This window comes from Hemitrygon akajei, chromosome 1, assembly GCF_048418815.1.
Source record: "Hemitrygon akajei chromosome 1, sHemAka1.3, whole genome shotgun sequence".
Classification (NCBI taxonomy): Eukaryota; Metazoa; Chordata; class Chondrichthyes; order Myliobatiformes; family Dasyatidae; genus Hemitrygon; species Hemitrygon akajei.
The window spans coordinates 84,255,189-84,312,662 of record NC_133124.1 but is presented as its reverse complement, the minus strand read 5'-3'; the positions used below and the strand labels follow the sequence as shown (position 1 = coordinate 84,312,662).

The following is a 57,474-nucleotide window of genomic DNA, read 5'->3' as shown; positions in this document are numbered from 1 at the left end:
GGAGCCCGAAGTCACACACCACCAGGTATAGGAACAGCTACTCTCCTATTACTGTCAGTTTCTTGAACCGACCTTTACATCCCCAACCCATATCTCAGCAAACAAACACTACTGACCATCTCCAGCACTACCATGGACTGGCACTTGACTCTGGTTTTCTTGCACTAATTTTTTGTTTTGCACAGTCTTTTTCTTCAGTTTGGTATAATTTATATTTGGCATCAGCCCAAAAGTCAACTGTTGGTTCATTTCCATAGATGCTGCCTGATCTGTTGAGTTCCTTTAGCATTCTCATTTCCAGCATCGGCAAAATTTTTTGTGTTTATATTTTGTGTTTTGCCTGAATTTATGTGCTTGTGATGCTGCTGAAAAGATGTTTTTCATTGCACATATACTGTGGGCAGCACAGTAATGTAGCAGTTAGGAAAATGCCATTACAGCTATGTATACAGCTGTCCTCCTATATTCCAAAGATATACAGGTTAGGGTTAGTGAGTTGTGGGTATACCATGTTAGTGCTTAAAACATGCTAACACTTGCATGCACAAACTGCACCAAATTGATCTGATCCAAATGCCACATTCATTGTATCTTTCCATGTACATGTAACAAATGAAGCTAATAGTATTCTTGCCATAAAACAATAAACTCATGAGCAACGCTAAATGAGGCAGTAGATTCAGGAATGTAACCCATAAACACAAATGGCACAATACATTTTAACTCAGTTACATAGGAGCAGAATTAGGCCATTTGGCCCATCAAGTCTGATTTGCCATTCCATCATGACTAATTTATTATCCCTCTCAACCCATTCACCTGCATTCACCCCATAAACCTTGATGCCCTGATTAATCAAGAATCTATCAACCACCACCTTAAACATACCCAATGACCTGGCCCGTACAGCCATCTGTAAATGAATTCCACAGATTCACCACTCTCTGACTAAAGATTTTTTTTCCTCATGTCTGTTCTAAATAGGTGTCCCTTAATTCTGAGGCTGTGCCTTCTGTTCCAAGACTCTCCTACTATAGCAAGCATCCTCTTCACACCAACTCTATCCAGAACTTACAGCATTTGATAGCTTTCAATAAGATCACCCATCATTTTCTAAACTCCAGTGAGTACAAGCCCAGAGCCATCAAACACTCCTCATATGTTAACCCTTTCTTGTGAACCCTTTCTATTTCTTGTGAATCTCCTCTGGACCCTCTCCAATGCCAGCATGTCGTTTCTTAGATAAGCAACACAAAACTGCTCACAATACTCCAAAAGTGGACTGACTAATGCCTTATCAAGCCTCAGTATTACATCCTTGCTTTTGCATACTAGTCCTCAGGAAATGAATGCTAACATTGCATTTCCCTTCCTTACCACTGATTCAACCCTCAAATTAATCTTCAGTAGTCCATGCCTTTATTCAGACTGCCAAAGTACATGTCCATGAACTTCCCTACATTATACCCTATCTATCACTTCTTTCTCCATTGCCCTAATCTAAGTCCTTCTGCAAGAACCCTACTTCCTCAAAACTACTTGTCCCTCCAACTACAGTGGTGCTAGAAAGTTTGTGAACCCTATAGATTTTCTCTATATCTGCATAAATATGACCTAAAATGTGATCAGATCTTCACGAGTCCCAAAACTAGATTAAGAACCTAAGAACATAATAAAATAAGAAATAGGAATAGGAGTAGGCCATCCGGCCCATTGAGCCTGGCCCGCCATTCAATAAGATCATGGCTGATCTGTCTGTAAACTCAGCTCCATCTACCTGCCTTTTCCCCATAACCCTTAATTCCCCTACAAAGTAAAAATCTATCTAACTGTATCTTAAATATATTTAGTGAAGAAGCCTCAACTACTTCCCTGAGCAGAGAATTCCACAGATTCTCCACTCTCTGGGAAAAACAGTTTCTTCTCGTCTCCGTCCTAAATCTTCTCCCCTGAATCTTGAGGCAATGTCCCCGAGTTCTAGTCTCACCTACCAATGGAAACAACTTTCCTACTTCTATCTTATCTATCATTTCAAAATTTTGTATGTTTCTATAAGATCCCCTCTCATTCTTCTGAATTCCAGAGAGTATAGTCCCAGGTGACTCAATCACTCCTCATAGGTTAACCCCTTCATCTCTGGAATCAACCTGGTGAACCTCCTCTCCACTGCCTCCAAAGCCAATATATCCTTCCTCAAGTATGGAGACCAGAACTGCACACAGTACTCCAGGTGCGGCCTCACCAGTACCCTGTATAGTTGCAGCATGACCTTCTTACCCTTGAATCCAATCTCTCTAGCAACGAAGGCCAACATTCCATTTGCCTTCTTAATAACCTGCTGTACCTGCAAGCCAACTTATTGCGATTCATGCACAAGCACTCCCAAGTCCCTCTGCACAACAGCGTGCTGCAATCTTTCACCATTTAAATAATAATCTGCTCTTCTATTATCCCTTCCAAAGTGGATGATCTCGCATTTACCAACATTGTATTCCATCTGCTAGTCCTTGGCCCACTCACTTAATCTATCTATATCCCTCTGCAGACCCTCCACATCCTCTGTACAATTTTCTTTTCCACTCAGTTTAGTGTCATCATCAAATTTTGCTATGCTACACTCAGTCCCCTCTTTCAAATCATCAATGTAAATGATAAACAGCTGCGGGCCCAGCACCAACCCCTGTGGCACCCCACTCACCACTGACTGCCAACCGGAGAAACACCCATTTATACCAACTCTCTGCCTTCTATTGGTTAACAAATCTACTATCCATGCCACAACACACACAAAATGCTGGTGGAACACAGCAGGCCAGGCAGCATCTATAGCGAGAAGCGCTGTCGACGTTTCGGGCCAAGACCCTTCGTCATCTTATAGATGCTGCCTGGCCTGCTGTGTTCCACCAGTATTTTGTGTGTTGTTGTTTGAATTTCCAGCATCTGCAGATTTCCTCGTGTTTGCACTATCCACGCCAATACACTTCCTCTGACTCCATGCATCCGTATCTTATTTATAAGTCTCTTGTGCGGCATCTTATCAAACGCCTTTTGGAAATCCAAGTATATGACATCCACCTGTTCCCCTCTATCCACTGCCCTCATTATGTCCTCAAAGAACTCCAGTAAGTTTGTCAAACAGGACCTGCCCTTTCTGAATTTATGCTGTGTCTGTCTAATGGAACCACTCCTTTCTAAATGTTTCGCTATTTCTTCCTTCATGACAGCTTCAAGCATCTCCCGACTACAGATGTTAAGCTAACTGGCCTATAGTTCCCTATCTTTTGCCTACATCCTTTTTAAAAAAGTGGCGTGATATTCACTGTCTTCCAATCCGCCGGGACCTGCCCAGAGTCTAGAGAATTTTGGTAAATGATTACCAACAAGTCCACTATAACCTCCACCAATTCCCTCAGCACCCTAGGATTCATCCCATCATGACCAGGGGACTTATCTACCTTCAGGCCCCCTAGTTTGCTCATCACTATCTCTTTAGTGACAGTGATTTTATCAAGGTCCTCACCTCCTATTTCGTCCATAACATCATTCTTTGGCATATTAGACATATCCTCCACCATGAAGACCGACACAAAATAGTTGTTCAATGCTTCAGCCATTTCCTTATCACCCAATATCGATTTCCCCTTCTCATCTTCCAAGGGACCTACGTTGATTTTAGCCACCCTCTTCTGCTTTATATATTTATAAAAACTTTTGCTATCTGTTTTTATATTTTGTGCTAATTTACTTTCATACTCTATCTTCCCTTTTCTTATTTCTTGTTTAGTTGTTCTTTGTTGCTATTTAATCTTCCAGTCTCCCACTACTCTTTGCAACTTTGTACACATGAGCTTTTAATTTGATACTACCTTTTTATTTCCTTAGTTATCCAAGGCTGGCTCTCCCCACACTTACTGTCCTTACTTTTGACTGGAATATACTTTTGTTGAGCACTGTGAAAAATCTCTTTAAAAATATTCCACTGTTCCTCAACTGTCCCACCAAATAGCCTGTGCTCCCAATCCACATTAGCCAACTCCTCCCTCATCCTGTTGTAGTCTCGCTGTTCAAGCATAATACACTAGTTTTAGATCTAACTATTTCATCCTCCATCTGTATGCGAAATTCAATCATACTGTGATCACTCTTTCCAAGAGGATCCCTGACTACAAGATTGTTAATCTTACCTGTCTCATTGCACTGGACTAGATCTAAGATAGCATTTTTCCTTGTAGGTTCACTAACATGCTGCTCAAGAAAGACATCACGGATAGACTTCCTTGACCAACCTGATTCACCCATCTATGTGGAAAAGAACCCAATTAAATAAAAAACACAAAAAACATTATAGTTGTTCATTGAGAAAAATTATCTAATATTACATGTATTTGTTGGAAAAGTATGTTAACCTTTGCTTTCAGTGACTGGTGTGATCCCCTTGTACAGCAATAACTTCAACCAAACGTTTCTGGTAACTGTTGATCAGTCCTGCACATCAGCTTAGAGGAATTCTAGGCCATTGCTCCTTACCAAAACTACTTCAGCTCTGGGATATTGGTGGACTTCCTTGCATGAACTGCCAACATTACATTTGCATTCTTTACCACAGATGCAACCTGTAAATTAATCTTCGGGAATCTTGCACAAGGACTCCTCTGCACCTCTGATGTTTGAACCTTATCCCCATTTAGATAATAGTCTGCACTACAGTTCTCTTTACCAAAATGCATTATCATACATTTCCCAACACTGTATTCCATCTGCCAGCATTTTGCCCATTCTTCCAATTTGTTTAAGTCCTGCTTCAATCACATTGCCTCCTCAGCACTACCTACCCTTCCACCTGTCTTCATATCATCCACAACTTTGCCACAAAGCCATCAATTCCATAATCCAAATCATTGACAAACGATATGAAAAGTAGCGGTCCCAATTCTGACCTCTAAGGAACACCATTAGTCACTGGCAAACAACCAGAAAAGGCCCCTGTATTCCCACTCGCTGTCTCCTACCTGTCAGCCATTCCTCTATCTGTGCCAGTATCTTTCCTGTAATGCCATAGAATTTTATCTTATTAAGCAGCTTCATGTGTGACACCTTATCAAATGCCTTCTGAAAGTCCAAGTAAATGACATCCAGTGCCTCTGCTTTGTCCACCCTGCCTGTTACTTCCTCAAAGAACAGATTTGTCAGACAAGAGTTCCCTTTACAGAAACCATGCTGACTTTGACTTATTATTATCCCGAAACCTCATCCTTAATAATAGACTCCAACACAGTCCCAATCACTGAGGTTAGGCTAACTGGCCTATAATTTCCTTTCTTTTGCCTTCCTCCCTTCTTAAAGAGTGGAGTGATATTTGCAATCTTCCAGTCTTCTGGGACCAAACCAGAATTAAGTGATTCTTGAAAGATCATGACCAATGCATCCATTATCTCTTCAGCAACCTCTCACAGGACTCTGGGATGCAGTCCATTTGATCCAGGTGACTTATCCACCTTAAGACCTTTCTGTTTGCCCAGCACTTTTTCGTTTGTAATAGCAATGGCACTCACTCCTGCTCCCTGACACTCGTGGACCTCTGGCACACTGCTAGTGTCTTCCACAGTGAAGACAGATGCAAAGTACCCATTAAGTTCATCTGCCATTTCCTTGTCTCCCATTACTACATCACCAGCATCATTTTCCAGTGGTCCAATATCAACTCTCACCTCCCTTTTACTCTTTATATATCTGAAAACTTCTGGTATCCTGCTTTATATTATTGGCTAGGTTGCCTTCATATTTCATCTTTTCCCTTCCTCTAGCTTTTTTAGTTGTCTTTTATTGGATTTTAAAAACTTCCCAATCATTCAACTTCCCACTCACTTTTGAGACCTTATATGCCCTTTCCTTGGCTTTTATGCAATCCTTAACTTTCCTTATCAGCCACGGTTGCCTAGCCCTGCCATTTGAGAACTTCTGTGGGACATATCTATCCTGTGCCTTGTGAACTATTCTCAGAAACTTTAGCCATCTTTGCTCTTCTGTCATCCATGCCAGTTTGCCCCTCCAAGCTCCTCTCTCATGTCTCTAATTCCCTTTATTCCATTGCGATTCAGATACATGTGACTTACATTTTTCCCTCTCAAATTGCAGCATGAATTCAATCATATTATGATCAGTCTCCTTAGGGTTCCTTTACATTAAGCTCCCTAATAAGATCTGGGTTATTACACAACACCCAATCTAAGATAACCTTTCCCCAAGTAGGCTCAAGCACAAGCTGCTCTAAAAAGCCACCTTGTAGGCACTGAACAAATTCCCTCGCTTGCGATCAACCACCAACTTGATCTTTCCAATCCCCTTGCATATTGTAATCCTCCATTACAATTGTGACATTACCGTTATTACATACCTTTTCATTGAGGGAACAATGAATTCAAAATTGTATCAAGACATTTTACAGGAAAATGTCAGAGTAGCAGTCCGTCACCTGAAGCTTAATAGAAGTTAGATAATTAAACAAGACAATGATCCAAAAGACAAGAGTAAATCAACAACAGATGGTTTAAAAAGAAGAAAATTTGTGTTTTGGAATGGCTGAATTAAAGTCCTGATCTTAATCCTATAGAAATGTTGTGGAAAGACCTGAAGCAAGCAGTTCATGCAAGGAAGCCCATTAACATCCCAGAGTTAAAGCAATTTTATAAGGAGTGATGGCCTAAAATTCCTCCAAGCCAACGGTTACCGGAAATGTTTGGTTGAAGTTATTGCTGCGTAAGGGGGTCACACCAGTTACAGAAAGGTTCACATACTTTTTCCAACAAATACATGTAATATTGGATGATTTTTCTCAAGAAATAAATGAATATAAAATTTTGCTGCTATTTATTTAATTGGGTTCTCTTTATCTAGTTTTAGGACGTGAAGATTTGTTCACATTTTAGGTCATATTTATGCAGAAGTAGAGAAAATTCTACAGAGTTCACAAACTTTCTAGCACCACTGTACCTTTGCATCATTCATAAACCTGGCCACAAAGCCATCAATTCCTTCATCCAAATAATTGACATATAAAGTGAAAAGAAGTGGTCCCAACACTGACCCTATTCGGCAAGCCACTATTCACCAGCAGCCAACCAGAAAAGCCCCTTTTTTATTCCCACATTTGCCTCCTGCCTCTCGGCCAATCTTCTATCCATGCTAGCAGCTTTCCAGTAATACCATGAGCTCTTATCTTGTTAAGCAACCTCATGTGTGGCACCTTGTCAAAGCCCTAATAAACAACGTTCACTGACTCTATCCTTCCTGTTATTTCCTTAAAGAGTTCGAACAGATTTGTTAGGCAAGAAAACCACGCTGACTTTAGCCTGTTTTAATCATGTGCCTCCCAAAACCTCATCCTTAATAACAGACATCAACATCTTTCCAACCACCGAAGTCAGGCTAACTGGCCTATCTTTTCCTTTGTTCTGCCTCCCTCCCTTCTTAATGAGTGAAGTGATATTTGCAATTTTCCAGTCCTTGGGAACCATTCCAGAATCAACTGATTCCTGAAAGATGCCCCTACAATCTCTTCAGCTACCTGGGGTGTAGTTCATCTGGTCCAGATTACTTATCTACCTTCAAACTTTTCAGCTTCCCAAGCACCTTCTCCTTTGTAACAGCAGCAACACTTACATCTGCCCCCTGATGCTCTCATATTTCTAGCATTCTGCTAGTGTCTTCCACAATGAAGATTGACACAAAATACTTAAGTTCATCCATCATATCTTTATACCCCTTTACTACCTCTCCCAGCATCATTTTCCAGCAGTCTGTTATCCACTCTCATCTATATATATCTAAAAAATCTTTTTGTATTCTATTTTATATCATTGGCTTTTTTCTTCTTATGGCATTTTTAGTTGCCTTCAGTTGACTTTTAAAAGGTTCCTAATCCTTTAACTTCCCACTAGTTCTTGCTATATTAGTACATGTCCTCTCTTTTGCTTTAGTGCAGTCTTTGACTATCCTTTTCAGCCACAGTTGTCTTATCCTTCCTGTAGAATACTTCTTCAGCTTTGGGATGTATCTTTCCTGCACCTTCTGAATTTCCCCCAGAAAATCCAGCCATTATTGTTCTGCTGTCATCCCTATAGTGTCCATTTCCAATCAACTTTTCCTCTCTCAGGCTTCTGTCATCCCTTTACCCCACTGTAATACTGATACATCCAATTGTAACTTCTCCTTCTCAAACTGCAGGGTGAATTCTGATCACTGTCTCCTAAGGGTTCCTTTACCTTAAATTCCCAATTCAAATCTGTGTCATTATTATAACACACAATTTTATATATACAAACAGAGGCACCCCAGCCTCTCTGCCTAAATACCTGTCTTTTCAATACAATCTGCATCCTCGGATGTTAGGTTCCCAACTATGACCTTTAAGCCATGTCTCAGAGATGCCCATAACATCATACCTGCCAATCTCTAACTGTGCCACAAGATAATCATATTCCATATATTGTGTGTATTGAAATATAACACTTCCAGTCCTGTATTCATCACTCTTTTTGATTTTGATCCCCACTTTAACCCATCCCACTGACTGCAAAGTTGTCTTATCATCTGCCTGTCCTTCCTCACAGTCTCTCTACACACTACATCTTGTTGTATATCACCTGCCCCATCTTCAGCCACATCACTCTGGTTCCCATGCCTATGCTAAATTAGTTTAAATCCTCCCCAACAGTTCTAACAAACTGCCCACAAGGATACTGGTCCCCATTGAGTTCCGGAGTAACCTGTCCTTTTTGTACAGGTCATACATTTCCCAGAAGAGATCCCACTGATCCAGAAATCTGAAATGCTGCCTCCTACCCCAATTCTTCAGCCACATATTCATCTGCCAAATCATCCTATTCTCACTGGCATGTGATACAAGTAGCAATCCAAAGATTACTATCCTGGAGGTCCTGCTTTTCAGCTTTTTGCCTCACCCTATAATTTTTCTTCAGGACCTCCTCCCTTTTCCTACCCATGTCGTTGGTACCAATATCAACCACAACTTTCAGCTTTCATCTCTCCCTTTAGAGTACCGTGGACCTGACCGAGACATCCCCGACCCTGGCATCTGGAAGCGACATACCATCCAGGTGTCTCTTTCACATCCAAAGACTCTGCTTTCTGCTCCTCTAATTACGGAGTCCCTTATCACGACTGCACTGTTCTTCTCTCCACCCCCCTCCCACCCTTTCCTTCTGAGCCACAGCACCAGACTCAGTGCCAGAGACCCGATCGCTGCAGATTCTCCCAGTAGGTCGTAGCCCGCCACCCTCCCAACAGTTTCCAAAGTGGTATACTTATTGAAGGGAACGGCCACAGGGTACCCAGCAATGACTGCCAATTCCCTTTCCCTCTCCTGACAGTCACCCTGGTATCTGTCTCCTGCAACTTAGGGGTGACAACCTCCCTGTCGCTCCTATCTATCACCTCCTCATTATCAAGAATAAGCCTAAGGTCATCCAGCTGCAGGTTTGCTTCCTTAACACGGTCTCTAAGGAGCTGCAGCTTGATGCACTTCATGCAGGTGCAGTTATCAGGGGGACTGGAGGTCTCCCAGATTCTCACATCTCATACAAGGAACATACCACCACCTTCAGATCCATTTTCAGCATACCAACTATGTACTAACAGAGAAAAAAACTTACTAGAAGCTTACTTAGAACCTCTGCCTGTGCTTGCCCAAGCCTGTTGAGCCAAAATCAAACCACTCTAACAATGGCCCACTCCAACAATAGCTGCTCCAACAAAGCCACCCTGCTTACACCTTTTTTTTATTGACCTGGCACTTATTGCAGCTGCAAAAAAAGTCAAAAGCACCAGGGCTCTTTTTAAACCTCTCACTCCGTCATCAACAAGTGTCTTCTATTCCAATACCAAACTATGCTGCATCAAAATCGCTATATGTGTATCACTAAACACCAAGTTTACTGCACTTAAATGGTCGAGTCATTAACTCTCAATCACAGCAACAAAATGGGATATCAATTTTCATGGTATAGAATATGTTTTATCATTGAAGTGTGCATCCCAAGAGATATGGTGAATGGTTAAAATCGATACTTTTTGGGGTTGAAGGACAGTATCTGTGCTGACCAACCAAGTGTCAGTAACACAGTTAACAGGTATGGAAGGGCTACAGCAAGTAAGTTGTGAGAAATCAATACCTTATCCAGTCCAGCCAACTCATTCTTCAAGCTGTTTTTCTCCTTTGTAAGTCTGTCCTTTTCTTTTTGCAGTCTTTCTACCATGAAGAGAAGTTCTAAGGAAAAGCACAAATATTAAACATAAAAATATTAGATTCCAAACATGGTAGCTATAAACTTCTAAAGCAAACTGGCAAAATTGTGTGCTTGTTATAAGTTTAGTACTGCTTTAAACAGATTAATTTTGTTTTAAATCAAGTAAGTCCTCTCTCTTTAATACCTGTTAGTTCAGTCCCAAATGAGAGCAAGTGCTCTACTGATTCCATAACACAAAGAATCACTTTGGAATCTCTTCTTTCTCTCTACCTATCTATCTAAACAATAATCAGATTCCACAGATATCATTACCTGAATGAGTTATCTTCCAGTCCTTCTTAAATACTAAGCTAGCATTCAAGGACTGTAGATGCTCAATCTTTCCACAAAAAGAAAGTCAATATGCCAATGAAGAAGATGATTTGAGAGAAATAACATGGGAGAAAATTAACATGTGCATGGATAATAAAGGAGAACTCAGACAGATTGGTTATTTGACCAAAGTGTTTATATCTTCACCATGAAGATCAGAGGCTGGAAAAGAGGGTGCTGATGTGAATCTAGACTCAAAGGATATGGCGAGAAGGCTGGTGTATGGGGTTGAGTGGGATCTGGGTTCAACCATGATGAATGGCGGAGCAGACTCAATGGGCTGAATGGCCTAATTCTGCTCCTATGTCTTATGGTTTTCTAAGAGTATCTTAAATATCTTGAATGTACAATATCTGCCTCTACCACCATCCCTGGCAGCGCGATCCACATACTCACCATTCTCCATCAAAAAAACCTTAACTCTGACAGGACTCGTATGTATCAATACATTCAATGGGATGGTGGTTATAGGCCAGCAAACACAACAGTTAGCAACGAGATGCCGTATTCAGGGCAGGTACCTTGTTCTGAAAATCAGGTACTGCTGAACATGAGCATTATGTCAACCACATCCTACCCAAGAACCCGCATGACCTATCATTTCATGAAACTGTCCAACAGCAAAGAGCCACACTCTGCAGTGTTCGCTACCACTGTTTAAAACTTGTCAAACATGACACCAATAACTTTATCACATATGCTGGTGTCATCTATCATAAAAGTGAAAAGTTTAAGCTGGGTAATTTGACTGAATCACAGTTCAAAATCATAATTTTTATTTGTGGACTTGCCGATGCAGCCTCCTGGAACATGACCCTGATATGACTCCAGAAGTTGTCACTCAAGAGCGTCAGCGTTTGATCAACCTGAAATACAATTCCAACATGGTCGAGCAAAATCGTATCAACACAATTTCTAATGGGCCATTCATCATCACTTAGCAAGTCTCCAAGGGCCAACCACAGCCTGTTGGAGTTGTGGTGCATGGCATTGTGCAAGAAAATGCCAATGCAAGAACCACATATGCAGTATATGACAATGCCATTGTCACAAAGGAGGCTTTTGCCACCCTTCACTGTCTTTTAAGCCAGTGAAACACAAGGGCAAGTGGTTTAAAGGCCATCAAATTCTACAAGCAGTTTGATGACTACATTCAAAGTTGATTTCGCCACAAGAAGATGGTACAACAATTTATCAACAATCATTTGGTCAAGCTACAACTCAAAATGGCATTAGACATCATCATTATCTCCAAACGCATGTGGCAGACACTTGAGACCCCACCAGTCCAATCAACTCATCACTGTGCCAACAATGCATCGGGTGGAACCTTTCAGCTGTTTGGTGAACTGCACTGCATGGTGAAGTTGTTAAGTACTCACATTGGGCAGCTCCAGTAGTCAACATCAAGAAAACCAATGGTAGTGAAGACTTCTCAACTATTCTCAATACAGCATTGGAGACACGTTAGTACCCACTATCAGTACCAACAGATCTCTCCACCACATTGAACTACGGACACTACTTTGCAAAGTTAGACTTGGCTGAAACCTACCTCCAAGAAGTGGCAGAAAATTCACAGGAGCCTCTCACCATTACAATACATAAAGGGTTATTTTCCCTCCTCCGTCTATCTTTTAAAGGTGGCTCCTTCAACATTCCAGCAGCTTATGGATACCATACTAAGTGGATATTGACAGTGTTACAACACCCTTACAATGGGCACAGGTCAGAAAGAACTATACCATCACCTGGATTATGTTCTGAACCTGCAACAAGACTTTGAATTGTGACTTCCGGCAGTAAAATGCAGCCTCTTTCAAGTACAGGTATCTGAGGTTCATCTTAGGTGAGCATGGTCATTGCTCAGATCCAAAACATCACTACAATCTTAAAGATGCTTCTACCATCAGATGTCAAGTTCAAAGTTCAAAGTAAATTTGTTATCAAAGTACATATATGTCACCGGGTACAACCCCAAGATTTAATTTCTTGCAGTCATTCACAGTAAATACAAGAAACACACTAGAATCAATGAAAGGCTACCCCAACAGGACGGACAAATAACCAATGTGCAAAAGATAACAAATTGTGCAAATACAAAAAGAAAGAAAAAAAAGTAATAATAATATAGAAACAATAAATATCAAGAACATGAATATCGAGAATTGAAACTTGCAGAAGATCAACAGTGGCTAAAGAGTAATACAGGAGAGAGCTGGAGAACTAGCTTGGGCAGAGTAGCACATAGGAGATGTGGAGAGGCATGAAAAACATCACTGGCTTCAATCAGCCTAGCTGCAGAGCCTCAGAATGCAGCCATGAATGTGTTAATAAGCTAAACCCTTTCTTCAATAAGGCCGGCTGGTGGCGTAGTGGCAATAGCGCAGGTCTTCAGAGTGAAGTTTGAATTCAGCCGGCTCCCTTGCACGCTTTCCATCTGTGCTCAGTTGAGCATTGAGCTAGCATCTCGGCCTCATAAAAACAAGAAAGCCTGCTAAATAAAAAGGCCATCACAACAGCGTCCCGATGACTCCACTCAGAGTTAAGGGCTTTCTTCTTCTTCTTTCTTCAACAGGTTTGACAATTGCCCTCCTGTTCACAGCCCCTTCAGCACACCAGTCCAGATACCAATGCTCCCTGAGCACCAATGCCTCCCCTCCTCCCCCCTCCAATTCAACACATGGATGAACGATACAGGCTACTGCTGTCTCCACTGTCTACTTCCCCTCCTTGCCCTGCACCTACTATCCATACCTCCACATACCAACTGCTATCGTCCCGATCTTCACCTTTCCTAGCTCCCACTTTCCACCAACTCCCCAGTCATCACAGACTCACTTTCACTACTGAGCAGGTGAGAAGGGCTCTGGGGAAACTCAGACACAGCAAAGCATCGGGACCAGATGGTGCAGACTCCAACGTCCTGAAGGAGTGTGCTAAGCAGTTGCATGTAGTTCGCCAGCACATTTTCAGTCTTAGTCTCAGCCTGGAAAGGATCCCAACTGTATGGAAAACATCATGTGTGGTCCTACTTCAAGGACTTCCAGTTGTCCTGACCTCACACATCAAGAAGACCCTTGAGAGGCTGGTCCCTGGCTCACCTCCGACCCCTGGTCAGATCAGCCCTTGATCCCCTACAGTTTGTCTAACAGGAGCACATTGGAGTCAACAATGCTGTTATCTACCTGCTGAACAGAGTTTACTCCCATTTGGTTAAGCAGTGCAGCACTATGAGGATCATATTTTTTGATTTCTCAAGTGCCTTGAATATCATACAGCCTTCATTGCTGGGGGGAAAGTTCTGTTCACTGCAGGTTGGCACTTCCGTTACATCCTAGATAATGGACTACCTGACTGGTAGACCACAGTTTGTGCAGCTTCAGAGCTGTTTGTCAGACACGACTATAAGTAGCATATAGGGGACTGTATTGGTCCCTTTTCTGTTTATCCTCTATACCTCAGCATTTAGAAACAACACTGAGTCATGTCATCTGCAGAAATTTTCTGATGACTCAGCAATAGCTGGGATGTATAAAGGGAGAATTGGGGGGGGGGGGGGAGATGAATACAGGACCCTGGTGGAGGACTTTGTCAAATGATGCAAGCTGAATCATCTGCAGCTCAACATCAGGAAGACAAAGGAGATGGTGATGGACTTCAGGAAGGCTAAGTCTGCATTGCTTCATGTTACTACTGATGGTGAGAACAAGGATGTGGTGAGGACGTACAAGTATCTGGGGGTACACCTGGATAACAGATTTGAGTGGAGCACCAACACAGAGGCTGTGTACGAGAAAGGCCGGAGTCGCCTCTACTTCCTGAGGAGACTGAGGCCCTTTGGAGTATGATTGTTCTACTAGTCAATTGTCATAATTACAATCTATGCAGTGGTGTGCTGAAGCAATGACACCAACATGGGTAATGCCAACAGGGTCCATAAACTGATTAGAAAGACTGGCTCTAACATAGGAGTCAAATTGGACACACTGGAGGCTGTGGTAGAACAAAGGACCCTACGGAAAAACCTGGCAATTCTGGACAATGTTTCTCACCCTCTGCATGCCACCTTGGCTGAATAGGAGCACTTTTATCAATAGACTAAGCAACCATGATGCTCCAAAGAGTGTTATATGAGGTCATTCTTGCCTTCGGCCATTAGGCTCTATAATAAGTCAACCTTTAGATGGGGAAGTGATGACCCCCTCCTGTTAGACAGTTTGTGGTAACATTTTTGCTTATCCTTTCTTACTTCTCTTTAAGTATTTGTGTATCTGTGTATTTGTAATGCTACTGTGACACTGTCATTTCCTTTGGGGTCAATGAAGTATCCATCTATCTATGGGAAGAAGAGTCCTTGAAAGTGTCCATAAGTTGTGGGTACAGTTCAGTGATGGGGTGAATGAAGTTCAATGAAGTGATCCCCTCTGGTTCAAGAGCTTGATGGTTGATGGGTAATAACTGTTCCTCAACCTGGTGGTGTGGGTCCAGAAGCTCTCTACCTTCTTCCTGATGGCAGCAGCAAGAAGAGAGCATAGTCTGGACAGTGGGGATCCTTGATGATAGATGCTGCTCTTCTGTGACAGTGCTCTGTGTAGATGCGTTCAATGTTGGGGAGGGCTTTGCCAGTGATGGATTGGGCTGTATTGTAGCGGTGTGCTACACGCAGCGCTAAAATAACGACACGGAGTCGGTAAACTGCAGTCAAAGATAAAGTTTATTCCAACTTCACAGTCTTGCTTTAAAGCCTCCCTCCCCCGCCGGATGCCTCGAGAGGCACGTACTGACACCGCCTCAGGCTTTCTCCCTTTGTTCCGGACTTAGCCTTTGTGCCTGCACGCTGGCTAATTGTCAGCCGGTTCGAGTGTGCTAGTAATTGGGTCGCCACATAACCCCCCCCCCCCCCCCCCCCCAGAACCGGCGATACACCCCCCAATGTCCACAGTCTGGGCTGGACCCTGTTTGGGAGGTCGGCCTCTGCGCCGCGGTGCCGGAAACTCAACCAGTTGCGCCAAGTCCACATGGGTCAGTTTGAGTCGGTCCACCGTGAAAACCTCCTCTCTCCCCCCAACGTCCAGCACGAACGTGGACCTGTCGTTTCTGATCACCGTAAACGGCCCCTCGTAGGGCCATTGCAGCGGTGGCTGATGCCCGCCCCATCGTACAAACACAAACTTACAGTTCTGCAGGTCTTTGGGTACGCAGGTCGGGTGCTGCCCATGCTGCGAAGTGGGTATGGGGGCCAGGGCACCAAGCCTCTCGCGTAGTCTGCCCAGGACTGCTGCGGGTTCTTCCTCTCGCCCCCTTGGGGCTGGTATGAACTCCCCGGGAACGACCAGGGGCGCGCCGTACACCAACTCGGCCGACGAAGCGTGCAGATCGTCTTTGGGCGTCGTGCGGATGCCGAGTAGGACCCAGGGAAGCTCGTCCGCCCAGTTAGCTCCTCGCAGGCGGGCCATGAGAGCCGACTTCAGGTGACGGTGGAAACGCTCCACCAGTCCGTTCGACTGTGGGTGGTAGGCAGTGGTGTGGTACAGCTGAGTTCCCAACAGGCTGGCCATCGCTGACCACAGGCTGGAGGTGAACTGGGCGCCTCTGTCGGAGGTAATGTGGGCCGGTACACCAAAGCGGGACACCCAGGTGGCAATCAGTGCCCGGGCGCAAGATTCAGAGGTGGTGTCGGTGAGCGGGACTGCCTCTGGCCATCTTGTGAACCGGTCCACGATAGTCAGGAGGTGCCGCGCCCCGCGCGACACTGGCAGGGGGCCCACAATATCCACATGAATGTGGTCGAAACGCCGGTGGGTGGGGTGGAACTGCTGCGGCGGGGCCTTGGTATGTCACTGCACCTTGGCCGTCTGGCAGTGCATGCACGTTCTGGCCCATTCACGGACCTGCTTGCGGGGTCCGTGCCAAACAAATCTGCTGGAGACCATCCGAACGGTAGTGCGGATGGAGGGGTGCGCCAAGTTATGAATAGAGTCGAAAACACATCGCCGCCAAGGTGGCGGGACGACGGGACGGGGCTGGCCGGTGGCGACGTCACAGAGTAGGGTCCTCTCACCTGGGCCTACGGGGAGGTCCTGCAGCTGCAAACCGGAGACTGCGGTCCTGTAACTCGGGATCTCCTCATCTGCCTGCTGTGCCTCTGCCAGCGCCTCAAAGTCTACCCCATGGGAAAGGGCGTGAATGTTAGGGCGAGAGAGCACATCCGCCACGACATTGTCCTTACCCGAGACGTGCCGGACGTCCGTCGTGTATTCAGAGATGTAGGGCAGATGGCGCTGCTGGCAGGACGACCAGGGATCGGACACCTTTGTGAATGTAAAGGTAAGCGGTTTGTGGTCCATGAACGCAGTGAAGGGCCTACCTTCTAAGAAGTACCTGAAATGCCGGATTGCCAGGTATAGCGCCAACAGCTCCCGGTCGAAAGCACTGTATTTGAGCTCGGGTGGCCGCAGGTGTTTGCTGAAAAACGCCAGGGGTTGCCAGCGGCCCGCGATGAGCTGCTCCAGTACCCCACTGATTGCCGTATTAGATGCGTCCACTGTGAGGGCGGTAGGGACATCCATTCTGGGGTGCACTAGCACCGCGGCGTTCGCCAAGGCATCCTTCGTTTGAATGAAAGCGGCAGCAGACTCCTCGTCCCAGGTAATGTCCTTGCCCGGACCGGACAGCAAGGCAAACAGGGGGCGCATGATCCGGGCAGCTGAAGGGAGGAAGCGGTGGTAGAAATTGACCATACCTACGAATTCCTGAAGGCCTTTGATCGTGGTGGGTCGGGGGAAATGGCGGACCGCATCTACCTTAGCGGGCAGAGGGGTTGCCCCGTCTGTGGTAATCCTGTGGCCCAGGAAGTCAATGGCCGAACTGGCATTTGGCCAGGTTGATTGTTAGACCGTAGTCACTCAGCCGGGCATAGAGTTGTCGGAGGTGGGACAGATGCTCCTGACAACTGCTGCTGGCTATGAGGATGTCGTCCAAATAGATGAATGCGAAGTCCAGGTCACGTCCCACCGCGTCCATCAACCACTGGAACGTCTGTGCAGCATTCTTCAGGCCGAACGGCATGCGGAGGAACTCAAAAAGGCCAAACGGGGTGATAAGAGCCGTTTTGGAGACGTCGTCCGGATTCATCGGGATTTGATGGTATCCGCGGATGAGGTCTACCTTGGAGAAGATCCGTGCGCCGTGCAGGTTTGCTGCAAAGTCCTGAATGTGCGGCACGGGGTAGCGGTCCGGTGTTGTAGCCTCGTTCAGCCTGCGGTAGTCGCCGCACGGTCTCCAGCCCCCTGTCGCTTTGGGCACCATGTGCAGGGGGGAGGCCCATGGGCTGTCGGACCGCTGGATGATCCCCAATTCCTCCATCCTCTTGAACTCCTCCTTCGCCAGTCGGAGCTTGTCCGGGGGAAGCCGCCGAGCACGGGCGTGGAGGGGTGGTCCCTGGGTCAGGATGTGGTGCTGTACGCCATGTCGGGGCATGGCTGCCGCAAACTGCGGTGCCAGAACCGATGGGAAATCCACCAGGACCCTGGTGAAGTCGTTGTCGGACAGCGTGATGGAGCCGAGGTAAGGGGCTGGCAACTGGGCTGCACCCAGGGAGAACGTCTGAAAGGTCTCGGCGTGAACCAGTCTCTCCCTGGGCAGGTCGACCAGTAGGCTGTGAGCCCGCAAGAAATCCGCACCCAGAAGCGGTTGGGCTATGGTGGCCAGTGTGAAGTCCCACGTGAACTGGCTGGAGCCGAACCGTAGCTGCACCGGACGGGTGCCATAAGTCCTTATTGTGCTGCCGTTCGCGGCCCGCAGGGGGGGACCCGGCGCCCTGCTGCGGGTGTCGTAACTCGTCCGAGGTAAGACGCTGATCTCGGCACCGGTGTCGACCAAAAATCGGCGTCCTGACCTGCTGTCCCACACATACAGGAGGCTATCCCGATGGCCAGCCGCCGTAGCCATCAGCGACGGCTGGCCCTGGCGTTTCCCGGGAACTGGCAGGGCGGGCGACAATGGCGGGCTTCTGCGCCCCACCGCTGGTGGTAGAAACACCATTGCCCATTGGGCTCCACACCCTGGCCTCTGGGTTTAGCGAGCTCTGCGGCCGGGCCTGGACTGGTTTGCTGCTGGGAGCGTGGCCGGGTGATCAGTGAGATGGACGCCCCACTCCCCTTCTTGGCGTTCCACAGCAAGTCCGCCCGGTCTGCCACCTTCCGGGGGTCGCTGAAATCCTCGTCGGACAGCAGCAGGCGTATGTCCTCGGGCAGCTGCTCCAGGAATGCCTGCTCAAACATGAGGCAGGGTGTGTGTCCGTCGGCCAGAGACAACATCTCATTCATTAAAGCTGATGGAGGCCTGTCTCCCAAGCCATCCAGGTGCAGTAAACGGGCAGCTCGCTCGCGGCGGGAGAGCCCGAAAGTCCCTATGAGCAGGGCTTTGAATGCCATGTATTTGCCGTCCGCCGGGGGAGACTGTACGAACTCTGCGACCTGGGCCGCTGTGTCCTGGTCGAGGGAGCTCACCACGTAGTAGTAACGGGTGTCCTCTGAGGTTATCTGCCGAACGTGGAATTGGGCTTCTGCTTGCTGAAACCATAGGTGAGGTTGTAGCGTCCAGAAGCTTGGCAGTTTCAAGGAAACCGCATGAACAGATGCGGCGTCGTTCATCTCCGGTCCAAAAACGTTTGGACCATCGGGGTCACCAATTGTAGCGGTGTGCTACACGCAGCGCTAAAATAACGACATGGAGTCGGTAAACTGCAGTCAAAGATAAAGTTTATTCCAACTTCACAGTCTTGCTTTAAAGCCTCCCTCCCCTGCTGGATGCCTCGAGAGGCACGTACTGACACCGCCTCAGGCTTTCTCCCTTTGTTCCGGACCTAGCCTTTGTGCCTGCACGCTGGCTAATTGTCAGCCGGTTCGAGTGCGCTAGTAATTGGGTCGCCACAGTATCATCTTTTTGTAAACCTTTCCATTCAAGGGCATTGGTGCTTCCATACCAGGCCATGATGCAACCTGTCAATAAACTTTCCACTGTACATCTATAGAAGTTTGTCAAAATTTTAGATGACATCCCGAATCTTTGCTAATTTCTAAGAAAGTAGAAGTGCTGCCATACTTTCTTCATAATGGCACTTACGAGCTAGACCCAGGACAGATCCTTTGAAAGGATAACACTGAGGAATTTAATAAGGACAGGCTCATGAACCTTGGGTTTCCTCCTCCTGAAGTCAGCAATCAGCTCCTTGGATTTGCTGACACTGAGTGAGAGGTTGTTCTTGTGGCACCACTCAGCCAGATTTTCAGTCTCCCTCCTATATGCTGATTCATCACCATCTCTGATTCAGTCATCAATAGTGGCGTAGTCAGTAAACTTAAATATGGTATTGGAGCTGTGCTTAGCCTCAGTCATGGGTGTAAAGCAAGTGGAGCAGGGTGCTAATCACACTGTACTGATGACAATCGTGGCGATTTCATTGCCAATCTGAACTGACTGAGTTCTGTAAATGAGGAAATCAAGAATCGAAGGAGGTATTGAGGTCAAAGGTCTTGAAGCTTTTGATTAGTTTTGAGGGAATGATAGTATTGAATGCTGAGCTGTAGCTAATGAAGAGGATCCTGATGTATGCATCTTTGCTGTCCAGCTGTTCCAGGATTGAGTGAAGAACCAATGAAATTATATCTGTTGTTGACCTGTAATGACAGTAGGAATACTGGAGCAGATCCAAGACACTCCTCAGGCAGGAGTTGATGTTTCATCACCAACTTCTGAAAGCCTTTTATCACAGTGGATGTAAGTGCTACTGGATGATAGTTATTGAGGCAGGTTACCATATTCTTCTTAGGCAAATTTTAATTGAAGCCTGGTGGGTACTTCAGAGGTTAAAGATATCAATGAACACTCCAGCCAGTTGATCAGCACAGGTCTTTGTTACACAGCCAGGTACCCCATCTGGGCCAGATGCTTTCTATGGGTTTGCCCTCCTGAAGGATGCTCTTATGTCAGCCTCAGACTGAAATCACAGAGTAATCGGGGGCTTTGGAAGTTTGTGAAGGAACTTCCATGTTTGATAGTCAAACCGAGCATAAAAGGCATAAAGGTAATCTGGAAGTGAAACAATGTTGTCTCATATGTCACCTGGTTTCACTTTGGTGGTGATAGCATTCAAGCCCTACCACAACTGTTGAACATCCTTCAGCGATTCAAGTTTGGTCCAGAATTGCCAATTCACACTTAAGATGGCTTTCCGGATTGTACCTGGACCCCGTGTATTTTACTTGGTTGCCAGACTTGAACGCCACAGATATGGCCATCAGCAGATTCCAAATTTCAAGGTTTATCCAGGGCTTCTGGTTGTGGAAGACTTTAAATGATTTTGTGGGGACACACTCATCTACGACTTTTTATAAAGTCTGCGACAACTGTGGCATATTTGTCCTATGACCACCTCTTCATTGTCCTTACTTCTTTAGCCTCTGCCAGTATGCAGGTAGGAAGAGGACATCCAAATGATTAGATTTCCCAAAGTGCAAGTTAGGGATCGAACGGTAGGCATTCATTATAGTTAATAGATCAGTGGTCGAGTGTGTTAAGACTCCTGCTGCTGCAGGTGATATTTTAGAGTCAGTGAGTCATTGAGAAGTACAGCACAGAAACAGGCCCTTTGGCCCATCTAGTCCATGCCAAAACCATTTAAACTGCCTACTCCCATCGACCTGCACCAGGACCATAGCCCTTCATATCCCTACTATCCATCTACTTAAACAAACTTCTCTTAAATGTTGAAATCAAGCTCACATGAACCACTTGTGCTGGCATTTTATTCCACACTCTCACAACCCTCAGAGTGAAGAAGTTTCCCCTCATGTTCCCCTTAAACTTTTCACCCTTAAGCCATGACCTCTGCTTGTACAGTAGTCCCATTCAACCTCAGTAGAAAAAGCCTGCTTGCATTCACCCTATCTATACCCCTCATAATTTTGTATACCTCTATCAAATCTCCTCTCAATGTTCTATGTTCTAAAGAATACAGTTCTAACTTATTCAATCTTTCCTTATAACTCAGGTCCTCCAGACCTGGCAACATCTTTGTAAATTTTCTCTGCACTCTTTCGCTTTGTTTTCATCTTTCCTGTAGGTAGGTGACCAAAATTGCACACAATACTTCAAATTAGGCCTCACCAACATCTTATACAACTTCAACAATACATTCCATCTTCTGTACTTAATACATTGATTTATGAAGGCCAATTTGCCAAAAGCTTTCTTTTCGACCCTATCTACATGTGATGCCACTTTCAATAAATTATGTACCCTTACTTTTACCACACTCCTTAGTGCCCTAGCCTGGTTAATACTACCTGTGGTGAACTACATATACCTGTCTGGACACGCCCCCCCCCCCCCCTACTGACTGCTCCCATGGCTCCTCCCACGGACCCCGGTATAAAGGCGATTGGAGCCTGAGCCCCGGCCTCAGTCTCCAGGATGTAGTGTGGTGGTCAATTGCTGCTTGTTCTTTCTTCCAGCCAATAAAAGCCTATATCTCGCCTCACGTCTTCGAGAGTTATTGATGGTGCATCACTACCGAAGTGCAAAACCTTCCACTTGTCTGCATTAAATTTCATCTGTCATTTTTAGCCCATTTTTCCAATTCATACATGTCTTTCTGCAAGCCATGATAGCCTTCCTCACTGTCCACTACACCATTAATCTTGGTGTCATCCACAAATTTGCTGATCCAGTTAACCACATTGTCATTTAGATCACTGATATAGATGACCAACAAACAAAGGACCCAGCACAAAAGGCGCACTACCAGTCACAAGCCTCCAGTCAAAGAGATAACCCTCTACTACAACTCTCTGGCTTCTCGCACAAAGCCAAAGTCTAACCAAATTTACTACCTTACCCTGAATGCCTAGCGACTGAACCTTCTTGACCAGTCTCCCATGCAGGACTTTGTCAAATGCCTTACTAAAAACCACATGGATAACATACACTGCCTTGCCTTCATCCACCTTCCTGGTAACTTCCTCAGAAAAAAATCTAATTAGTTAGTCATGACCTACCATGCACAAAGCCAGGCTGGCTATCTTAAACCAGTCTGTGTCTAATAAACTTTTCTCAGGCTTCCAGCTAGGTACAGGTATCAATTATAACCGACATTTCGATAATGAACTTTATAGTTGCAGCTATATAGGACCCTGGTCAGACCCCACTTGGAGTACTGTGCTCAGTTCTGGTCGCCTCACTACAGGAGGGACGTGGAAAGCATAGAAAGGGTGCACAGGAGGTTTACAAGGATGCTGCCTGGATTGGGGAGCATGTCTTATAAAAACAGGTTGAGTGAACTCGGCCTTATCTCCTTGGAGTGACAGAGGATGAGAGGTGACCTGATAGAGGTGTATAAGATGATGAAAGGCATTGATCATGTGGATAGTCAGAGGCTTTTTCCCAGGGCTGAAATGGCTGCCACAAGAGGGCACAGGTTTAAGGTGCTTGGGAGCAGGTACAGAGGAGATGTCAGGGGTAAGTTTTTTATGCAGAGAGTGGTGAGTGCGTGGACTGGGCTGCCGGCAATGGTGGTGGAGGCAGATATGATAGGGTCTTTTATGAGACTTTTGGATAGGTACATGGAGCTTAGAAAAATAGAGGGCTATGGGGAAGTCTAGTAATGTCTAAGGTAGGGACTATTCGGCACAACTTTGTGGGCTGAAGGGCCTGTATTATGCTGTAGGTTTTCTATGTTTCTATCTCCTCCTCGAGGGTTCCTCCTGGTTGTTAGGTTTCTTGGTTTTTCTGTCAGCCCCTTTAAGAACCTAGACTCCAAGTACCCTGAAACCTTATCCTTATGTAAAGGGGGGTTTCTTCTTTTTCTTTGTTACTGCATATGTTAATCAAAATAGCTTCTTTGTTTTGTTAAAAGTAAGAATGCTTCTTTGTTGCTAGAGAGTGCTGGAAGCTTGTTTGGGTTAAAATTTACTGATAACGAGAATTGTATTCCTTTGTAAACCAATTGTGATTAATGTTGTTCTTTCTTCTGAGTCTGTAAGTTAGTGTTGGTGGGCTTTTGGGGAGATCAGCGCGAGGGGGTGAGAGAGAGAGGATGTGATGCTGTAAACTGAGCGAGGAACGGACCCCAAGCGGGGGTCCAAGACCAGGAGGTACCCCGAGGAGAGGAGACGAAGATAGATGTGCTTGGTTGACCACTTTGGGTGGTCCTGAGCTACGAGTCAAGGAGTTCGGAGGGGATTGAATGGTGGCCAGAAGACTTCAGTAATTGAGCTCCAACGGTTGTGCACGAAGTGGTTTGGACTTTAATAAGTTTGGTGCCTTTTCTTTATTTTCTTTTCCCTCATATATACTGTATCGTTAGTAATCGCTTAGTTATAGTAATCTTTATAAACTGTAATCATTTAATCGCATATGGTGTCCTGTTTGTTCTTTGGCAAGGCGGGGACATCACACAGCATTCACACAAGCTGATTACCCAGTTTGGCGGGGCCAAAGGCTGCTCCCCCAGACGAGAACGAGCTGAGTGAGCCTGAGGTGACCCAGGGGGTTACATTGTTGGAGCTCGTCCAGGATTGATTTCTGTGGAAGCTGTGTGATTGCCCCCTTTAAATTATTTCTGCAGTGAAGAGCTGGTGTGCCTTTGCGGGTGTGCAATTGCTGGTTATCTCTGCATGTGTGTTGGGTGGGGTGGCTGTTGGTGCCCTGGAGGGCATTGTTCAAGTTCTGACTAGCGTTGACAAAATGGTTTTGGGGCCATGGGCAGTCCATGCTGTTAAGAGAGCGGGGAAGGACTGGTGGGTATGTTCCAGCTATGGTGGGCTCCGCCCGGTTGTTGGAATAATGTCCAGCCCTAAAGGGGCGGAGCGGACCTCTCAGTTGTTGGGTGAGTGGCAGTGCTTGGCTGAGGGAAAGCGACAGGGATTGGTTGAAAGTTTCAGTAGGTAGGCTGGTGATGTTGTTAGAACTGTCAGGTGCAATTACCTCAAAGTGACAGCTGCCAGTTCTGGAAAAGTGTGGGAAAATGCGTTTGGTTCGACTGGAAGTCAAATGCCGCAGCTGGGGGGGCTTACCATATCCATGGCAGGAGATTGGTGGAAAGTTTTTAGGGTATCCCTTTTGGCTAGGGGGACAGATAAACTGCTTGCGGTGCCAGGGGGATCTGTCAAGGGGATCAGCTCCTCCCTCAGTTGTTCAGTTGAGCCAAGAGGTGTCGGGAAACTTAGTGGAGGCCCAGTGGGGGAACGGCTTGGGGTCTCTGGGGGAGCACGTTCCCAGCAATGTACCAAGGAACTCCCAAAAGGAACAGAACCTATTCCTGAAGGCTTAGAGGGACCATGCACTCAGGTGTCGTTACGGATGGATGGAAGCCAAGTTAAAGCCGTCCTCGACACCGGGGCGCTGATTAAGTTGCTGTACAGTTTGTTTTATAATCGTTATTGGAAGCATTTACCCTTGATGACATTGAGGGCACTGGAGATTTGGGGTACCAGTGCCGGTGATTATCTAGACGACGGTTGTTGGACAGTGAAAATGGAGTTCTTAGAGGCAAATGTGGGGGTGACTGAGGTTCGTGAATCGTTAATGCTGATGTGTCCAGATGTTGAGAAGGGAAGCATTTCGATTCTGGAGAGAACCAATATCCTGCTGGTGTGCTTGGGGGCCTGCCCGGGGGAGGCGGGTGAGCGTTGTTTGGCGGCATTGTCGATGCACCCAGAGTTTCGAACTGCTTGTCCAGACTTGTGTAGCAGCATTGGGCCAGTACCGAATTCAAATAAGAGCCGGTGGTGGTTCGGCCTGGGGGAAGTATCTGAGGGTGAGATCCTCTTAGTGGACGCTGCAAAATACCACGAGGGAGGGGAATTGACCGCTGAAGACACCTCGGTGAGAGAGAGGTTGCGGCGACTGGCCCCTACAGCCGTGGAAGACGTAGGCAGCGTGTGTGTGGATTATATTGCGCTGAAGAGGCGCACTGTCAGTGACCAGAATATGGCCCTGAGAGCCGAAGAGGCGATGGCCTGTCTGACTGGTGCGAAGTGGTTTAAGGTGCTGGATCTGAGGAGTGGATGTTGCCAGATCCCGATGAGCAGGGCTGACAAGGAGAAGGCGGCCGTTATAAGTTCCCTAGGATTCTTCCGGTCCGAAAAGATGCCACAGGGCATATCCGGAGCCCTTGCAACCTTCCCACGGGGCATATGGAAGACCATGGGGGATGTGGAGATGTTTGGAGTTTTGGCAGATGTGGATGACCTCCTGGTATTTGGATTTGCCTCGGGAGAATATGAAGTGAGGTCGTTGCAGGAGCGGCTGAGAACTACAGAGTTAAAGTGTTTTCTGGACACGTGCCAGGGCTGGCGAAGGTCGCAGCTCGTGAGTGAGTCTCTACGGAATCAAGTTTGAAATGAAGACGGAGAGACTGGAGAGAGCGATCTGGAACCAGTGGGAAGACTTACAAGTTGGAGAAAACAAAGAAAGTTGTCTGACTGAGGGCAACAGCAAACTGAGAGCCTGGAGAGGGGAGTTGGTAGCGGGCCCGAGGTATCCCCAGTTGTGTCCGAGCCTGAAGGGTTTAGGTGAGGGGTATGGAGGTCTCGGAGGGTTAGGAAACTCCCAGATAAGTTGGCCTATGAAGCGCCTGAGGGACAGCGCGTGAGGTTTACTGTTTGGGAAGCAATGTTACTGTTTGTGCCTGGGTTAGGGTTTGTGTGCAGGGCAGGAAGAGTGGGCGAGTTATTTAATAGTCATGAGGACATGACTTTTATTTGGTGGGGGGGAGAGTGTAAAGGGGGGTTTCTTCTTTTTCTTTGTTACTGCGTATGTTAATCAAAATGGCTTCTATGTTTTTTGGAGCAAATGCCAGAAGACATCCACCTCCTGCTAACAGATGAAGACTTCAGAGACCCACACAGGGTGGCTGCCTGCGCGGACATGCTTTGGCGCACCAAAAAAATGGCGGAACCACCATCAAAATTAGTGCTGTGGCACAGCTGAAAGCCCAGCCCTCCCACACCCCAGCAGCAGAGCATGTAACACCCACAGCAAGGGATGGCACCACTTCTGAGTCTTGGTGTTTTTATCATCAAAGGTGGGGTTCCGGGGCCCGCTGCTGCCGACCGCCATGCTCGTTCCAGGGAAACGCCAGGACCAGCTGTTGCTGATGGCTACGGTGGCTGGTTACCATGATAGCTTCCTCTACGTTTGGGACAAGCACTCCGGGCGTAGATTCCTGGTGGACACGGGGGCAGAAATCAGTATCCTACCCCCCTCGAACCATGATACCCGAACTAGAAAAACGGCCGGAACTTACAGCAGCCAACAGCAGCACCATCCGCACCTATAGCATAAGAACCATCCCCTTGCAGTTCAGTTCCAGCCACTTTACATGGACATTTATGCTGGCCGCAGTATCACAGCCATTGCTGGGTGTGGACTTCCTCCGCGCGGACTGCCTGCTCGTGGATGACAATTGGTCAATGCGAAGACATTCCAGACTTTCTCCCTCAGTGAGGCCAGGTTACTGGCCCCACACCTGGACTCTGTCAGTATTCCGACAACGAGTTCGCCAGAGTGTTATCGGAGTTCCCATCTATCATCAAGCCGCAGTTTTCCTCAACAGCCTCCAAGCACGGCATGATGCACCACATCCACACACAGGGACTTCCCCTGCATGCCTGGGCCCACAGGTTTCCGCCCGACAAGCTCTGCCTCGCGAAAGAGGAATTCAAGAAGATGGAGGAGATGGGGATTGTGCGGCATTCCAACAGCCCGTGGGTCTCCCCACTCCATATGGTGCCCAAGTCCGCAGGAGGGTGGAGACCGTGCAGCGACTATTAGAGGCTGAACGACACCACCATGTCCGATTGCTATCCGGTACCACACATCCAGGATTTTATGGCCAACCTGCACGGGGCACGCATCTTTTCGAAGATTGACCTGGTCCAAGGGTGTCATCAGATCCCAGTCCACACAGACAATGTACCCAAGACGCCCTCATTACCCCCTTTGGCCTGTTCGAGTTCCTCAGGATGCCGTTCAGGCTTAAAAACACGGCACAGACGTTCCAGCCCCTGATGGACGCAGTAGGGTGAGATCTGGACTTTCTGTTCATCTACCTGGATGACATACTTATCATCAGCCGCTCCCGCCAGGAACATCTAGCACATTTACACCTGCTCTGCCGCCGCCTAAGCGACTACAGCCTGGCTATCAACCCCGCCAAGTGCCAGTTCGGCCTACCCGCTATTGACTTCTTGGGACACCGAATCGACAGCAGTGGAGCTGTGCCCGTCAGCAAAAGTTGAAGCTATCTGCCAATTCACCAGACCCAGCACTGTTAAAGGCCTGCAGGAATTTGTTGGGATGGTTAACTTTTACCACTGCTTCCTGCCCTCAGTGGCTGGATCATGCAGCCCCTTTTCAGCTTGATGTCCCGCAAGGTCAAAGAGGTCACCTGGACAGAGGAGGCGACGGCGGCTTTCGAACAGGCCAAGAACATACTAGCAAACGCCAAGCTCCTGATCTATCCCTGGGTCGATGTCCCCACTGCCCTCACTGTGGATGTCTCCGACATGGCAGTTGGCGGCGTGCTCAAGCAGCTCATCAAAGGCCAGTGGAAGCCGCTCGCTTTTTTCAGCCGGCACCTACGACCCCCGGAATTTATGTACAGTGCTTTCGACAGGGAGCTGCTGGCCCTGTACCTTGCCATCCAGCACTTCAGGTATTTCCTGGAAGGGAGGGAGTTCACGGTCTTCACAGACCACAAGCCCCTCACTTTCGCGTTTGCCAAAGTGTCAGACCCGTGGACTGGCCGCCAGCAACACCACCTGTCGTACATCTCGGAGTTTACCACCATGATGAAGCACATTTATGGGAAGAACATCGTGGTAGCCGATGCGCTGTCACTCACCTTTGTCCAATCAGTGCACTCTCTGTCTCCAGGAGTGGATTATGCGGCGTTAGCTAAGGCACAACGACTGGACAGCGAGATGCCGGCATACCGAACCACAGTCTCAGGACTCCGCCTCGAAGACGTACCCATTGGGCCGAAGGTACTGAGCTCCTTTGCGATGTATCCACCGGGCAACCTCGGCCCGTTGTCCTGACCGCTTGGAGGCACCGCGTTTTTGACGCCTTGCACGGTTTAGCCCACCCTTCCACCCAGCTGATCGCACAGATTTGTGTAGCATGGCCTACGCAAGCAGGTCGGGCACTGGGCCAGGACATGCACGCACTGTCAAACCTCCAAAATCCAGAGACACGTGAGGGCCCCACTGCAACCCTTCCAGCCGACACATAGAAGGTTTGAACATGTCCACGTGGACAGCGTCGGCCCACTGCTGGTTTCGAGAGGAGTGAGATACCTGTTCACCATGGTGGACAGGTTCACAAGGTGGCCAGAAGCTATCCCACTTGCTGACACGGCCACGGAGACATGCGCCAGAGCCCTGATTACCACCTGGGTGGCACGGTTCGGACTCCTAGCCCACATCACTTCAGACAGGGGTGTGCAGTTCACATCGGCTTTGTGGTCTGCACTGGCACAACTCCTCGGAACCCAGCTCCACCGAACGACTGCTTACCACCCGCAGTCCAACGGCCTGGCGGAACATTTCCACAGGCACTTGAAGTCAGCACCGATGGCACGCCTCCGAGGGCCAGACTGGGTTGACAAACTCCCCTGGGTGCTGCTTGGCATCCGCACAGCACCCAAGGAGGACCTGGCCACATCATCGGCCGAACTTGTTTACGGTGCCCCGGTCACAGATCCCGGTGAGTTTGTGCCAGCAGCCCGTGGCCAGGAGGACACACCTGCGGCAGTCCTAACTGAACTCCGGGAGCGGCTTGGAACACTTGCCCCAGCCCCAAAGTCCCATCACAGAACAACACCCTCTTTCATGCCCAAGGACCTGAGCAGAGCAGGTATGTTTTCGTTTCCCGAGGCGCACACAGACCACCCCTGCAGCGACCATACGAAGGACCCTACAAGGTAGTGCGCCGTAATGGGACGACCTGCGTTCTTGACATCGGCGGTCATGAAGAGACTTTTACCATTGACCGTCTCAAACTGGCACATCTAGACCTTGAACATCCGGTTGCGGTGCCACCCCCACGACGACGAGGCCGGCCACCTAAAAGAACTGACAGTGTGCAGGCTGTGGACTCTGCGCCTCCTAGCGCCGGTTCTGGTGGGGGGGGGGAGTCATGTGGCAGCTCGCCCACGCGACAAGAAAACCGGCTCCAGCAGCCAGCGGCAACCGAGAGGGCTTTGAGTGCGGGGCAGAGCTCGGCCCAGAAGCCGACATCACTTTCGCCCTGCAAAGAGCGGGGGATGCTGGGAGCGGGCACTTAAGCGCGTGTGGATTGAAACAGTGAACAGTTCAATCAGACCCTGCTCGGCTCAGTGTGTTGCTTTCATTCGTTGCGTATCAGCGCGACAACAGGTCTATAATTTCCTTTCTTTTGTCTTCCTCCCTTCATAAAGAGTGGGGTGACATTTGCAATCTACCAGTCCCCTGGAACCATGTCAGAATCAAGTGATTCTTAAAAGATCATTATCTCTTCAACAACCTCTCTTAGGACTCTGGGATGTAGTCCATCTGATCTAGGTGACTTATCCACCTTAAGACCTTTGAGTTTGCCTAACACTTTTTCCTTTGTTATAGCAATGGCACTCACTCCTGCTCCCTGATACTCTTGGACATCTGGCACATTGTTTGTGTCTTCCACAGTGAAGACAGATCCAAAGTACCCATTAAGTTCATCTGCCATTTCTTTGTCCCTCAGTACAATCTCACCAGCATCATTTTCCAGGTGCCCAATATCATTTCTCACCTCCCTTTTATCCTTTATATAACTGAAAAAACTTATGGTATTCTGCTTTATATTATTGGCTAGTCTGCCCTCATATTTAATCTTTTCCCTTCTTATAGCTTTTTTAATTGCCTTTTGTTGGATTTTAAAAGCTTCCCAAATCACCCAACTTCCCACTCACATTTGGTACCTTATATGCTCTTTCCTTGGCTTTTATACAGTCATCAACTTCCCTTGTCAGCCACGGTTGCCTACCCCTGCCATTTGAGAACTTCTTCTATGGGACATATCTATCCTCTGCCTTGTGAACTATTCCCAGAAACGTCAGCCGCCTCTGTTCTGCTATCATCCCACCAGCTGATGACACGGCCATAGTGGGGTGTGTCAGGAATGGACAGGAGGAGGAGTATAGGAAACTGATACAGGACTTTGTGATATGGTGCAACTCAAACTACCTGCGTCTCAATATCACCAAGACCAAGGAGATGGTGGTGGACTTTAGGAGATCTAGGCCTCATATGGAGCCAGTGATCATTAATGGAGAATGTGTGGAGCAGGTTAAGACCTACAAGTATCTGGGAGTACAGTTAGACGAGAAGCTAGACTGGACTGCCAACACAGATGCCTTGTGCAGGAAGGCACAGAGTCGACTGTACTTCCTTAGAAGGTTGGCGTCATTCAATGTCTGTAGTGAGATGCTGAAGATGTTCTATAGGTCAGTTGTGGAGAGCGCCCTCTTCTTCGTGGTGGCGTGTTGGGGAGGAAGCATTAAGAAGAGGGACGCCTCACGTCTTAATAAGCTGGTAAGGAAGGCGGGCTCTGTCGTGGGCAAAGTACTGGAGAGTTTAACATCGGTAGCTGAGCGAAGGGCGCTGAGTAGGCTACGGTCAATTATGGAAAACTCTGAACATCCTCTACATAGCACCATCCAGAGACAGAGAAGCAGTTTCAGCGACAGGTTACTATCGATGCAATGCTCCTCAGACAGGATGAAGAGGTCAATACTCCCCAATGCCATTAGGCTTTACAATTCAACCGCCAGGACTTAAGAACTTTTTAAAAGCTATTATTAATGCTTTTTGAGATAGTGATTTAGATGCATATCATATTTTTTTACTGAGTTAAGTATTGTATGTAATTAGTTTTGCTACAACAAGTGTATGGGACATTGGAAAAAAAGTTGAATTTCCCCATGGGGATGAATAAAGTATCTATCTATCTATCTATCTATCTATCTCCAATCCACTTGGACAAGCTCCTCTCTCATGCCACTGCAATTCCTTTTATTCCATTATGATACTGATACATGTGACTTGTGCTTCTCCCTCTCAAACTGCAGTACGAAATCTGGATCCCTGCTTCCTGATCCAATTCTTCAGCCACGTTTTTATCTGCCACCTTATTCTTTTCCTGTCCTCACTGTCATATGGCACAGGCAGCAATCCTGAGTTTACTACCTTTGAGGTCCTGCTTCTCAGCTTCCTTCCTAATTCGCTGTTTTTTTTTTTCAGGACCTCCTCCCTTTTCCTACTTAGTTCGTTGGAACTAATGTGTACCACGTCTTCTGGCTACTTGCCCTTCCTTTACAAGATATTGTGGATGCATCCAGAAACATCATGTACCCTGAGACCTGGAAGACAAACTACAATCCCTGTTTCTTTTTCCCCATCCACAGAATCGTCCATCTGTCCCCCTGACTATAGAGTCCCTGATTACTGCTGCCAGCCTCTTCAGTTTCCTACCCTTCTGAGGCACAGGGCCAGACTCAGTACCAGAGGCACAGCCACTGTTGTTTCCCCCAAGTAGGCTAACCCCCCCCAACTATACTCAAAATAGAGTCAATATTGTTGACAGGTACAGCCACTGGGGTGCTCTCTACTATCCCACACCTCTCCTGACAGTCACCCATACAGATGCAAAGAATGCATTTAAGATCTCTCCCATCCGTTTTGGCTCCACATATGGATTACCATTCTTATCTTCCAGAAAACCAAGTCTGTTCCTTGCAATCCTTCTGCTCTTAACATACCTGTAGAATCTCTTAGGATTCTCCTTCACCAAACTGCTAGAGCAACCTCATTGTTTCCTTTAACCTTCCCGTTTCCTTTCAGAAGTATTCTCTTACATTTCTTGTACTCCATGGGCACCTTATTTGTTCTTACACCAGCAAAGCACCTCCTTTTTTCTCAGTGGATTCCTGGAATAAGAGCATTGTCCTATGAAAAAAGTGCAAGCAGAGTGGGTATTTATTCTCTGAAGTGCAGAAAAGAGAAGTGACCTCACTGAAACAAACATTCTGATTGAGCTAGACTGAAACCCCTGCTGGAGGAAATTTAAACATGCAAATTCTCTGTCCTAGATACTTGTGAATAATGCCAAGTCACTAAGTTCTACTCAGATCACAGATAATCACTGTAAACCCTTTACATTCAAGGTTTCACAAGGTTGTGGCCACCTCTTCCATGGTTATCACAACTTCTAGATACAAGAACAATGTAATTAAAGCAAATTAACAGAAGAAGCTGCTGACCTATTCTAGCTAATTAGTATTAATTACCTCCAGCTGCCTTTCCCATCCAACCCATTGATTTTAGCAGCAACCATCCTTCACAATACTTCCATTGAGTGTACTGATACTTACTGTACAACCAGTGCAGCTGTGTGAACAATGACAGCTGGCTACTTGAACAGCAGTGGTTTCCACATAGCAGGGAGCCACTTAACATAAGTGGTCTGGAAAATGCTTGCCATATTTATATGAAAAATGATTTGTTCCTCAAAAGGTATAGACATTAGAGTTTAGTATTGGGACAAGACAAATGTGTAGAGAATATAATAAGCCATAAATCACATAATTTTTGGGATCCATAGCAATTTCTGGAATTCTCTCCCTGCAAAAGTTAAGAGAATACTGTAGATCTTTTGACCTATGAGGGGTGGAGAGGTGGGGTGGTAGTGTGTAGCCTTTAAAACATTAGAGGATGGAAAAAGAGCTTTGAAGAATAATTGTTTGTGGGCAGTACTAGCAGCACTGCAGTTTTCTTTTGATTACATTAATGATTTACAGAGTATATGGTAAAGTTTCAAAATTTGCAACTGAAATAACTTTGAGTACAGTTCAGTAAATCGGGAATGGATTTCAAGAGGACAAAGATTATAGGCAGACACAAGACAGAATTGTAGGACATGATACATTTTGATAGGAAGAATCAGAAGAACTGATAAAGAGGCTAAATGGTACCATTTTAATGGGCATGCAAGACAAAGACCGACACTAGATAGACACTATCTAGTGGCATGACAAGTGAAAAAACTAGTTATAAAACTTTTGGTTTTATGGTCATAAGGATGTGATTAGGCTAGAGTGGATGCAGAAAAGACTCATACGGGCATTGCTTGGACTGAGCTTTGAGTTACATGGTGAGATCGCATAAGCTGGGACTGTTTCCCCTGGAGTGAAGGAGGCTGAGGGATGACTCATTGAGGTTTCTAAAGTTATAAGAGGCATAGATAAGGTAAATAGTCACAATATCTTTCCCAGGGTTGGGGGAGGGGTGTCTAAAACTAGAGGGCATTAGTTGAAGATGAGAGATAAAAGATTTAAATGGAATCTAACGAGCAAGTTTTCTACACAGGATGTGGTGGGTATATGGAATGAGCTGGCTGCCAGAAGTGATAGTAGAGGCAGGTACAATTATAACTTTCAAAATAATTTATACTGTTACGAGGAGAAGAAAGGTTTTTGGACATGGGAAAATGGGATTAGCTAAGACAGACACCTTGGTTGGCACAGATGAGTTGGGCCAAGAGACCAGATTCTGTACTGTGTAACTGTGAATCTATGGGTACAAAAGTCAGAAGGCAGTGATAGATCTATAAAATGCACTGCATCAGATCAGCTAGAGCATTGTGTCCAGTTCTGAGCACATATTTTAGGAAGATTGTCAAAGGTTTGGAAAAGATAGTGACTTACTAAAATGACTCTCGGATGAAGGGCTAGAATTAAAAACACTGCAAGCCTGGTGTTGTTCTCAATAGAACCAAATAGATGAAATGCAGAATCAACAGGGATATTCAAAATTATGAAGGATTTAGTTGAAGCAAACAAACAGAAACTGTTTTGAGTGCCTGACAACTAAATAACAGGATGGTGTAAATTTAAGGGAATTGGGCTATGGAGCCACGAACCAAGATGGCAGCTTAACGTGGAGGCTCCATACAACCTTGCACTAAACAACTTTAAAATCCTAAGTTAACAATACCAACTGAATTCGGGCTATGTCAAAAAGGACTACAATCAAGGACTGTGATACCTTCACCCAAAAACGCAGCTCCAAAAAATTTGAAAATCAACACTCAATCAACAAAGCAAGACGAGGAAGTTTCTAGCAACATGGCAGAGCTAATGGCAGTGCTAGCTGAATTAAAGTTTATCTTCGCTCTGAGTTTGGATCCAAACTGGACAGTATAGATGACTGCCTGGGTAAGATGGCCAGCTCTGTCATTGCCTTGGAAAACAATATGTCGGGGGTGAAGCGAAATGTTGCTTCTAATACCACACGGATGGAAGAGGCTGAAAGCCGTATAATGACGGCAAAGGAGCACATGGAAAAGAACAAGGCCAAACTAGCCAACTCCATGAAACAAATCGCCTACCTGGAATCCAAGACTGAAAACCTGGAGAATCAGAGTCAAAGGAAAAACTTGCGGTTGTTCGGCCTCCGGGAGAGCACTGAAGGAAACCAACCACTGCTGGAATTCATACAAAACATGCTACTGCGCTGGCTAGAGCTGGACACCAACAGATCCTTCAACCCAGAAAGAATTCACCGAACTCTAGCACTGTCAAAACCAAACCAGAACAGAGTGGTTCTCATTCAGTTTCTGTAATTTCAAGATCGGGAGTTTGTTTTCCACTCCATTAAACAACGCAATATTACACATGAAGGAAACAAGCTTTTCTTCACTCAAGACCTCTCAGCTGAGACCACGCGACAGCGAAACGAGTTTAACACAGTCAGAACAGTGTTCATCGATAAAAGAACTCTCTGCGGATTTCAACATAATCCATGCAAGAGTCCTCCACAATGGGAAAATACACCTGTTTTCATCACCAAAAGAGGCGGAAGATTTCAATTGAGGACACGCCTGAGGGGTCTGAATAAGGCAGTAATGAGATTTGTTTACTTCCATACCCATGAGAATCACCTGATATTGACTGCTTAACAGGTATAAGCCTATACTGAGTCCCAGAAGACATCTTTTTGTTCTTCCTTTATTTTTCTTTTACTAGAACTGCCACTTTAGCCTCTTTTATTCTATTCTTGAAAATATACTATACTTAAGAGGTTGTTTGTACCACCAGAATAGCTTTATTATTTTGCCTATTTTTATTATTTACAACATTTTTGTTTGTTGAAACCTTAATTCTATTGAGATGGGACTCCATGGACTTGAATGAACATTTATAATAGGCAATACTGGCATACAATTCAGTGGCTACTTTGACTTTATTTCTATGCTAAATAGGTTGAGTATATAAGGTTCTAAGATATAATGAGGTGCATGGTTGATGGACACCACTAGTTGCCTATGGAGTTAGGTTTGCATAGTTTAGCTGTTCCTCCATAGAGTGGATCAGCACAAACTCTACAGTTCTTTGTTTTGAGTAATGGAGGGGGAATTCAAGGGTTCAAATGTCTATATGTGTAAATGTATATGTGTTTTTTTGTTTTTCTATATGTATGTTGTGCATCCAACACAGCAGTAATAGATGATCCAACAAAACAAAGAGATCTGCAGCTTTTGAGATGTTTAATGTGGCTGAAGCAATTTCTTGAAGACATATTTCTTGATCAGTTTCAACTCCAGACACTGACAGAAGATGCAAGTAAGTAGTTAGAGGTTTAACAATTGAAGAGTTATCACAGGCTATCCAAAATATTAACAGTGGTAAAGCACCAGGGCCTGACAGCCTACCAATTGAATTCTACAAAACATTTCAAGAAAAATGACTAGTCCCACTCTTAAATATGTATGACGAATCTTATCGGAATGGAACTCTCTCACCCTCTCTAATGCTGGCAATGATGACACTGATCTTGAAGCCAGGCAAACCTCCTACCGAATGTTCCTCATTAAGACCGATACAGTTTACCCCCACCATCCGAAGGTAGAACGTTCCTATGAATGCAATTCATAAAAGAAGCAATTACTGTTTATTTACAGGTTTCCCCCGCTATTCGAAGGTAGAGCATTCCTATGAAATGGTTTGTAAGCCGGAATTGCGTAAAGTGAAGAAGCAATTACCATTTATTTATATGGGAAAAATTTGTGAGCATTCGCAGACCCAAAAAATAACCTACCAAATCATGCCAAATAATACATAAAACCTAAAATAACAGTAACATATAGTAAAAGCAGGAATGATCTGATAAATACACAGCCTATATAATGTAGGAATACTTTTCTACAATTATTGCAGCACTGTCCACCGCAGCGAAAATCTCACGCAAGCGCTCTCGGCAGCACTCACGGCAAAAACACCACACGGCACAAGCGCTCCTGGCAGAAACACACTGCGCAAGTGCTCTCGGCAGAAGCACTCTTTCCAATACCCTGTAAGCTATGAAGCTACCAAATAACACATAAAAATACACAGCCTATATGAAGTAGAAATAATGTATGCACAGTGTAGTTTCACTTACCGGAATCGGGAAGACAGTGAGCACACTGATGATGGTGTGTTAGGCTGAGTCGTCGGAGGTTGGGGTGGTGGGAGACTGGGGTGTCATCTCATTTTGTTTGTTTCTATCAGGGCAGGCAGGTCATCTTCTTCTATGTCTGCCTGCCTCGATGTTGAAGGTCGAGTTTCGTCATCTACTGTGGCTGATGTGGAAGGCTTGAAAAACAATAGTATGCTTGACTGCTTAGCCTCGTGCATTTTTCTATCATACAGTTCTTTGTAAGCACTCAAACTATCCTGCAAGTATGCCCTAAACCTACGTACCCTTTCAAAATTAAAGTCGTACTTTTCTGCAACCATTGCAGCGTTGTCAATCGCAGCGAAAATCTCACGCAATTGCTTCACGTTCAGTTCCTGGATGACTTCACTTGCGGGCCATTCGCTACTGCATTCGGTTTCGATTGTTATCCTTTCCTCTTCCAATTGCATCAGCTCTTTATCTATCAGTTCTTGGTCATGGGATACCAAAACCTCTTCAACATCATCTTCGTCAACTTCCACAAGCCAACCTCACTTTGTCCTTACTTCGTTCACCATGATCGAAATGCTTAATTATGTCTAGTTTTACGCTAAGTGTAACACCCTTACACGCTCTTTTAGCTTTTCCGATACCTTAGAACTCATCTTGTTAATGGATGCACAAAATAAATCGAGATAAAGCACAGATGCTCACAGGCATGTGTTTAAGCTATAATGGCTAGAATGCAGTTCCGGGGAAGGAGCTTGGCTGCTCTGCACGCGTGCACTGCCTTTTTTGGCGCGATGCCTTTTTCGTGCGCTGCCTTTTTTTGTAACAGTGAAAACAACTTCTGTTAGCGAAAACATGTAACTAATGTAGGTCTTTCGTAACAGTGAGGTGTCGTAAAGCAAACGTTCGAAAAACGGGGGACATCTGTAAGTCTAATTGGATCGGACACAAAAATACTTTGTAAAGCCTTAGCAAGAAGATTGGATCCTTATATCCCACATCTAGTTCATAATGATCAGAATGGTTTTATGCAAAAACGCCATGGATTCCATAATATTACAAGAGTTCTTAACATAATTCATGAAAAATTTGATGCTAAAGATACAGCAGTATTATCACTGGATGCTCGGCAGGCCTTTGATAGAATAGAAAGGCCATATTTATTTAATGTATTGCCTAGATTTTGATTTGGAAAGAACTTCCTTAAATAGATTCAGATTTTATATACAAACCCAATAGCCAGTGTCGTAACAAATAGTATAGTTTCTAAACCCGTCATCTTGGAGCAATCTACTCGCCAGGGATGCCCTTTGTCACCGATGTTGTTTATACTGGCCATAGTTATGGCAATAAGAACTCAGACAGGCCTGTCGGGCATCCAGCTAGGAGAACAGGAACATAGAATATCCTTATATGCTGACGACGTGATTCTTTTCTTAACAAATTTATCCATCAGTATTCCAAATTTAATGCAACAGATTGAATTATTTGGGCAGTCCTCTGGTTATAACATTAACAACTCAAGATCATCAATACTATTTCTGAACAAAGAAGAAAGACTGAAACCAGTCATAAGAACCCCATTTATAAATGCAAAGGAAGGATTTACCTACCTTGGTGTCAAAATTACCCCTGAAATTAAAACAATCATCCCTGAAATTAAAACTATGATCCACTAGTGGGCGAAGTAAAGGAGACATTGGATCAATGGATAACAATGCCCATATCAATGATTGGCTGTATAAACATGATCAAAATGAGTATATTACCAAAATTTCTATACCTTTTTCAATCACTTCCTCTCCCAATACCAAAATCATTTTTGATAAGCTTAATAGTATTTTTAGTACATTCATTTGGAATAATAAAAAATCTAGACTGAGACTTAGGCTGCTATACCTGCCTTATGAAAGGGGAGACTACGGCTCCCAAACCTGAAACGGTATTATTGGTCTGCTCAGTTATGTACATTCTGCAATATTTTATTTCTCAATGGAGGCCCTTCCAGCCTGGGTGAATATTCAACAGGCATCAGTACCAAACCTCCCATTAAAGCTCTGCACGAGGAAATCTGCAGATACTGGAAATTCAAACAACACACACAAAATGCTGGTGGAACACAGCAGGCCAGGCAGCATCTATAGGGAGAAGCACTGTCGACATTTCGGGCCGAGACCCTTCGTCAGGACTAACTGAAAGGAAAGATAGTAAGAGATTTGAAAGTAGTGGGGGGAGGGGGAAATGCGAAATGATAGAAGACCGGAGGGGGTGGGATGAAGCTAAGAGCCGGAAAGGTGATTGGCGAAAGTGATACAGAGCTGGAGAAGGGAAAGGATCATGGGACGGGAGGCCTCGGGAGAAAGAAAGGGGAGGGGAGCACCAGAGGGAGAAAGCTCTATCTATACCCTGCAGACCCAAGAAATCTGAAAAGAACAACCAAGAACCATTTCCTCCAAAATACTATTGACATCTGGTATAAGGCATATCAGCATATTAAAGATACTCCTCCCATCTCTCGCTTTTCCCCAATATGGGGCAACACATACTTCAGGGCAAGAAGAGCAGATGGTGGTTTCAGAATCTGGGCAGACAAACATGTGCAGAAAATAGAGGACTTTTATATGAATGGTAATCTTATTACATTTGATCAATTATGTCAGACATACCATATTCCTAAAAAATACTTTTTAAAATATTTGCAACTGACACATTTCATATTATCAAAATATAAGCATTTAATATCTGAACCACCACTATCTAAACCTAAAGGGGAGGAGTCAGATTTCTTTATTCTATACAGCTTTGATGTCATATGATAAGGAGTCCACCACTGACAGGCTGGAGGCATGGAGGCTAGATGTTCAAGAGGACATACAAAAAACTGAGTGGGAAATGGCATGCTTAAAAGCCCAAAAACAATCAACTAATACAAGAATGAAGCTATTACAATATAAATGGTTAATGAGAACTTACATTACCCCAATCAAACTGAACCGTTGGACCCTTGACATCCCAGACACTTGTGTTAAATGTTTAGAAGAAAAGGGTACTCTGCTTCACTGTGTATGGGACTGTTCAGAATTTTAAAAAATACTGGAAAACAGTTGTTCAGACTATGTCTGAGATTGTGGAGTTAAGGTGCCTCACCAAGCAAAAATGTGTACCAGGTATATATCCAAAGAACTTTACTGTTCGTCCAAAACAGTCAACTTTAATTGACTTTGGAGCTACTTCATATTATAGGTGAAAATCTCCAGGAGAGAAAGTATCCTGTTGAAACCTCACCAATGTTAATGCAGCCAGGTGAGCACGCACTGGCACCACCAGACATACATTTGCGAGATGCAGAGTCTCGTTCCAGCATAGACATTCTTTGCTTTCTCTCCACTTGTGTCTGCTGCAGCTGCTGAATTTTTTGCTTAGAGGTCATTAGCTGTAGCTCTAACTCATGATTCATCATCTGTAAAATGCAAGAGAGGAACCAAAACGTTTCAAACTGAATGAATAGCAAATGTACTTAAAATTAAAAATCCAAATAAAATTAATGGTAATTGCTCTTTTCTATTTGACTTTGAGTCAAAGATCAACATCTGCTTAAGTGGGAGAATAGTAGACATTCTGATGCAAACTTTTTCCATAGTCAGTTAACATCCAACATAGAGATCAATGTAAATTTAAATTCAACATCTAGTGAAAAGAGCAAAAACTGCAGATGCTAGAAATCTAAAGTAAAAACAAAAAATACTGGAAATATGCAGCAAGTCAGGCCGCATTTGTGTGAATAGAAACCGAACATTCTGACTCTTTTGTAGAACATTCAACATCCGTTTGCATAGTCTACAACTTTCTTTATGCTTTTATCAAAACATATTGGTAGTTTTGGGATAATTATTCCCAGTACAGATACCATGTCCATTTATTCCTGAGTTTTTATACTTATTTATGATGCTCAAATAGTATATCTGGTTGAAATCATATTTTTTAAATTTTGGTGATATAAGGTCGACTTCCGCTACGGCAGCAGTTATTCTGAAAGCACTGTAAAGCACAGGTACCTGAGGTTCATGTCTGCTGTAAATGAAATTATACTTTCATTTCAAAGTATAGTTTCAAATGATCTACACTCTCCCAATGCAGGCATCTTGTGTGTAGAAAATTTCTCATCTTCATACCATATTCTGCTGCCTAGACCTCAACTCTGGATTTCCCTCCTGAAACTTCTTTTGCTTTTCCAACTTTCAATCCCTCTTTCAAGATTCTTGAAACCTCCCTCTTTACTGGTTGTATAATCCTAATGAGACTTATCAACAAATTTTAAGATATCTGCAATGACTGTAAGTGTTAAAGATGTGAGATAAATACAACTTATTGTTGAGTAGTATTTTAAAGTAGGGTGTTAATGCTGAACCCGAACAGGGTACTCCAATCTGAAAAGATTAACTGAGAGTAGAAGAGACTGGATTACTGTCTACTTGCAATCCAGGAGTTAATCAAGCAGTCTTGATCTTTCAGTAAGATTACTGGTCATAACCAACATTGTTCAAAAATGTTAAGACTCAAATTAGGCAAAGACTGGCATTTAGCAACGGGATAATGGCAAATTCAAAATGCTGAAAAATATGGAGATGCAGGAATATAGCAAGACTGATACAAGGGAGACATAGACTGTCTAGTTTTGAAATCAGCATCTTTCCACTAAATGCAGTCTAATAAAAAGAACATTTAGATAAGTACATGAGAAGTTGTATTATATTACTAGAGAAGAACAAAACATTGAATTAAAATACAATATCAGCACTAAAGAGCAAAGCAGTCAGGTTGCTAGAAAATTCAGGATTAGAGTTCCTCATGTTATGGAATGTTTGGAAATCCCAAATATAGCTGTTGAGAAACAGGGAATGCTGACATCCAAGAAAAGCAACTGAGATTTATGCATCATCTTTAAATGGGAAGAAAATCAATGCAAGATGTTTTACAAAAGACATTTATAGGTTTTTTTTTCATTTTACTGCTGCTAACAATATAACTAATTCCATCCATATGATTGGGCTAACAACTATGGCTAACATTCCTTGTATGAAGGAATCAATAAACAAACCAGTGACCAAAATAAATAAACTTGTAGTCCTGTTTTCTATCAAATTCAGTTTTTATTCTAAATCTAGGGTATTTTAGACATCACAATATTTCACATATTTTTCAATATTCAATATTTTTCAATATTTCACAATGTTTTTTGCACTACCTTACTTTCCCTTTTCTTTTTGTTTTATTTATGTTTATAATTTAAAATTTTATTATATTTACTATTGATTTGTACTCCAGGGAGCGCGAAGCGCAGAATCAAATATCGCTGTGATGATTGTACGTTCTAGTATCAATTGTTTGGCAGTAATAAAGTAAAGTAAGTATTCACTGTATTATGAGTAAGGCATGACACAAAAATGCACAACTCACAGTGAGCTTCGAAATGGTTTCTCTCTGTTCTTTGATGGTTTTAAGTTCTTCTTCATATTGTTTCTGAAGGGCATTGTATGTCTGCAATAGCTGACTGGGAAAATAATGGCATTATCTTTAGTTTCAGAATTAATATCTACATGATCAAGAAATCCAATATTAAAATTACCATATTATCCAGATGTCACCTATGTATCCCCAAGTGCCAAGACACAATTCTTGTTATCCTGAACAACATTCATTCCACAACCAGCATCACTAAAACCAGACCATTGATCATTCAGTTCAGTGTTGTTCCTGCAAGGTTTGTGGTAGACAAGTTCAGGTTAATTAAATATATGCTGTGTAGTACAAGACAATATGTTACAAAATTTTTCTCTTGGCATGCACAAATTCTCAGAACAGGTAACTTAAAGAAAATATAAGAGGATAGGAACAAGGGATAGAACATTCAGAGTTTAAAGCTTATTCCATCATTCAACTAGGTAAAAGGTGATACATTGTTGTTCATTTACCCATCAACTTTATTTTACATTACAGAACTGAACAAGTCCTTTAGCTCACAATGTCTATGCAATCACGATGCCAAATTAAACTAATCCCATCTGCCTGCACATGATCCATATCCCTCCATTCTCTGCAGATTCACATGCCTGTCCAAATGCCTCTTAAACGTCACTATCATATCTACTTCCATAACCTTCACTGACACTGCGTTCCACACACCTATCACTCAGCATAAAAAACTTGCTTTGCACATCTCCTTTAAACTTTCTCTGTCTTAACTTAAACCTATGCTCTGCATATAAAACATTCCCACTCTGGGGAAAAGAGTATCAGTTTTGAATATTTAAATGATCCCATAGTCTTTGATGGAGTCATAAAGCAATATTGCACAGAAACAAGCCCTTTGGTCCATCCAGTCTGTGCCAAACTATTATTCCGCCTCGTCCCTTGGAACAGAGCTCTCCAAACCCCTCTCATCCATGTACTTACTCAAATTTCTCTGAAGTGTTGAAATCAAAACTGCATCCATCACTTCTGCTGCCAGCTCATTCCACATTCTCACCACCCTCTGAGTGAAGAAGTTCCACCTCAGATATTTTAATATTTCACCTATATCTGCCTCCCTTTGCGTGAGAAAAATGCCTCCTGATTTCTTTGCTCACATATCTTCACTTCTTTTCCCAAAACAATCATTCTCAATTGCCTTTAGAGACAAGAGGTGCATAAATTGATATTTATTCGATATTAATTACTTAAAAGAGTTGACACTTTGTTTAGATGATTCTTGCAACTTGAGAGAGTATTTTACTCAGAAGTATATAAGTACTGCAAAGATTTCCAGTGAAGAATTGGTGCTGATGGTCAAAGAAATCATGGGTCACAAATCAAAATTAATGCATCAAACTGCTTTAAAAAGGAAACTATTCCTGGCCGCTTAATGGAACATTTCTTTTGTGTAGTTTCTACCATTGGTCAAATTTTGATTGCCTTTGTTATTATGATCAGATAAATACTTACTTCCTCTTTACATCAGCCTTTGTAGCATTATCCTCTTTAAAGCCAGCTCTATGCCATTGCTGAGGTTCAGTCTGTACTTGAGCACTTTATAAATGTATAAAAATATGAAGTTTAATATTAATCCTTTGATGCTTTCAAAACAGTCCAACTACAGTCAGAATCAACCTGTATCTATACGTCTTCTATTAACATTTTTCAGATGGTACTTCTAATAAGACAGGCATAGTAAGGATATGTGGTTTCCCATTAACAACACCATTTGTTCTCAAAAAAACTGTAGAGTCACAGGGAACAAAAGTTTTTCAAGATTAAGAGATAGAGAAAGGTGACAGTGGCCAGGAACTGCATTGTTTTCCATTTGAAGACACAGTAAGCACCAAGGCTATTCTGGTAGGGGAGGAAGGAGGAGACGCTCATCATGAGGCCACATAAAGACCCTGTTGCCCCCTTCACTGGGCCCCTTGCAGTTCGCGTATCGTCCCAACTGCTCAACAAACGACACCATCCACCTGGCCAAAAAGGACATATATGTTTGACTGCTGTGACTTCAGTTCAGCATTCAACACAATCATTCCTCAGCACCTGATTGGAAAGCTGAAACTGCTGGGCCTGAACACCTCCCTCTGCAACTGGATTCTAGACTTCCTGACTGGGAGACCTCAGTCAGTCCGGATTGGGAGCAGCATCTCCAACACCATCACACTGAGCACAGGGGGCCCCCCAGGGCTGTGTGCTCAGTCCACTGCTGTTCACTCAGCTGACCCACTACAGAGAGGAGGTACAGAGCCAACAACCTGTCTCTGAATGTGAACAAAACAAAAGATGGTTGTTGACTTCAGGAGAGCACGGAGCGACCACTCTCCGCTGAACATTGACAGCTCCTCCGTTGAGATAGTTAAGAGCACCAAATTTCTTGGTGTTCACCTGGCGGAGAATCTCACCTGGTCCCTCAATAACAGCTCCATAGCTAAGAAAGCCCAGCAGAGTCTCTACTTTCTGCAAAGGCTGAGAAAAGTCCATCTCCCACCCCCCCCCCCCCCACCCCCACCATCCTCACCACATTCTAAAGGGGTTGTATTGAGAGCATCCTGAGCAGCTGCATCACTGCCTGGTTCAGAAATTGCACCGTCTCGGATTGCAAGACCTTGCAGCGGATTGTGAGGTCAGCTGAAAAGATCATCGGGGTCTCACTTCCTGCTATTACAGACATTTACACCACATGCTGCACCCGCGAAGCTAATAGTATTGTGAAGGACCCCACGCACCCCTCACACAAACTCTTCTCCCTCCTGCCATCTGGCAAAAGGTACCAAGCATTTGGGCTGTCACGACCAGACTGTGCAACAGTTTCTTCACCTGAGCCATCAGACTCCTCAATACTCTGAGTCTAGACTGACATCTACATCATTTATTATTATATTGTAATTTGTCCACTACTGTGCCTATTGTCCTGTTTATATAATTATTGCACTGCCCTGCACTGTTTTGTGCACTTTATGTAGTCCTGTGCAGGTCTGTAATCTAGTGTAGTTTAGTGTTTCATGTAGCACCAGGGTCCTGGACGAACGCTGTTTCATTTTTGCAATGAACTATACCAGCAGTTTATGGTCGAAATGACAATAAACTTGACTTGACTTGAAAAGCAGCATTGAAAGCTGAAAATACAGACACTGCAGTCATCCCCGGTAGTTTGATGTCCATGCTCCAGCCACAAGATGCGAGTTTAAACAAATCATTCAAAGAATTCATGTGTCGACAGTGGAACGAATTTGTCTCAAAAACAGCCAATAAATACAACCTGTCTTCCGTGTATTCATTTTTCCAAAGTTGGCACCCTCTGTATAAGCTGACCCCCTAATTTTAGGACCACAATTTAGGGCCAAATTCTTGGCTTATACACCGTAATTTACAGTAAATACATTTGACATACATCATTAAAGTGGCACAAAGCATTGGAAGATCTAACCAGTATGTATTTATAGTTAAAGCAAAAGCTTATTAGATGAACAAAACATTTTGAAGAAAGAAGGCATAGTAACATCAGTAGGGTCAAACATGAGAACTACTTATGGAGGAGTATATAAAATCAGCTACAAATAATTTAAATCAAACAATGACATAGTTATAATTTGTTGATAGTGCCAATACTAACTGGAAATTATGGACAGAAGTTTACTAACAGGACCAACCCCCACCTTTGCATAATGGAAAGCAAATCGTCTGGTCCTCCCACTGAATCCCATTTTATAAATGAAGATGCATCCTACATGAAGATATCCTCTCAAGAGTAATGAGAGAAAATTACACTCCCCGTGGTACACGGTATACAGGCAAGAGATTTTGACTGTCTTCTTGGCAGAAAAGAAAGGTTTGTTGTTTTAATTAACTAGAAATTAATATTATAGTTCAATAAAATATTGTATAAGTATTAAGAGACTACCTTGTCAATTTCCAAGCATATTTTTAATCTGGCCTCCCACAGTAAACCGACAGTATGCAATATTTGTCCTTAGTAAACTAGTTCATTTTCTCTGTACATTCTGTTTGTTTAGTTATTATTTTCACATAAACTCCATAAGTGTGAATTTTTATTCCCTATCTCAAACCTTTCAGTAGTGATTTTTGAAATGAATAAGGATGAATTTTTGTTATTCAAACTGGTGTAATGCAGGGGGTCACTGTACTTATATATTTGTCTGTCCCTTGGATAGAATTTTAGGGGAGCTGTTTTATTTAAATTGAGTATGAGGTTTATACGGTAATAAAAAAAACACTATTAAAGCAGTATGTTTACACAGGTAGAGAAAAAAAGGATGCTTTTAGGGTTCTCACTCTCTGGAGGTTACAAAATCCCTCATCAGCTGCTGCAAACGAAGTTTTTCCTGGATTTCTGAAAGCTGAGTCTCCAGCAGTTCATTCTTCTGACGGTATTTCTTGAGTTTTCTTTGCAAGTGCTCATTTTCAGCACAAAGCTACAAAAACACATAGGAGCTGCATTAAGACCATTCAGCTGTACAAGATATTTGTGAGAGCTCTCTTGGGGGGTGCTACAAATTCTTTTGGTTACCCTGCTATAGAAAGGGTGCATATAAGGGTGGATTGGATAGTGGACTACTTGACAGATAGACCTCAGTATGTGCGGTTGGGAGACTGTAGGTCTGACACGGTGGTCAGCAGCACAGGAGCGCCGCAGGGAACCGTGCTCTCTCCGGTCCTGTTCACCCTGTACACATCAGACTTCCAATATAACTCGGAGTCCTGCCATGTGCAGAAGTTCGCTGACGACACGGCCATAGTGGGGTGTGTCAGGAATGGACAGGAGGAGGAGTATAGGAAACTGATACAGGACTTTGTGATATGGTGCAACTCAAACTACCTGCGTCTCAATATCACCGAGACCAAGGAGATGGTGGTGGACTTTAGGAGATCTAGGCCTCATATGGAGCCAGTGATCATTAATGGAGAATGTGTGGAGCAGGTTAAGACCTACAAGTATCTGGGAGTACAGTTAGACGAGAAGCTAGACTGGACTGCCAACACAGATGCCTTGTGCAGGAAGGCACAGAGTCGACTGTACTTCCTTAGAAGGTTGGCGTCATTCAATGTCTGTAGTGAGATGCTGAAGATGTTCTATAGGTCAGTTGTGGAGAGCGCCCTCTTCTTTGTGGTGGCGTGTTGGGGAGGCAGCATTAAGAAGAGGGACGCCTCACGTCTTAATAAGCTGGTAAGGAAGGCGGGCTCTGTCGTGGGCAAAGTACAGGAGAGCATAACATCGGTAGCTGAGCGAAGGGCGCTGAGTAGGCTACGGTCAATTATGGAAAACCCTGAACATCCTCTACATAGCACCATCCAGAGACAGAGAAGCAGTTTCAGCGACAGGTTGCTATCGATGCAATGCTCCTCAGACAGGATGAAGAGGTCAATACTCCCCAATGCCATTAGGCTTTACAATTCAACCGCCAGGAGTAAGATATGTTAAAGTGCCGGGGTTGATTGTATTTAATGTATTTAAGTAAACTACTTAAGAACTTTTTAAAAGCTATTATTAATGCTTTTTGAGAGAGAGATTTAGATGCATATCATATTTTTACTGAGTTAAGTATTGTATGTAATTAGTTTTGCTGCAAGTGTATGGGACATTAGAAAAAATGTTGAATTTCCCCATGGGGATGAATAAAGTATCTATCTATCTATATATCTATTAAAATGTTAGTGGAAATAGTTGGGGAGGATGAGGAAGAAGAGGAAAGGTGATCGCGTCGAGGAGGGGAAGGTGTGAGGAGGGGGAGGGGTGAGGAGGGGAAGGGGAGGAGAGGGGCGGGGCGGGGCGAGGTGGTAGGAGGAGGGGGAGGAAAGTCTGCAGAGTGCGATTAGGAAGAGAGAAGGACGGGAAATGGAGAGCGCGCTTGTTAGAGAGTATTGGAACTCGGGTCCGACCCCCGACTTCACTCACCCAAAGACATCGGTGGATGGACGGAACGTCCATTATAAACCACGCGAAGATGAAATTAAAGTCGCCAGCGGCAATTCAAAAACTACAGCCATCGCGCCGTCTGCGTTGCTAGGCGACGAAGACCTTGGCGGCGCTTCGTGGTCTCTCTGTCTTCGCCTCCTACCGCCGGGAGGACCGCACTGCTTACGGGTTGACTGCGCTCCTGCCGCGCTTTGGAAATGACACCGGTATCTGAGAGACATCTATCGTTCAGATGATCAATCTACAGTGAAAAACAGCGATCCTTGCTCCGCCTTACGTTAGGATGATCTAACAGAAGGTGGGAGTCGCCTCTCGGTGTCTTTAACGTGCAGCCGGAGAGTGGTGAAGTGGGGAATTCATCGCCACCTCCCGATGGAATGACCAAGATGTAGTCTGCTAGGAACTGAGGCGATTTTACCACATTTTGAAGGTTTAAGAAAACCAGCCTAGACTCATAAGACTATCGGACATAGCAGAAGTAGACCATTCGACCCATCAAATCCGCACTGCTATTTCATCATGGCTGATCCATTTTCTCTCTCAACCTCCATTCTCCTACCTTCTTCCTGTAACCTTTCACATTCTGACTAATCAAGAACCTATCAACCTCTGCCTTAAATATACCCATTGACCTGGCCCACATAGTCGCATGTGACAATGAATTTCACATTCTCCTTCCTCTGGCTAAATACATTCCTTCTCATCTCTGTTCTAAACAGACCCTCTGTTCTGAGGCTGTGCCTCTGGTCCTAGACTACCCCACTATAGGAAGCATTCTCCCTACCTATGTCTTTTAACATTCAATGTTTCAGAGAGATCTCCCAATCCCTCATTCTTCTAAATGCCAGTGCGTACAGGCCCAGAGTCATCAAACACTCCTCATGCAATAACCCTTTAATTCCCAGAATCATTCTCATAAAACTCCTCTGAACCTCCTCTAAGGAAAAGGGGCCTAAAACCACTCACTGTATTCCAACTGAGACCTCACCAATGTCTCCTTGCTTTGATATTCTCATCCTCTCAAAATGAATGCCAACTTTCTGATCCAAGTTAACTTTTAGGGAATCCTCTGCATGAGGACTCCCAAGTCCCTATACACCTTGGATATTTTAATCTTCTCACCATTTAGAAAATAATCTATGCTTTCAGTTCTTTCTACCGAAGTGCATGACTATACACTTCTCAACACTCTATTCCATCTGTTACTTCTTTGTCCTAATCTGTGCAGTCCATCTGGTCCAGGTGACTTACCTAGCTTCAGACCTTTCAACTTCTGAAGCACCTTCTCCCAAGTAATAGCAACTGCCCCGGACACTCTCAAACTTCCCACATACTGCTAGCCTTCCACAGTGAAGAATGATGCAAAATTCTTATTCAATTCATCCATCATTTTCCTACCCACATTACTACCCCCTCCAGTGTCATTTTCCAGTGATCGATATCTATGCTTGCCTCTCTTTTACTCTTCATATTTCTAAAAAAAACATTTTTCTTCTTTTATATTATTGGAAAGCTTAGCTTCATATTTCATCTTTTCCCTTGCCTTCTGTTGGTTTAAAAGATCCCTAATCCTCTAAGCTCCCATTAACATTTGCTCTAAAAAGCCATCTCATAGACATTCTAGATTCTTTCTCTTGAGATCCAGCAACCTGATTTTCCCAATCTTCCTGCATATTGAAATCCCCCATGACTACCGTGATATTGCCTTTTCTATCTCCTGTTGTTCTTTGTAACCCATGTCCTGTCTACTCTTCAGAGGCCTGTATATAACTCCCATCAGAGTATTTTTACCCTTGCAGCTTCTAAACTCTACCCACAAGGATTCTACATTTTCTGACCCTATAGCACCTTTTTCTAAGGATATGATTTCATTTTTTACCAACAGAGCCACCCCATCCCCTCTGCCTACCTACCTGTACATTGAACACAATGTGTATCTTTGGATATTAATTTCCCAACTATAATCTTTTTCAACCACGACTCACAGATATTCACAACAATCTCTAAGATGTGTTACAAAATCATCTACCTTGTTCCATACAGTGCATGCTTTAAAATATAACACCTTCAGTCCTGTATTCATCACCCTTTTTGATTTTAGCCCCCACTTTAACCCATCCCACTGACTGCAAATTTGCCCTACCATCTGCCTGTCCTTTCTCACAGTCTCCCTTCACACTACACCTAGTTGTATATCAACTGCCTCATCCTCAGCCCTATCACTGGTTCCCATTCCCCTGCTAAATTAGTTTAAACCTTGCCCAACAGCTCTAGCAATCTGCCCGCAAGGATATTGCACCCCACCCCTCTTGGGTTCAGGTGTAACCCTTTTTGTATAGGTCATACCTTCCCTAGAAGAGATCACAATGATCCAGAAACCTGAAGCCCTGTGCCCACACTGATTCCTTAGCCACACATTCATCTGCCAAATCATTCTTATTCTCACTGGTGTGTGACACAGGCAGTAATCCAGAGATTATCACCCTGGAGATCCAGTTTTTCAGTTTTCTACCTAACTCTCAGCCAGACTTCAAAACTAAGCACAGTGGTGCTGCCAACATCGCTGCCTCTCTCCCAGATGAGCTAAATCTTTTTTATGCTCTGTTCGATGTCACCAACAGTGAGCTCGGGAAGAGAGCTGCCGATGTGACCTGCACCGTGGTCATCTCTGAGGCTGAAGTTCGCAGGATTTTCCAACGAGTGGACAGTTACAAGGCTGCGGGATCAGACGGCATCCCAGACGGGTACTCAGGATGTGCGTAGCACAACTGGCAGGTATGTTTACAAACATTTTTAATCTCTCCCTCTCCCAGTGTAGAGTGCCCTCCTGCCTCAAAGCATCGACCATTGTAAATATACCTAAAACATGTCTGAACGACTGGCGTCCTGTAGCACTCACCTCAATAATAAGCAAATGCTTTGAGAGACTGGTCAAGGATTACATCTGCAGCATGCTACCACCCATACTGGACCCCCTACAATTCGCCTACCAACACAACCGATTGACAGATGATGCAATAGCCACAGCTCTACACACTATCCTTGCACATCTGGAGAAGAAGGATCTCAGTAATATTAACGGTAATGTTAACTGTTAACTGCTAATGGCTTCTCTGAAGTGTTATAATGAAATGGCTTCTCTGTGATGTTAACAATGAGGTAATGTTCTCTGTAGCTGAAATGTTTGGGTTATAACTATTGATAATGGGAAGACTAACCAATGGGAGTCTTGTTATTCTATCTGTATGTGTGGGAACCGGGGTTGATGCGTGGGAAGTTCAGTGATGAAAAGCGAAGAGGGAGGACGTGCGGGAAGTGCTCTGGTCGACCACCGAGGTTGGTCCCAGTCCAAGGGTTGTGGAGTCTGGAGGAAATCAAATGGTGGACTGAGGATATTGCGTGAGTTCCAACGTGTGCACGAACTGTATAATCTCTATTCTCGGTGCCTTTTTATTTTATATCTTTGTTTCTCTACTAACCCCATAATCACAGTAAAATAGACAATAATAGACAATAGACAATAGGTGCAGGAGTAGGCCATTCGGCCCTTCTAGCCAGCACCGCCATTCACTGTGATCATGGCTGATCATCCACAATCAGTACCCCGTTCCTGCCCTCTCCCCATATCCCTTGACCCCACTATCTATAAGAGCTCTAGCTAACTCTCTCTTGAATGCATCCAGAGACTTGGCCTCCACTGCCTTCTGGGGCAGAGCATTCCACATATCCACCACGCTCTGGGTGAAAAAGTTTTTCCGCATCTCTGTTCTAAATGGCCTACCCCTTATTCTTAAACTGTGGCCTCTAGTTCTGGACTCACCCATCAGCGGGAACATGCTTCCTGCCTCCACTGTGTCCAATCCCTTAATAATCTTATATGTTTCAATCAGATCCCCTCTCATCCTTCTAAATCCCAGTGTATACAAGCCCAGTCACTCCAATCTTTCAACATATGACAGTCCCACCATTCTGGGAATTAACCTTGTGAACCTACACTGCACTCCCCCAATAGCAAGAATGTCCTTCCTCAATTTTGGAGACCAAAACTGGTGAGGCCCTGGAGTCTCACCAGGGCCCTGTACAGCTGCAGAAGAACCTCTTTACTCCTATACTCAATTCCTCTTGTTATAAAAGCCAGCATGCCATTAGCTTTCTTCACTGCCTGCTGTACCTGCATGCTTGCTTTCATTGACTGATGTACAAGAACACCTAGATCTCGTTGTACTTCCCCTTTTCCTAACTTGACTCCATTTAGATAGTAATCTGCCTTCCTGTTCTTGCCACCAAAGTGAATAACCTCACATTTATCCACATTAAACTGCATCTGCCATACATTTGCCCACTCACCCAACCTGTCCAAGTCACCCTGCATTCTCATAACATCCTCCTGACATTTCACACTGCCACCCAGCTTTGTGTCATCAGCAAATTTGCTAATGTTACTTTTAATCCCTTCATCTAAATCATTAATGTATATTGTAAACAGCTGCGGTCCCAGCACCGAACCGTGCAGAACCCCACTGGTCACAGCCTGCCATTCCGAAAGGGACCCGTTAATCACAACTCTTTGTTTCCTGTCAGCCAGCCAATTTTCAATCCATGTCAGTACTCTGCCCCCAATACCATGTGCCCTAATTTTGCCCACTAATCTCCTATGTGGGACTTTATCAAAAGCTTTCTGGAAGTCCAGGTACACTACATCCACTGGCTCTCCCTTGTCCATTTTCATAGTTACATCCTCAAAAAACTCCAGAAGATTAGTCAAGCATGATTTTCCTTTCATAAATCCATGCTGACTTGGACTGATCCTTCTACTGCTATCCAAATGTGTCGTAATTTCCTCTTTTATAATTGACTCCAGCATCTTTCCCACCACTGACATCAGGCTAACTGGTCTATAATTCCCTGTTTTCTCTCTCCCTCCTTTCTTGAAAAGTGGGACAATATTAGCCACCCTCCAATCAGCAGGAACTGTTCCTGAATCTATAGAACATTGAAAAATGATTACCAATGTGTCCACGATTTCTAGACCCACCTCTTTAAGTACCCTGGGATGCAGACCATCAGGTCCCGGGGACTTATCAGCCTTCAGACTCAACAGTCTATCCAACACCGTTTCTTGCCCAATATAAATTTCCTTCACTTCATCCTTTACCTTAGTTCCTTTGGCCACTAATTACATCTGGGAGATTGTTTGTGTCTTCCCTAGTGAAGACAGATCCAAAGTACCTGTTCAACTCATCTGCCATTTCCTTGTTCCCCATAATAAATTCACTCGTTTCTGTCTTCAATGGCCCAATTTTGGTCTTAACTATTTTTTTGCTATTCACATACCTAAAGAAGCTTTTACTATCCTCCTTTATATTCTTGGCTAGTTTACCTTCGTACCTCATTTTTTCTTGGTGTATTGCATTTTTTGTTATCTTCTGTTGCTCTTTAAAAGCTTCCCAGTCCTCCGGTTTCCCGCTCACCTTTGCTATGTTATACTTCTTCTCTTTTATTTTTATACTGCCCTTTACTTCCCTCGTCAGCCACGGCCGCCCCTTACTCCCCTTAGGATCTTTCTTCCTCTTTGGAATGAACCGATCCTGCACCTTCTGCATTATTCCCAGAAATACCTGCCATTTTTGTTCCACTGTCTTCCCTGCTAGGGTATTGTTCCATTGAACTTTGGCCAGCTCCTCCCTCATAGCTCCATAGTTCCCTTTGTTCAACTGTAATACTGACACATCCGATTTTCCCTTCTCCTTCTCAAATTGTAGGTTAAAACATATCATATTATGGTCATTACCTCCTAATGGTTCCTTTACCTCGAGGTCCCTGATCAAATCCGGTTCATTGCACAACACTAAATCTAGAATTGCCTTCTCCCTGGTAGGCTCCAGTACGAGCAGTTCTAAGAATCCATCTCGGAAGCACTCCACAAACTCCCTTTCTTGGGGTCCAGTACCATTCTGATTATATATAAATTTATAAAGTGTAATTGTTTAAATGTACATTGTGTACTGACTGATACTTTACGTTGTTGGTTTGTGCCGGGGACATACACAGCATCTACGCAAACGTAGACACTGTTTGGCAGGCAGACGGCAGTTTCCCCTAGATGAACATGGGTTGATAGGGCTGAGTGTTACATTTGTGGGGTGCTCATCCAGGATTGAATTCTGTACGTGTTGTGTGGCTGCTCGGCTTGAAGTACAGTTGTGATGGCGACAGCTGCATTTCGGCGACAGAGTGCGGCTGCTAGGGTGGCAGAGAGCAATGCATGCGTGTTGAGGGGGGTGGAGACTAGGGTATCGGATGAAGTGCTACTTCGAGGTTTGAGTAGGGTTAAAGCTGTTGGCAAAGTGGAGATTGTATCGCGGAACTGTGATTTTGAGACAGGTACAAACATAGTGTTAGTGCAGACAAGTGAGGACGTAAGAGAGGCGAAGTTGCCAGAGGAGATTGGCATCCCAGGGGAGGCAGGACCATGGCGTCTGCAAATTATCAGGGAGGGAGGGGCCAGAGCTCAGCGAACTGAGTCGCCAGCGAATGAAGGAGGGGATCTTAAGGAATGAATTCTCTCGTTACTGAGGGATAAGGGGAAAGAGTGGTCAGATTTGGAAAATTTGGTTAGTTCCTGTCCCCCAGCGAAAGGCGAGAGTTCCGAGTTGCCCTCTGCAATTACCTCCCTGGTGAGAAAGGCAGAGGGGCCCCGCCAGAAGATAAGAATTTTCTCAGAGATAACACTCACCCCCGATGGTGAAGAGGATTATGAGACATGGGTAGAGCAGACGTCACTATTGTTAAGTGAGTGGCAGTGCTCAGATGAGGAAAAGAGACAGAGATTGGTTAAAAGTTTACGGGGAGTGGCGGCTAGGGTAGTGCGAGGCGTGAAGGTTAACCAGCCTTTGGCCACCCTGGATGACTATCTAGAAGCCTTGGAATGTGCTTTTGGGTTGATCGGGAGCTCCTGGGAGCTCCTCGGGGAGTTTCAAAACATGCGTCAGGAGGAGGGTGAGAAGCTCTCCGCGTTCCTTTTAATGGACTATGGTGCCAGGGGGTCATTCGGGCTGAACAGGTGGATCAGTTAAAGATGGATCAGGTAACAAGGGGTGTCCAGGCTGAGGACAAGATTGCTTGGAGTGACCAGCAGTCCTATAAAACGCGCCCTCCTCCAACGTTCATTCAGCTGATCAGAGACGTGAGGGGGAATGAAAACGCACTGAGACCGCGGGAGGACTCTGTCAGTGGGGTGAAATCCTCAGGTGTAGCCCCTGGTGATGAAGTGAGTGGAGCTGGCTTCACCCGGAATTGATAAATGAGGTGGTGGCCAAGCTGAGAATTGAGTGGTCGGTAGGCAGGGGATGGACAGTGCAGAGGGCTGTGAGTGGTGGGGGGTCCGCGAGAAGAGGGGTGGTCGGTAGCATGTGTTTTGTAACTGTGGGAAAGAGGGACACTCGGAGAGAATGTGAGCGGCAGGGGTGTGCTATAACTGTGGGGAAGAGGGCCACTTCCGGCTGGAATGTGAGCAGCAGGGAGCCCCTCAGAGGGCAAATCCCTGGGTATCCAATCAGGGAGAGGTGTCGGGAAACTTAGAGGAGACCCAGTGAGGGAACGGCCTGCTGTCTCTGGGGGAATACATTCCCAGCAATGTACCAAGGAACCCTCGAAAGCAAAAGACCCGACTCCGGAAGGATTAGTGGGACCCCAATCCAGTGTGTCACTACAGATAGAGGGAATCTACACTAAAGCCATACTCGACACTGGGTCGCAGGTCACATTACTATACCGTTCGTTTTACAACCAGTATTTAAAGCATTTGCCCTTGACCTCATTCAGTGCACTGGAGATTTGGGGTGTCAGTGCTGGGGATTATCCGTATGATGGGTATTTGTCAGTGAAACTGGGAGTTTTCTATTATTTCCCTTATTGGATCCTCACTTCCTTTATCTTTAAATAATCTAACTGACAATTTGGTAGTTAAACATACTTTGAGGATCTGGTTACAATTTAGAAAATACTATGGATTATCGAGACTTTCTCTTTCTAGTCCCTTTTTTTCTAATTTTTTTTTAAACCTTCTATGACCAATGTAGTTTTTAAAGAATGGGATAGATTGGGTATTAAATGCTCCCAAGATCTGTTGGTTGGAGGAAGTCTCTTTTCATTTGAGCAACTGACAGCTAAATATGGCTTACCAAAAACCCACTTTTTTCAATATCTACAAGTTAGAGACTTCCTGCAATCTCAATTACATACATTTCCTATGAGTCCTGATAAGAACATATTAGATGTAATTTCTAATGTGAAACCTTTTCAAAATGGCTCAATATCCAATATTTATGGTATGTTGTTGGGAATAAGAAAGGCTCCTTTAGACAAAATTAAAAATGCCTGGGAACAAGATTTACAGATTTCTGAGGAGACTTGGAATGGAATTTTTAAATTGGTTAACTCTTCATCACTATGTGCTCGCCACTCCCTCCTACAATTTAAAGAGGTCCACAGGGCCCACATGTCCAAAGACAAGCTATCTCATTTTTATCCAGATATATCTGTTACACGGGCGTGGCGGTGGACGAACTCAAATGCAGAACACAGGAGTGGAGGCAGAATCAGGAGACGTTATTAACATAGCGAGCATGGAGTCGGTATTCAGGAGCGATGCTAGACCTAGAACTGGTAGTCCTAAGATCCATGGAACGACGTTACTCACACCAGAGTCGACCAACAAACTGGCAACTTCTTGTTGTGGTCACAGGGTTTTTATACTGCATTTGCTGATGGAAAGCAGGTGTTTGTGGTTAGTGGAACCTGGGAATGATTAGAAACTAAACGAGGTGATTGAGGCCCAATTCCTGAGATAAAT

The 57,474-nt window shown here is 44.7% G+C and overlaps 1 long non-coding RNA gene across 1 annotated transcript; it reads right to left on the bottom strand.

Annotated features, from left to right (window-relative positions):
- Positions 1-42,628: 42,628 nt before the first annotated feature.
- On the bottom strand, positions 42,629-48,829 carry LOC140731958 (uncharacterized). Its single transcript, XR_012099955.1, has 4 exons — positions 48,600-48,829; positions 46,979-47,118; positions 44,147-44,230; positions 42,629-42,716 (listed from the first exon to the last, which is right to left on the bottom strand). It is a non-coding gene; the product is annotated as an uncharacterized lncRNA (long non-coding RNA).
- Positions 48,830-57,474: the final 8,645 nt, after the last annotated feature.